Here is a 72,089-nt window from a genome sequence, read left to right as displayed (position 1 = left end):
TCAAATCATTCTCCAATGGTTCTCAACATGAATGCATAGAAGAGATACAATGAGAGATCATTATGCTCTATGAAAATTATAAGTGTTGACGAGGCAATTGTAACTATGAATGCATGATACTTTTGCCAAGAATTCAATTAACGCGGTTGTGACTAGCAACCTTCACTACTCATGTTTATAAACTTGTGACGATTAGGTGAAACTCGTTTATAAACTAGCATCGAGTTTATGCATGAAGACTAAGTATGCATCCCTAATCAACATACAAAAACAAGTCTTTAATAAACATGATAATTGAATTGCAATCACAAATTAACAAATCACAATTGGAAGAAATCAATTCATATTTCAAACATGTTCATGGCTTCAAACTTTCCCCTAACTAATTAGGGGTTTAGCCACTCATGATTACAACAAACTTAGAGAGTAATAACAAAGTAAACATTGAAAACAAGAATCGAAGTACACCTAAAAATTCCAACAACTCAATCTTGAATTGTATGAACGTTTAGGCCTCTTCTCCTCTAGTTGCTGCGGCACAAGGGGTTTTGGTGAGTTTTGGGGGTTATGGATGATGTAGAATGATGTGTTTAGGGTAGGGATGGATGTAGGGGAAGGCAAGGAGTGTTTTTGGGCAGAAAATATGAAGAATGGTGAAGTATGGTAGTGCTAGAGAGAGAGAAGGAATTTCTGGCGTGAATGAATGTGTATGAGAGATGGTTTTCTGAAATGGAAGAGTGTGTTGTTTGTGGCTGCAATGCATGCTTATTTATAGGTGAAATGGGGGGAACATGATGACTAGGAATTAGGTGGAAAGCTGAAATGGTGATGGGAGATGCATGTGGCTGTTTGTGCATGTGATTAAAGGGTGGAAATGCATGTGCTTTGACAGAAATGAAAGGGAATGCACGGTTTTGGTTGATTTCTGGTGGTTGTGAGGTGGAAATCTAGGTGGAAATGCATGTGAAAGGTTGGAGATTGAATGTGTGTTGGTGTGATTGAATGATTAAAGTGCATGTGGCTGATTTATGAAGGGGAAATGCAAAGGGGAAATCTGGAAATGGGATAGGAGCCACGGCATTGTGTGGTGTTTGTTTGAATGTTTGCAATGATGAAATGGATGGGAGTGGTTTGATGAATGAGTGGATGGAATGATGAAAGAATAAAGGGAATGATGAAAGGGGAACAAGTGCATGTGGCTGCAATGATGGTGTTTTGCACGGCAATGATGGAGAAAGAAAGTGTGGATGCATGGTTGTGTTGGTGATGAATGTGAACTCTTTGTTCTTCATTTTCATTCCTTTGGTCTTCAATTTCGTCCATCTACTTGGCTTTAAGCATATGCAATCCATTCCAATCTCTAATTTGCTCCAAAAGGCTCCGAAAGGCATCCTTTTGCATCCTTAGCCATATGAACCTATAAACACACGAAAATGACTTTAAACACTAAATTAAGTAAGAAAACACAACATAAATGCATAAGAACTAGCTAACTAAGGCGCATAAATATGCTTCTATCATCCACCCTTTTGTCTTGGTTTTGCATTGCCTTGTTTTGATTTTCTTGCCCCTGAGACAAACTAGTAAGTAACTTAAGAATTGTAGCATTATCTAAAGATGTACCTTGATGGTTTTGGGCGGATTGGGGTTGGTTTTGGTCTTGGCCGTGGGGTTTGGTGTAAAACCCCGGGGGTTGCTGCCTAAAGCCTCCTTGTTGGTAAGGTTGTTGAGGCTCCCTCCACTTGAAATTTGGATGGTCTCTCCAACCCGGATTGTATGTATTGGAATATGGATCATTCCTTGGCTGATTTTGGCTTGGAAATCCAATGGCGTTTGCACTCTCCCATCCCCCATTCTCAATCAATTGAGGGCACTTTTCCGAAGGATGACCTTGAATAGAACATACGCCACATACAATTGGACTTTGGATCTTCATTCCTTCGGCCATTTGAGACACAAGAGAAGTAAGATTAGCTAATTGAGTTTGAATGTCGGATTGAGAACTTACCTCATTCACTTGTTGCCGTGGGGGGTCCCTTTGCCCAATTCCTTCGTATTGTTGTGCATTGAGAGCCCGGTTTGCAATAAGGTTCTTGGCTGCCATAGGGGTTTTATCCACCAACGCTCCTCCCGCCGAAGCATCAAGCATTTGTCTTTCAATGGGAAGAAGACCTTCATAGAAGTATTGAAGTAGAAGCTCCTCTTTCATTTGATGTTGAGGACATGATGCAACAAGGGTTTTAAAACGCTCGTAGTATGTTGGAAAAGACTCCCCTTGACTTTGTTGAATTCCACTAATCTTCTTTCTCAAGAGAATGACTCTTGAAGTAGGAAAGAATTTTTCAAGAAACGCCCTCTTCATGCTCTCCCAAGAGGTGAGCGTTCCGGGTGCTAGCTCGTATAACCAATCTTTGGCCTTCTCCAAAAGTGAGAACGGGAAAGCCTTCATCTTCAAAATGCTACCATCAACGTTAACTGGAGTCATGCTTGAACACACTACCTCGAACTCCTTCAAATGCTTGTTGGGATCTTCCATGGATAATCCATGGAATTTTGGAATGTGGTGCAACAAGCTTGACTTCAATTCAAATTCGTCGGTCTTGTCTTGAGCCGCCCTTGGGTATTGGATGCACAAGGGTGCAGCATTGGCCATTCCCGAAGCCGAAAGCTCCTTGATTGTACGGTTGTCCACTGCCATGGTTTCTTCCTCTTGTGCCGTGGGTTCTTCTTCCTCCATTGGCGTTGGCTCTTCCTCCTCCTCAAGGTTGGGAGCCGTACTAGATTCTGGGTTCTTCTTCTTCTTCCTCAAAGTGCGCTCAAAATCGTCGTCGAAATCCAAGATGTTCGCACTAAGGGGTTGAGAACTACGAGTCATAAACTAGTACCTATAAACAAGAAAAGAAATTAGGTCAGTAGCTAAAACAAAAAGAAAATACAAAGAAACAAAAAGAAACAACGGGGGATTAGCAAAATTGCTAATCCCCGGCAACGGCGCCAAAAATTTGATGCGAAATATATAAGCACACAAATTAAACCCTCTTTTCGACAATTGTAGTATAGATATAAGTAGGGATCGTTCTAGGCCGGGGATTAGGAGGGATTGCTAATCTAATGAAAATTGACTCAAAGATGTGAAAATATGTTTTAAAACACTTTAAATAGACTCACAAGACTCTTACTAACTTATATGACTCAAAACAAACTTTAAAGACTCAAAACAACCAAAAACAACCACAAAGACTCAATTTAGACTCTATGACTTAATTTGGACGAAAATACACTTGGTTTTGACTCTAAAGACTCAAAAAGACTCTTTTGGACAGATTTGGAACAAATAAGAAAGGGGGTTTTGATTTTGGACGAATTTAAAAGAAAACAAGTGACTTAAAACTTTAAAACAGATTTTGGACGAAAATAAGAAAAACTAATGGATGATGGGATAGCCAAGGGATACTTCTCCACACATGATACTTTCTAACATAAACTGATTTCCAGTTGCTTTTCCGATAAACCATGAACCTCAACACCCCAGATTAACCGTGACATCACTAATTAACCCTCAGATTTCCCTTAAGTTAGTGGATTGGATGACATCATACGACAACCCAAAGCATTCTTCAAAAAGTCCCCTACATGACATCATAATAGAGATACGGTTAAAGATCATTACGTTCAATGGAAACCATAAGTATTGACAAAGCACTTGTAACTATGACATCATGATACGCATGCTAGGAATTTACTTAACATGATTGTGAAAACAACCTTAACTACTTGTGAATATAAGTTTGTGACGATTATGTGAAACACCCTTATATTCTAGCCCCAAATTCAAGCATGTAAATTAAGTAGGCCTCCCTAATAAACATACAAGAATAAGTTATCCATCAAACGGTTAAGTAAATTGCATTCGCAATTTATGAAATCACAACTGGAATTAATCAAATCATATTATAATTGTAATCATGGTTTCAAAGCATCCCTAGGCTAAAATGAGTTTAGCCTCTCATGTTCATGACAAAACAAAGCAATATAGATTTAAACATTGAAAATAAAAGATAGATTACACCTAGACACGTCCAACACTCCAACTTGAATGTACAAACGCCCAAGGCTTGGTCTTCCTTCTCCTTCTCCTTGCTAGGTCACGGCACAAAGGTCTATGGTGAGTTTGTGGACGATTTTCTGGATTTTGGATGGTTTTAGGTATATATGGTGGTGCGGCAAGGGGTTATGGTGGTGTATGGAGGTTGGGATGGATGTATGGAAGTAGGGGAATGATGGATGGGTGGTTGGAAGGTCACGACAAGGGTTGATTTCTGAAGGGATGTATGAATGTTGTGTGAAGGGATGGTGTTTTTTAAATGGCACGGCAAGGCTGTTTATATAGGCTATTTTGGCACACTTAGTGAAGGAAAAGGATTGCCTAATCCCATTGTAAAAAGGTTAACTCAAAGAAGAAATTAAATGGGAATGGGAATAGGAATTTCGGCTAGGAATTAGGGAGTTCTAGAAGGCTAGGTGCGGCACACATGTAGGGATAGGATTAGGTGTTCTAGAAACTGTGTTTAAGGCAGATTTCCTAATCCTAAAGGGCCTAGGACATGTGATATAGGAGTAGGAAAAGGATTGTGATTCCTAAACCTACAAGGAATGGTGATTTGCGGCAATGGTATGGATGAGTCTTCTAGAAACTGAAATAGGTGTTTAAATGTGTAATTGATTCTCCCTAAGTAGCTGGGTTTAGGTCCCAATCTGATTTGGATAGGATAGAATAGGATAATGTTAGAGATAGGATAGGATAGGGTTTCTAGGATAGGATAAGATAAGGTTGGATAAGGTTGGATAAGGTTCCTTGTTTCTTGCTTCTTCCTTATCTTCATTGGAGTAGAACTTCTTCCACCAGATTTGTAGCCTTTCCTAGCTCTTCTAGTCTTCAATTTCGTCCATCCTCATTGCTCCATTGTTAAGCTATCCAATCCATGCCCAAAAATGCTCCAAATAGCCTCAAAATGCACTTTCTTGCTCCTTTTGCCATTAGGACCTAAAAACATACGAAAATACTTTAAAAGACTGAAATACATAGTAATTAACTCACTAAGTGTAAGGAAACAACACAACTAAGTAGCATAAATATGCTCCTATCAGTATGTTGATTAGGGAGGCCTACTTAATTTGCATGCTTGATATTGGTGCTACAATATAAGGAAGTTTCACATAATCGTTACAAACTTATATTCACAAGTAGTTAAGGTTGTTTTCACAATCATATTAAGTGAATTCCTAGCATAAGTATCATGATGTCATAGTTACGAATGCTTTGTCAATACTTATGATTTTCATAGAACGTAATGATCTTTGATTGTATCTCTATTATGATGTCATGTAGGGAACTTGTGAAGAATGCTTTGGGTTGTCGTATGATGTCATCCAATCCAATAACTAAAGGAGAATCTGAGGATTAATTAGTGATGTCACGGTTAATCTGGGGTGTTGAGGTTCATGGTTTATCGAAAAAGCAACTGGAAATCAATTTGTGTTTAAATGAATCATGTGTGGAAAAGAATCCTCTAGCTATCTAATCATCCATAGTCTTTCTCAAATTCGTCCAAAGTTTACTCAAGTCTTTTAGTTACTTGTTTTTCTCTTAAATTCGTCAAAACCCCAATCCCCTTTATTTAGTTGTGTCAAATTTGTCCTAATTAGTGTTTTTGAGTATTTTGAGTCAACACAAAACCTAATTTCGTCCAAATTGAGTCCTAGAGTCTAGTTTGAGTCTTTTTTATTGTTTTGTGTTGTTTTGAGTCTTTTGAGTTTGTTTTGAGTCATATAAGTTTAGTTAAGAGTCTTTGATTTTGTTTAAGTGTTTTTAAGCATAATTTTGTATCTTTGAGTCAGTTTTCATTAGATTAGCAATCCCTCCTAATCCCCGGCCTAGAACGATCCCTACTTATATCTTTACTACAATTGTAAAAAAAAGGTTTAATTTGTGTGCTATCTTTTATCACATCAGAAGCTAATTAGAGCAGTTTTGTGCATGGATTTGATAGCTTAACCATGGAGCAAAGTGGATGGACGAAATTGAACTTAAGAAGGGCTAGGAAAGGCTACAAATCTGGAGAAAGAAGTTCTAATGGAAAGAAGATAAGGAAATAGCAAAGAATCAGGAACCTTATCCAACCTTATCTTATCCTATCCTAACCAACCTTATCCTTTCCTAAATCTAACATTATCCTATATTATCCTATCCAAATCAGGTTGTGCCTGAAATCTAGCTACTTGAAGGGATTAGATATACATTTAAACACATAAACTCAAATTCTAGAAGCCTAAGCCTTTATGTGCCGCATATATGCCATTCCAATGAGGTTTAGGAGTTGTATTCCTTCTCCTACCATGGTGCTGCACCCCTTAGTCTTTGTTCTTCTAGAAATCTGACCTAAACATCCTTTCTAGAAGCCTTTACTTGATCCTAATTGAATGCCGCAGGTTAGTATCTCTTTCCCCCTAGGTTTCTACCAAGCCATAACCCTTTTCCCATTGGATTGTGCAATCCTTTTCCTTTCAGAAATTGTGCATAAATTAGCCTATAAATACAACCCTATGCCGCACCATTCAATCCATCCATTCACTCATTCATTCATTCATACTTTCAGCCATCAAACACCACAATTCACCCTACACCACCCTAGTGCCGCAAGCAAGGAAGGAAGGATAAGAAGACTTGTGCAATCTGCCATCCAAGGGAGTGTCGTGCATGCCATTGGAGTGTAGAGTGTTTCTAGGTGTTTTCTATCCTTAGTTTTAGTTCAATGTTTATATTAATTTGGTTTTCACTTATGATGAACATGTGGAACTAATTTCTTTTTAGTTAGAGGTGAATTCGAAGCTATGATTATATGTTTTATATGAATTGATTACATCCAGTTATTGTTGCTTAAGGCATGAATGTGATTTGCTTATCTAAGTTATTAAAACTTGTTTATGTATGTTGGTTGAGGGTTGACACTTAATTTGCATGCATGAATTTGATGCTAGAGTATAAGGGGGTTTCACGTAATAGTTATTCACTTATATTCACAAGTAGTGGAGGTTGCTAGTCACAATCATGTTAAGTAAATCCTTGGCATGAGTCTCATGCGTTTCATGGTGACGAATGCTTTGTCAATGCTTATGATTTTCATAGAAATTAATGACTTTTGACATGTATCTCTAGCATGCGTTTCATATAGGGAACTTGATAAAGATAATTTGGTTTAGATGCGTATTCCATCTAATTCAATGAAATAAGGAAAATCTGATGGTTAGTTGTGCGATACAACTAACTTGGGGCGTTGTCATTCATAGTTTAAAGGAATAATAACTGGGAAATTGGTTCATATGCATATATCATGTGTGGAGAAGAACCCTCTAACTAGCCTTTCACCCATTTAATTCACTTAAATTCGTTTTTCCAAAGTGTTTTCTACAAAGTTTTTGTTTTAAGTTTTAAATTCGTCAAAAACAATCCCCCTTTCATTTAGTCTTATTATTTGAGTCAAAATCTGTTTTCTTTGAGTCTTTTGAGTCAAGTTAAGTCCTATTTTCGTCCAAATCACTTGCTAGGTCTAGAATTGAGTCTTCTGAGTCAAGTTAAGTTAATTTTGAGTCTATAGAGTCTAGTTTAGTGTTTTTTATTCTTATTTGTATTGATTAGCATCCCTAGTTAATCCCCGATCTAGAACGATCCCTACTTACATATTTACTACAATTGTCACAAATTAAACCCTATTTGTGACAATTGTAGTATATATGCAAGCAGGGATCGTTCTAACCGGGGATTAACTAGGGATGCTAATCTACTCTAAACTGACTTAAAAATACAAAATTAAACTTTAAAACACTTACCTAGACCTAAATGACTCAAAACAACTTAAAAAGACTCAAAACAGCCCAAAACACTCAAATAGACTCAAACTAGACTCTAAAGGGTGATTTGGACGAAATTTAACTAACTTAGACCCAAAACACTAATTTGACTTGGACGAAATTAATTAAAATGGACAGATTGTAAACTAAACAGATTAGGCACTAAATTAGGTGAATTGAATGGGAAAAGGACTAGTTGGAGGGTCCTTCTCCACACATGCACATATGTAACACAAATTGATTTCCATATTTTATCCCTTTAAACCATGAACGACAATGCCCCAAATTAATTGTGAAAAGCACAAATTAACTTTCAGATTTTCCTAGTTTCATTGAATTGGATGGAATACGCATTGACAATCAAATTATTCTTATCAAATTCCCTATATGAACTGCATAATAGAGATAAAATCAAAGATCATTAAGCTTTTTGAAAACCCTAAGCATTGACTAGGCATTCGTAACTATGAATTACATGATACTCTTGCCTGGAATTTACTTAATACAATCATGACTAGTGATTTTCACTACTTGTGAATGTTCATAACGATTAGGTGAAATTCCCTTATATCCTAGCATTGAATTCATGCATGAAAACTAAGTATGCATCCTTAATCAACACACAAGAACAAGTTCTCAATAAATCAATTAAGTAAATCACATTCACAATTCAAGAAACAAAATCTGGAGGAAATCAATTCATATAAAACATATGTCCATGGCTTTGAATTCACCTCTAACTAAGAAAAACTTAGTTACACATGTTCATAACAATTGAAAAGCAAATTAAAATAAACATGGAAACGAAACGAGGGAAGAAAGAACTCCCAAAGTCTCCAATGGATGCAGATTCTTGCGGCACAAGGGTCTCTTTCTCCTATGGAAGCCACGACATTCCTTCTTCTCCCTAGGATTTGCGGCACAAGGTTGTATTTTCTAAATGGATGGTGAGTGTGTGAATGAATGAATGAATTGAATGATGAATGGCTGCCTAGGGTGTGTAAGGGGGTGCGGCACAATAATAGGCATATATATATAGCACGACCAAAAACCCTAGGAGTCAGAATTAGGGTTAATCCTAGCTGATATAAGTGTTTAGGGCCCCTAGGTTGCGACAAGTGTTTGGGAATTAAGTCCTAGCCCAATTAATCTCAGATATGGACTAATACAATCCAAATCCAAGAGAAAAAGGGCCAAATAAAATCAGAATCCAATCAGAAAAAGGTTTAAGAATTTTTGTCCAAAATTGGGCCTTCTAGAAACTAAGTGTTTTGTGGCTGATTTTAGGTGTTCTAGAAGGCATAAAAGAGGGGGAAGGTGTGGCACCCTTTTAGGGTCAGATAGGGCTTCTAGAAATTACGTTTTTAGGTCCACTTGCAGCTAGGATTAAGGTGGAACAAGATTAGGTTAGGATAAGATAGGATAAGGTTTGGATAAGATAAGGTTGGATAAGGTTTTGGGTAATGTTTCCTCTTTTCTTGCACTTTCCTTATCTTCTTTGTCATGAACTTTCCTTTTCTGATTTGTAGCATGTTTCTAACCTCTTTTGACTCCAAATTCGTCCATCCACCTTGCTCCATATACAAGCTATCCATAATAAGCCCAAAACTGCTCTAAAAGGCTCAAAATTGCCTCTTCTTGCCAACTTTGTCATTAGGACCTACAAACAAACGAAAATAGCTTAAAACACTATAATAAGTAATAATTAGCTCACTAAATGTAAGGAAATAACATAACTAAGTAGCATAAATATGTTCCTATCAAGCAGCTTTCTTTGCAACATTGCAGAGACATTTTCACTTACATGTACCACCTCTTTCTCCCGAATCCGTTTCCTTGTTATACAAATCTTCTTCAAAAACTTAGCGTACTTCGAGATTTGCTTTATAGCATCAAGGAGCAGGATATTGACGTGCACCTTCCTAAACATCTCCGGAATGTCTTTTTCATCCTCCTCCGTCTTAGATTGCATAAACCTGCTAGAAAAGAGAAAAGTTGTAAAAAGAAAGAAAAAGAGTTAAGAAATAAGTGAGAATGAACTCACATGTGTTGGTTGTTGAAGAAAGGGTCCAAAAGTTTGAATTTGACCCTAAATGTTGCATGAATCTTCCCTTGTGTTTAAAAGTTAATTTCTGCCATCAAAAGTGAGTTTAAGTGTCAAATTCATTACTTTGCTTCCTATTGCTTTAAGAACATTTGTTTATCCTTTACCTTTCTTTGTTAGCCAATACCTTAGCCTCATTACAACCCTTAGCTTCTATCTTGATGTTATGTGTTCAATATGTGGAGTTTGAATTTGGTATGAGCATATGGAATCACTGGTTCTCATTCTAAGTAGTAGCATTCCATTCATGAGATCATATACATGTCATGTCATTGTCATAATTCCAGAAAATGCTTTCTTTGTTATAACATATGTGAGTGTAAGTCTACATGTTTACATCAATCTTCTCACATATACCTAGTATAGGGAGTGTAGTTAGAAAATCTGTGTGAAAATATAAAGTATTCTAATGAGGAATTGATGGAATTCTATAAGGCATGTTACTACATTCAAAATGTTGTTTTAATTGATTAAATGTGAACTAGTAAGTGGTAACAATGGTTAAATGTTTGCTCAAGTGTAAAGAGAGCTAAAATCTGTGGGAGTAGTGTTCTTTAATATGTCATGTGCATTGGAAATCCCTGAGGTAAATGTTGGAAGGTCTAGATTGTGTTTTGTTTGTTTTATTTATTTTGTTTTGCTCGAGGACTAGCATAAGCTAAGTGTGGGGGAATTTGATAGGAGCATATTTAGGCAACTTATTTAGCTTGTTTTCTCACATTTATGTTGTTAGTTCATAGTTATTTTAGTATTTTAAGCTATTTTCATGTGTTTCTAGGTTCGTATGGCTAAGGTAGCAAGACGGTGCATTTTGGAGCCTTTTGGAGCAAAATTGGACTTGGAATGGATAGCATATGCTTGGAGCAAAAAGAATGGACGAAATTGAAGAGCTAAAGATGTTAGGATTCCTAATCAAAGAAGGATTCCTAATCAAAGAATGATTCCTAGTCAAAGAAGGTTTCCTACTTGAAGTAGGAAAGTTAAGCCAAGGTTTCCTATTTTGGTTTGACCTTTCATAATCCTAAAAGGCCCTAAGTTCCAGCAACATTGAGGACTCTCATGCATTTTAGGACACAAATTTAACCTTCCTTGCATCCTTATGTCCCTAGCCGTGCATTCCATAAACCTCCATTTCCTTGCCGTGCAATGGGGAATGCTTATTCCCTATTTTGTGTCACAAGATCACATTCCTCTTTCACCCTATTCAAGGCCGCACCTTACATACCTATTCTATCCTAAATCCTTGCCTTATTTCAGCCTTAAATCACATTCCTTTCTTATCCTTTTTTGCCGCAAGTTTTCTTTCCTTTTCCCTTTAATTTCTGACTTTAGGTCTCCTTTTCCTTGTGGATTTGGGGTCTAATCCTTTCCAAAACTATGTAATAAAAGTTAGGATTCTTTCCTTCAAATAAATAACCAATGCTGCACCCTTAGAGAACCCTAATTATTCGCTCACACAATCTGCCATCCTTCATCCTGTCTACCAACCTTTGCCGCAGCTTTCATCAGAAGCCTTATACCTGATCCTAATTGAATGCTAAAGGTTCTTAACCTTTTCCCTATTGGTTTCTGCCAAACCCTAGTCTTTTTCCCATTGGATTGTGCAATCCTTTTCCTTCAAAAATTGTGCAAGACCTAGCCTATAAATACAAGCCTTTGCCGCAGGTTTTAATCATCCATATACTCATTCATTCATTCATACATTCAGCCATAATTCACACCACATCACCCTAGTGCCGCAAGGAAGGAAGGAAGGAGAAGAGGACTTGTGCAATCTACCATCCAAGGGAGTGTCGTGCATGCCATTGGAGTGGGACGTTCTTAGTTCTTTCTATCCTTAGTTTTAGTTTGATGTTTATTTTAATTTGGTTTTCTATTATGATGAACATGTGGAACTAATTTCTTTTTAGTTATAGGTGAATTCGAAGCCATGATTATATGTTTTATATGAATTGATTACATCCAGTTATTGTTTCTTGAGTCTTGAATGTGATTTGCTTATCTATGTTATCGAAACGTGTTTATGTGTGTTGGTTGAGGGTTAACACTTAATTTGCATGCATGAATTTGATGCTAGAGTATAAGGGAGTTTCACGTAATAGTTATTCACTTATATTCACAAGTAGTGGTGGTTGCTAGTCACAATCGTGTTAAGTGAATCATTGGTATGAGTCTCATGCGTTTCATAGTGATGAATGCCTTGTCAATGCTTATGATTTTCACAAAACTTAATGACTTTTGATATGTATCCTTATTATGCGTTTCATATAGAGAACTTGAGAAAGATAATTTGATTGTAATGCTTATTCATTCAACTCAATGAAATAAGGAAAATCTGATGGTTAGTTGTGCGATGCAACTAACGTGGGGCATTGTCATTCATAGTCTAAAGGAATAATAACTGGAAATTGGTTTGTATGCATATATCATGTGTGGAGAAGGACCCTCTAACTAGCCTTTCACCCTCTTAATTCACCAAATTCGTTTTTACAAAGTGTTTTATGCAAAGTTTCTGTTTTAAGTTTTAAATTCGTCAAAAACAATCCCCATTTCATTTAGTCTTGTTATTTGAGTCAAAATCTGTTTTCTTTTAGTCTTTTGAGTCAAGTTAAGTTTTATTTCTGTCAAAATCACTTGTTAGGTCTAAAATTGTGTCTTTTTTATTGTTTGTTGCTGTTTTGAGTGTTTTAAGTTAGTTTTGAGTTTATAGAGTCTAGTTTAGTGTTTTTGAGTCTTATTTGTGTTGATTAGCATCCCTAGTTAATCCCCGGTCTAGAACGATCCCTACTTACATATATACTACAATTGTCAACAATAGGGTTTAATTTGTGTGTCAAGTTAATTTTCACATCAGATGGATGAATGGTATCTCTTTGTGGTGTAGCAGAATGTATTTATTTAAAGGGAGAAACCCTAATTAATTTTGGAGAAGGATTTGCAATCCAAATCCACAAGGAAAGAGGCTAATTAAAATCAGAATCCAAGAAGGAAAAGGGAAATAGGATATGCGGCAGGATCTTAGAGAGAAAGGGAAAAGGATTTGCGGCGAAGGAAAGGTTGTTCTAGAAGGAAAGGTGCGGCTCCCTTTAGGAATGGGATTAGACCTTCTAGAATCATTTATTTAGGTGTCCTAATATAATTAGGGATCCTCCTTGCAACTGGAACCTAAGTAGTGTAGGATTAGGATTTGCCAAGACAAAATAAGGAAGTTTAACTCATGTTTCCTCCTTTCTTGCTACGATCCATATCTTCTTTGTCTTGAATTAATTCTTCCATCTCTTTAGCATATTCTTAACCTTTCTTGAACTTCAAATTCGTCCATTCACCTTGCTCCATGCATGTATTATCCATTCCAAGCCCAAAACTGCTCCAAATTGCTCCAAATTGCCTTTTCTTGCCACTTTAGCCAATTGAAGTTACAAATACACGAAAATAGCTTAAATCACTATAATAAATAGAAACTAACTCACTAAATGCAAGAAATTAAACTAACAAAATCGCATAAATGAGAGCGGTCTAAGAGACAAGGTTTCTCCTGGGCATTAAGACCAGAAATGGTAATTAATTGATCAGCAAAATCTGACAAAAGCTTCTGCTGATGCTCATCTGTGTGAGAAAGATTAGCACGCAGAAGCTCCACAGGCATTTCATGATGTATCTCCTTGGTGGCCTCTGAACTAATAACTTATGCGCTTTGCTAACTCTGTGTAAATATTGATTATACTATAGTTTCATACTTACTTAGGCAATACTTGGTGAGCAAACCAAAAAATTCATCAAAGGATGCCTGCCAAAGGGCGCGATTAGAAACGCTACAGCTTCCAGCAGCGTGAGGCTCGCTTAAGAGTACAGTTGCAAAAAAACAGAAAAACAAAAAGTTAACGGGTGACACGGGTAACCTATTCGATTAACAGGTTGGTTCGAGTGACCCGTTAACTTAATGGGTCAGGTTCGGATGACCCGTAAGCTTAACGGGTCGGATTGAACCCGACCTAAACCCGATAAACCCAACCCGTTTACAGGTCTACCTAGACCGACCCGTTATCTTAACAGGTACTTATCAGGTTATCCGATTGGATATCGTTGACTCGAAAACGTGTTAATTTAGTGTCGTGTCAGGTTAACAACAAGGTCGGTCCTGAGATTTTTGAGACTCGGGGCAACACCAAAAAAATGCCCTAGTATAACTCCATGCAAGAAAAAAAAATCAATTGTTTTAGTGTTCATATTTGTGCATGCTGATGTAACTTTTCTTTGATAAAATGATATTGGGATGTGGAGGATTTTGCTAAGTAACAAGATGGGCTAGCCATAATTCGATATCTAACTCATCATTTAAGAGAGTCAAACTTGAGACCTTCTACTTATAAGTGAAGAAAAAATTGATTTCACATCTAAGCCATAACATTACACTTTAGTTTGTAATTAGATAAGGGTACCCAAATGTTTCACAAGCAAAAATCAATTAAAGTATGACAATTATTTTTGTATAAAACTTACAGTTATTGGTATGTTTTTCTAATTTACTGTCATTTTACTTATATGAGGCCTCATAAAAATTGTCATATTTTTGTATCTCTAATTTTTATATATGAAGTTACAAACGATGAATGAACATAAAAAAATTCAGAAAAAACCAAATACCACACATATGTTATTTAAATATTACTCATTTTTTCTTGGATAAGAAAGAAAACTAACACTAAATCCTAACATTATATTGAAACATAACATCATCGTTAAAAAGAAAAAAGCCCTCATTTTGATACAAACCTCGATGGCTATTAATTTTTTTTTCCCCAAAGGGTGGCAATTAATTGAAAATGAATATGTAAAAGCCATTTTCTTCAAAGGCAACATATAGAAATATAGCTACTTATTTAAATAAAAAAATGAAATAATTCATAAAAAAATATGCAATTTACGAGGTTCAAACCCGCATGCCTCTACTTTCCAAGAAGTTAGCGAAAACACCGCTACAACAAACAAATTATGAAAGATCATCCAAGGATTGAAGGACTCAAAACTAGTCAAGAAGGCTTAACTCAAGTAATCACCCAAGAGAAGAAAAGATTTTCGCTTGCCGGATTCGTAAAAGAAAGAAGAAGAAGCCAGGTATTATTTTTAGGGAAATAAATAACCTAGTTTCATATTTTTATATGCTTACTAAACATAACATTATAATAACATTTTTTTTTTTTTTTCATGGCTTCAACTTTTTCGGGCCCTGATGCGAGATTTATACGCTCACAAATTAAACCCTCTTTTCGTCAAATTGTAGTATATGTATAAGTAGGGATCGTTCTAGACCGGGGATTAGGAGGGATTGTTAACCACTTGGATTTGACTCAAAAACGTAAAATAACAATATGAAACACTATACTAGACTCAAAGAATGCAAAGCTAAACTTTAAAACACTAAGACAAACCAAAAGACTCAAAACAACACAAACACACTCAAATCTGCTTAAAAACCACTTTCTGGGCAGATTTGAGCACAAACACAAATTTGGACGAAATTAAGTAATAACTTGACTCAAGAATGTAAAAACACAATATAAAACACTAAACTAACTCAAAGAATGTAAAACTAAACACTTAAAACATTAAAACAAACCAAAAGACTCAAACATCACCCAAAACACTCAAAACTGCCTTAAAATCACTTTCTGGGCAGTTTTGAGCACTTTGGTGAATCTGGACGAAATTGGGAAATAAAATGAATCAAAACACTTAAAAGCACAAACTAAATTGGACATTAAAGTAAAGGGGGATTTAGATTTATACGAAAATTGAAATAACAAAACAAGTTAATAAACTAAACAGATTGTAAAACGAATTTGATGGAATGGAATGAATGGATGATAGAATGGCTAAGGGGTTCATCTCCATACATGTTATACTTGCATAATAAAATGATTTCCAATTGCATTTCAATAAACTATGATACTCAACACCCCAAGTTAACCGTGATGCACTAATTAACCTTCAAATCTTCCTAACGTTATTGAATTGGATGATGCATGCGACAATTCAAAACATTCCCCACAAGTCCTCAACATGAATGCATAGAAGAGGTACAAGCAAGAATCATTACGCTCTATGAAAATTATAAGTGTTGACGAGGCATTCGTTACTATGGATTGCATGAAACTTATGCCAAGAATTCATTTAACGCGATTGTTTATAAGCAACCTCCACTACTTGTGAATATAAGTTCATAACGATTAGGTGAAACTCACTTATATTCTAGCGTCATATTCATGCATGAAAATTAAGCGTGCACTCTCAATAAACATACATAAATAAGTTATCAATCAAACAGTTAAACAAATTGAATCCACAACTTATGAAACGCAATTAGAAGTAATCAAATCAAAATGCAAGCATAAACATATATTTCGAATCCCCCCCTAGCCGAGGGGGGTTTAGTTGAATTTAAACATTGGAATCAAAGAAACACCTAAACATTCCAACAACTCAAACTTGAATTGTATGAACGTTTAGGCCCTCTTCTCTTCCATTCCTCATTCGTACAAAACAAAGAGTATTGAAATTAAACATTGAAATCAAAGAAACACCTAAACATTCCAACAACTCAAACTTGAATTGTATGAACGTTTAGGCCCTCTTATCTTCCTCTTCGTTGTAGCACAAGGTCTAAGGATAGTTTGATGGTGTGAATGGTTTGGGGAGTGGTTGGAGTGGCTGCAATGGAGGAGAAAAGTGTTTTGGTGGCTGCTGCAAGGGTGTGGAGAGGTTTTGACGAATTTCTGGAATATGGAAGAGTGAATGAGAATGCATGCAATGGATGCTTATTTATAGGTGAAATGGGGGGAACATGACAGCTAGGAGGGAATGTGGCTGCATGTTTGAATGATTAAAGGATGCATGTGGGTTGGAATTGCATGTGCAATGAATATGTGGCTGCATGTGCAAGGGGACAATCTGAAAATGCATGTGAAAGCATGTGTTGGCTGCAATGATGAAATGGATGGGAGTGCATGTGGCTTAATTAATTAAAGGGAGTGCATGTGCAATGTTTTAAAGGATGGAATGCATGTGAATATGATGGAAATCTGATATGGTGATGGGAGATGCATGTGGCTGATTTATGCATGTGAATGCATGTGGCTGCAAGGTGTGAATGATTATGGGTGCATGTGGCTGCAATGGATTAGGAATCCTTCAATTTCGTCCATTCCTTTTGCTCCAAACATAAGCTATCCATTCCAAGTCCAATTTTGCTCCAAAATGCTCCAAAATGCATCTTTTTGCTTCCTTAGCCATATGAACCTAAAAACACACGAAAATGGCTTAAACGACTAAAACAACTATGAATTAACAATATAAATGCACGAAAACAAGCTAAGTAAGTCGCCTAAATATGCTTCTATCAAATTCCCCCACACTTAGCTTTTGCTAGTCCTCGAGCAAAACAAAACAAAAGAAACCAAAAACAAAACAAAACGAACAAAACACAACCTATACCTTCCAACAATCGTCTCAGGGATTTCCAATGCACATGACAAGTTAAAAATCATTATTCCCACAGATTTTAGCCATCTTTACACTTAAGTACATTCTTACTCATAGTCACCACATACTAGTTCACAATTAAGCATTTAAAACCATGTTTTGAATGTAGTAACATGCCTTAGAGAATTCCCTCAATTCCTTACTAGATGTACTCTCGTTTTTCACACAGATTTTCTAACTGCACACCCTACACTAGGTATATGTGAGAAGATTGATGTAAACATGTAGACGAACACTCACATATGTTATAACAAGGAAAGCATTTTCTGGATTTATGATAATGACATGAATATGATCTCATGAATGGAATGCTACTACTTAGGATGAGAACCAGTGATTCCATAAGCTCATATCAATTCCAAACTCCACATTATTGAACACATAACGATCAAGATAGAAGCATAGGGTTGAAACGGGGCTAGGGTCTTGGCTAACAATGAAAGGATATGGAAAACAAAGGTTCTTAAAGAAATAGCGAGCAAAGCATTTGAATTAACTTAGAATTCACTTTTGAATGAAAACTCAACTTTTGAACAACAAGGGGGAACAAGCTCTTTTTTCCTTTTTCTTTCTTTCTTTATTTTCTTTTCTGTTTTTCTTTTTTTTCGTATGTTTTTCACAATTTTTTCTTTTCTTTTGCCTCTCAAAACATACATAAACACTTAAGAACAAAACATTCTCTCCCCCACACTCATTTTCTTTCATAATGTACTCAAAAGGAATTCATTTTAGTCATGCTCACTATCATTTAAGAACAATGGTGTGGACTGTCCTACACTAGGCTAGGTGAGGATAATGTGGGTAAACAAAGAATAAAGGCTAAACAAGGCTCAACGGGGGTAAAACTTACAACATATACGAAATATGGGAAGTAAGGCTAATTGGCTATGGTGGCAACTACACAACTTCATCTTGATATATGTTATGCAATTCAATATCATGCTTTGAATGAAACGGATATAAGTTCTAGCATTTAGTTCTATCATGATACAATTGCATTCTAAGTAGCAACCAAGCAAGGAATAATGAGATCATGCAACAACTTTTGAAAACAAAGAATCACAGATTATAACTCTCCAAAGAAGGTAATGGCTCGAGTTTCACAGGGTTGTAGTGTTTGTTTGAGTTCCTTCCTTCAAGCATGTTACAAAAACGAAATTTTCTTTTATGATTGCATGTGAAGTCATACATTATAACCATAACCAAGCATATACCAAGAGTAAATCAAACTTTTCTTTATGTTCATAACTCTTTTAAACAGTCATGCAATTACAAACCAAATCCTTATCATTGTGTTGGAAGGTACTCTAAGACACAAACACACAAAAACGACTCAAAACACTCTTTTTAGGCTTTTCAAAACAATTTTTTCAAATTTTTATGGTATTTTCGGAGTTATAAAAACAAAACATACTAAAACACTCTAAAACAACTTAAAAACATCTTAAAACAGCAAGGAACAACATTTGAAGTAATGGGTGATAAAATCCCACGAATTTGCATTAACAACATTAGTTACCCCCCCACACTTAAATCAAACATTGTCCTCAATGTTTTAAGCATAGATTTAAACAAAGCATAAGTAAACACACAAAAAGCATTTAAACATACTAAACATGGCAGAATGTAATTAACAAAGAGAAGAGTTTAGGGACGCAAATCTGGTTATGGAGTGTAAATTCCCTCTTCTCCTTGGTAATTGCATTGAGGCTTTGATCATAGTGACTCCACAGGCTTACTCTTGAACTGGTTTCCGCCCATCATTGATTTTCCTTTGTGCTACTGTTGAACTGGGCAGCAGGATTCTTTTGGTCTCCTCCACTTGTTGATTTTCCTTTGTGCTACTGGGCTGGAGGATTCTTTTGGTCTTCCCCGAAGGTCTGAGCTTACCCCTTTGGTCTGTTTCTTTGTTCAATCTTTCCAATTCGTATTGAAAAGGGTTGGAGGATAACTCAGCCTAAGTTTGTCTCCACATGCTTCAATGTATCATTTTCACTTGCCTTACTCGCTCCCCTTTGCAGAAGTGGTCCCTTCTCTGGAAGTGTATCAACCGTTGAAGATGACTACTCGAGAGCAACGCTAGGTAAGCAATCAGGAATAGATTCCAGGCAGTTGGCTCCAAATCGGAAGACTGACTCCAAGTGCCGGCTGATTGCTTCTTTTACTTTGCCATGCGAGTAAGAACAAGGACAAAGAAAAAGACAGGGAAAGAGCATGATATGAGATACTTTTGCTTTTGACCTTGATGATATGAGATACATTTGCTTTTGAAGAAGCGGTGAATGAATCAGCATACTTCAATCCGTCGTTTCCTCCTGGCTCATCTGTACTCCAGGCATCTGGTATCATCTTTGGGGAAGAAGAAAGAATTGAGTATTTCGAAAGGCTTTGCTGGGAGTGCGCCCTCAGTGGTGAGAGAGAGTTGGGCATGGTTCTTCAGGTTTGCCTTGCCATAAAAGACGAAGGTCAACATATATAGAGATAATATCAAATGGTGGTACTATTCTTTTACCCTTGTCGACAAATGTCTCTTCGATATCAGAACGACGCCTCTTCGATTTCTGAGCAGGCGCCCCTTCGATTTCTGAACGACGCCCCTTTGCTTTCTGAACGACACGTGGTAGTGCGGATGCGGCTCCTTTTGACAAAGCTGCACGCGTTTTCTGAAAAGCAGAGAAAGCGTCGCCGAGCTTTGCGCTTGTCGGCTAAAGACGTGTAGTTGCGATGATGACCTCCACGTGTTTTCAGCTTTGTCAGAAATCTTTTGACAAAGTTGAACGCGTTTTCTGAAAAGCCGAGAAAGCGTCGCCTAAATTTCGCCGGAAATTCCGGCTTTTTGAATTGGAGGACGCGTCGCCTTGGCTTCTTATAGAGGTATCGATCACCGCCAACAAACACACTCTGAAGACTTCCCATTCTTGAAAATCGACTCCGGCCCTTTGAAATTTAACTCCATCCCTTCTCTTTGAACACTTTTGAAAAATGGCAAACTCATCGAACCTTAGCTTGGAATTGAGCCTTAGCAGTGATACGGGCGCGCCGCGTCAAGGTAACGTATGGCGCCCTTCTTTTTTATCTTCTAACGGTCTTCTTACAGGTGAAGACTCTGTGATGCAGGACGCCACAACAGCTACAATAGTAGCTAAGAACCTCCTCACTCCAAAAGATAGTAGGCTGCTGTCAGGACGGTCCGATGAGTTGGCCGTTCAAGAGTCCCTCGCACTTAGTGTTCAGTGTGAGAGTTCTGTGTCCAACATGGGCCAACGCCTGCTTGCTCGGTCCCGTCAGGTGGAATCATTGATGGCAGAGGTGGAAAGACTTAAGCAAGAGATCCAGCAGCTTAAGTACGAGAATAGAAGTTTGCATGTGCTTGCAAATAACTATTCGTCGGGGATGAAGAGGAAGCTTGATGAGCTGCAAGAGTCTGAAGGTCGGATTCAAAGCGACCGTCAGAGGTTTTCGTCTTTCCTCCAGAGGCACCTTTTTCCTGGGTCATCCAGCGCTTGGCCAAGTATTGAGGCCTGGAATGCTCTAGCTCCGATGCCTCCCGCTCCGATGGCTTCCGCTCCGATGCCTCCCGCTTCTATGCCTCCCGCTTCTATGCCTTCTGCTTCTATGCCTTCCGCTTCTGCGCCTCGTAGTGGGGCTTCACGTAAACAACCTTTGTGAAGCTCCACCTTTCTCCATGTTTAGTATCCTTTTTTAATAAATGAATTTTTTTTTTTTTTTTTTACATAAATAAAATCAAACGGCATGGAATTGGTCCTTGAATGGAAGGTGATACTTGAAGTGAACCGGCATTGGTTTGAATTCTAGTGTAGGTGCCTGATTCATAAAAAACAGCAAGTTAGTATAAAATGTAATGGAATTTGGAAAAAAAAACTTACTTGTTTTGTCCGATAAGAACTCAATGACAAACACCACTCCTTTGAAAGTTTCAGGGATATTGGACTTGGCTAGATTGCAAGTGATGGTTATGACTTGTCCAATGTCATCAAATTTAACTTCTTTGGATTTTGTGGTTTCAAGAACGTCCTCTTTGATGAATTCATGACATTCCCTACTTTGCACCTTTGGAAGGGCTTCCAAGATGTCTTTTTCACTTTCTTCTTCCTTGGAATTCATGAACCTGCAAGGAATAGGGATATTTGTTGGAATGGGGTTAGAACTAATTGGAACAACCTTACTTGAATTAGATGGCGTAGGAGCAATAAGTGCTTCTGACAAAGGTGCTTCAAATCCTCCCTTCGGATTTACAATGGTTGAACTAGGGAGTTTGCCTTGGTCGCAAAATTGTCCTACGAACTCCGCTATCTGCCCAATTTGCTTGTCCAAGTGTATACTACAATTTGACGAAAAGAGGGTTTAATTTGTGCGCGTATAAATCTCGCATCAAATTTTGGCGCCGTTGCCGGGGATTAGGAGGGATTGTTAACCACTTGGATTTGACTCAAAAACGTAAAATAACAATATGAAACACTATACTAGACTCAAAGAATGCAAAGCTAAACTTTAAAACACTAAGACAAACCAAAAGACTCAAAACAACACAAACACACTCAAATCTGCTTAAAAACCACTTTCTGGGCAGATTTGAGCACAAACACAAATTTGGACGAAATTAAGTAATAACTTGACTCAAGAATGTAAAAACACAATATAAAACACTAAACTAACTCAAAGAATGTAAAACTAAACACTTAAAACATTAAAACAAACCAAAAGACTCAAACATCACCCAAAACACTCAAAACTGCCTTAAAATCACTTTCTGGGCAGTTTTGAGCACTTTGGTGAATCTGGACGAAATTGGGAAATAAAATGAATCAAAACACTTAAAAGCACAAACTAAATTGGACATTAAAGTAAAGGGGGATTTAGATTTATACGAAAATTGAAATAACAAAACAAGTTAATAAACTAAACAGATTGTAAAACGAATTTGATGGAATGGAATGAATGGATGATAGAATGGCTAAGGGGTTCATCTCCATACATGTTATACTTGCATAATAAAATGATTTCCAATTGCATTTCAATAAACTATGATACTCAACACCCCAAGTTAACCGTGATGCACTAATTAACCTTCAAATCTTCCTAACGTTATTGAATTGGATGATGCATGCGACAATTCAAAACATTCCCCACAAGTCCTCAACATGAATGCATAGAAGAGGTACAAGCAAGAATCATTACGCTCTATGAAAATTATAAGTGTTGACGAGGCATTCGTTACTATGGATTGCATGAAACTTATGCCAAGAATTCATTTAACGCGATTGTTTATAAGCAACCTCCACTACTTGTGAATATAAGTTCATAACGATTAGGTGAAACTCACTTATATTCTAGCGTCATATTCATGCATGAAAATTAAGCGTGCACTCTCAATAAACATACATAAATAAGTTATCAATCAAACAGTTAAACAAATTGAATCCACAACTTATGAAACGCAATTAGAAGTAATCAAATCAAAATGCAAGCATAAACATATATTTCGAATCCCCCCCTAGCCGAGGGGGGTTTAGTTGAATTTAAACATTGGAATCAAAGAAACACCTAAACATTCCAACAACTCAAACTTGAATTGTATGAACGTTTAGGCCCTCTTCTCTTCCATTCCTCATTCGTACAAAACAAAGAGTATTGAAATTAAACATTGAAATCAAAGAAACACCTAAACATTCCAACAACTCAAACTTGAATTGTATGAACGTTTAGGCCCTCTTATCTTCCTCTTCGTTGTAGCACAAGGTCTAAGGATAGTTTGATGGTGTGAATGGTTTGGGGAGTGGTTGGAGTGGCTGCAATGGAGGAGAAAAGTGTTTTGGTGGCTGCTGCAAGGGTGTGGAGAGGTTTTGACGAATTTCTGGAATATGGAAGAGTGAATGAGAATGCATGCAATGGATGCTTATTTATAGGTGAAATGGGGGGAACATGACAGCTAGGAGGGAATGTGGCTGCATGTTTGAATGATTAAAGGATGCATGTGGGTTGGAATTGCATGTGCAATGAATATGTGGCTGCATGTGCAAGGGGACAATCTGAAAATGCATGTGAAAGCATGTGTTGGCTGCAATGATGAAATGGATGGGAGTGCATGTGGCTTAATTAATTAAAGGGAGTGCATGTGCAATGTTTTAAAGGATGGAATGCATGTGAATATGATGGAAATCTGATATGGTGATGGGAGATGCATGTGGCTGATTTATGCATGTGAATGCATGTGGCTGCAAGGTGTGAATGATTATGGGTGCATGTGGCTGCAATGGATTAGGAATCCTTCAATTTCGTCCATTCCTTTTGCTCCAAACATAAGTTATCCATTCCAAGTCCAATTTTGCTCCAAAATGCTCCAAAATGCATCTTTTTGCTTCCTTAGCCATATGAACCTAAAAACACACGAAAATGGCTTAAACGACTAAAACAACTATGAATTAACAATATAAATGCACGAAAACAAGCTAAGTAAGTCGCCTAAATATGCTTCTATCAGGCCCCGTGCAGTCGCCCTGGCTACCCTGGTTAGCGAGTCATGTCAGAATTTGTCAGGCCTACTTGTGCCCTTTTACGTTTAAGTGGTCATACAACTTAAGCTTATGGGCTTTACCTGTCAATGCCCATTTGGGTCCCGAGGCTCAAACCAAAACTAACCTGAGGTCTAAAACGAACGTATTCATTCAATTAATTAACAAATTAATTAATCCCAACCACAAATTAAACTATGTAATTATTCTTACTCATATTCATAATATCCTTCAATCATTACCTTACACGGTGTGTGATCCATTAGGTTCCTTTAGTGAGGCAGTGAGAGATTAAAATTTTTTTTTTCTAATCGATTGTGAATTGAAACTTACTGTCAATTCTCCATTTAGTGATTATATATCTTCAGAGCTTCCACAAGCTATAAGTGACACCTAACAATATGTCATGGCTACCCAAGCAAATTAGAAGATGTCGGAGAACCTATTCAGTTTGGGATTACAAATGCAATACGGTCTTTCTCTAATACAATACTCTTGATCACATTGTTTGGTTTGATAGTTTATTCATGTCTACTATCCAATGTGATTCTCTTGTATATATGATTACCTTTAATATGATTTGGAATGACTCCTTGAATATCATTAATACTCTGGCCAGAGATTTTTAATCATATCATAGAGTATTCTCGCTCAATAGTTTCAAGGTTAGAGATTCCAAGTTGTGCATTCACCTACCTCTATGGTTAAGTTGCTTAACCCCTAAGTAAGTCGTGGAAACGTTGTGATGGAGTGCTGTTAACACAATCAATGATTAAGGACCTAACTACAAGACAACTATGATGCCTCAAGTTAAAGAACTACTTTGCTTTATCCAAACTATGAGTTCTCATATGACATTAGTATGAGAACTCCTCATTGATCGAGTTCAATGGACTCATTCTCTATTAAGCACCTACATACTTGTCTTAATGTCAATCACATCAATGACTTGAGACCTGTCACTCTCCTAGAGAAAAGACATAACATGTATTGATCTTAACAGATTGTCAATACCTAATTAGCAATCCTATGATCAGAAATGTTTAGGATGTGTGTACGAGAGAGAATGGCCTTATGAATCTAACTTCTTTAGATCATATTCTCCTAAGTACTATTACTTGGACTTATTATTTAAGTATATAACATTTATATGAGACGGCTTTAAACAATAATTTTTGCCCTTATATTAAACTAGTTTAGTTTAACATGTGAAATGTCCGTAAAGTATCATCATATGATTGAGTCTAAGGTACAGTTCCAACACTTCTCTCCTCCTCTCTCTCTCTCTCTCTCTTGTCCTTATCTACTCCATTCTCTCATGGCTATCTCTTTTTCTCTTTCTTTTTCTCTCTCTTTTCCTCTCTCCCATCCATTTGTCCTCTCTTCTCTCCTATCTTCCTCTTCAATGAAAAATAAAGAGGTTATTAGTGAAGGCAAGTAGCACCAGATCTTAATGGCTCAATTGATTAGCGACTACAACATTGTGATTGTCATGATTTCTTCTAGAATCACCAACGACATACATGAAAATAAAATTAATATTGTAGCGTCTGAATCTAAATGTAAAAGCAAACCAGAAACAGAAACTTTAGCAGAATATGAATTCAAATGTAAAAGTATAACAAAAAAAAGACATAGCAACGTAGTATATGAATCCACAAAGTTTTAATCCAAATTTAGAAGATAAACCAAAATCAGTCACTGCAATGCAATTTGAACCCAAATGTAAAAAATCAGAATAAAAAATTTGACATTGCAACTGAATCCATATAATCACGCGAGGTGTCAAGCGTAGGAGACGTGTGAAACATATGTGGGATTGACCTGAACGGATACTGAAACGCATCGTCTGAACTCAAATATAAAAGCTGAACCTAAAAACAAAAAAGGCATTGCAAGATTACAGTTTTCTGTTTGATTGAGGGGTACCTCAAAGCCTTATGACATATTTATAATTAAAACTAGCGTATGCCCACACACACAGTGTGTGAACATTTTTTGTTTTTCGGAGCCAGGGGTACCTATGATCGTAGCTCATCAGTCGTCCCGCTGGCGCTTTCTGCGCTATACTTCAAAATTAATGTAGATGCTAGTTGCTCGACTCTATCGAGATCTGGTTATGTGGGGATTGTTATTCGGGATGTTGAGGGTTCAATCATCGCTACGATTAGGCATGCTATTTAGGCTTCATTTGTGGGTGCTGCTGAAGCTCTGGCAATCCTGAAAAGTTGTGAGTTTGGTCTAGTAAAGGGGCTTACAAAGGTTGTTGTTGAATTTGACTCCTATGACTCCATTAGCTCTCTTTTGGGTTCGATTGAGAATGGCATGTGGGAGGCTTACCCTTCCTTAGTTAATGCTAAACGGTTAGGGGGGTCTTTTCATGACTGTCGCTGGTCTTGGATCCCAAGATCAGCCAACATGGCGGCAAACTTGTTGGGGTCGCGACAGTGTGCGAAGATGTGGAATCATCCCTGGGTCAATAGACCCCTCTTCGTTAGTTTTTATGCTTCAAAGTGATGGTCTATCATGTCCTCCATGATGAGTTTGGGACAATAGAGGGGGTGACAACATAGTATGGCTATGTTGTCTTCTTGTAACTCCCTCTGCTATCCTTCTTTGTTTTTTGCTTTCATGGTAGGCTCTCCGTGTTTGTTTGACTTGTTAGCCCGGGTTTTGTATTTCCCGTTTATCAAAAAAAAAAAAAAAAAAAAAGGGGTTTTGGTTTACAAGGTTCTATTAATTTTATAAAAAAATTACTTAAAAAAAATATTTAAAAAATGCTAAAATTATAATAGCGAAGCTCTTGGACTTGGTGGGCAGGAGGTGCGAAATGGAGGGCTTTCCTCTGCAGTCACTCTCTCTTTCTCTCTTCTCTCTCTCCAACGCAAACATTTATTTCCCTCTTTTCTCTCCGTTGGATTTTCTTTCTGAAATTCCATCGTTCTGTAAGTTATATTTTTAGTTTATTTATTTCAATCTACAGTTTTCTGTCGTTCTAACGCAATGCGTTGAATTCAAGCAAAAAAAATAAAAAATAAAAAATTTGCGATCTTGTTTTTGCTTGATTTGCACTGTAGAATTTGCAGGGAGCTCAGAAACCCTAGATCTCTGTCATTTCGGGGGTGAGTTGTGTGCGCGTTGGGGTTGCATCCTTGGATTTGTGATTTTTGAGGTTGGTTTTCGCGCGTTTTGGCTGTGGATCTCGGGCTTTTCGTTGATTCGGAGCTCCAATTTCGAGGATTTTGGAGAGATTTGAAGGGTGAATTTGCGTGTGGTATTTGGTCGATGGCTTCAAATCCTCCTCCATTTCAGGTGGAGGATCTGACGGACGAGGATTTCTTTGATAAATTGGTTGAAGATGATCTGAGGCCCTCCGAATCAGGCCCCGAATTTGGCCAGGGAAATGATTCCGATGACGGTAAGGCGTTCGCAAATCAGAGTATTGGTAGCTCTGTAGTTGTATCTGAGGATTCGGGCCACGAAACCAAAACTACTGACGAAAATAAGCTGTTCGTAAATCCCAGTGTTGGTGATTCTGCAGCTGTATCTGAGGATTCGGCTGCCAAACCCCAAACGAAAGAGGAAAAAGGTGCAGAAGAATTTAATTCATTCGTGTTCGATAGTGTAATTGAGTCGAATAATGCGGTTGATAATAATGCAGTGATCGAGTCGAATAATGGTGGGGAGGCAGTGACATCCCAGTTGAGGTTGGATTCGACAGTGAGCAAGAGCAACGAGTCGGGAGCTTCAGGGGTTAAGGAGATAGGGTGGAGTTCTTTTTATGCCGATTCGGGGGATAATGGGATCCATGGGTTTGGATCGTACTCAGATTTTTTCAGTGAATTGGGGGATGGTTCGGGGGATTTTCGCACGAAAATAGACGGAAGTTTGAGTACTGAATCGAAAACTGTACTCAATAATGAAGATCAAACAGCCCATCAAGAGGGTTTGAACCATTTGGTTAGTAACGAGCAATGTCAAGAGGGTCAAGTTTATGGGGGAAGTGAGCAGGATCTAAACAGTACAGAGTATTGGGAAAGTCTCTATCCAGGGTGGAAGTATGACGCTAACACGGGGCAATGGTATCAGGTGGACAGTTTCGATGTGCCTGCAAATGCTCAAGGGAGCGTTGGCACTGATGATTGGACCACTATTTCTGATGGTAATAAGACCGAGGTTTCTTATTTTCAGCAGACAGCACAGTCTGCTGCCGGAACTGTGACTGAAACCAGCACGACTGGCAGTTTGTCAAACTGGGATCAGGTCTCACAGGAGACAAATGGGTACCCGGAACATATGGTTTTCAATCCCGAATACCCAGGTTGGTATTATGACACAATTGCCCAAGAATGGCGCTCATTGGAAGCATATAGCTCCTCTGTGCAATCGACTGCTCAGTCCCAGAGTAGAAATAGTATATATGGTCAAGAGTACAGGCAAGATGACAATTATGGGCCACAAGCGGTCGTCGGGAACCAAGGTCAAGACAGCAACTGGGCTGGGTCCTACAGTAAGTACAATCAGCACGCCTCAAATATGTGGCAAGCTCAAACTGCAGCTAAAAGTGAGGGGTTTTCAGGTTTTAGTGGAAAACAAAAACAGAGTAATTCGTTTGGTTCTACAGTTAACACGGATCAGCACATGTCTTTAAATTCTTTTGGAGCAGTTCCTTTGTACAACAAAGCAATTCAAGGTCATGGTTCAGCTAATGAGACTGTTGGGTTCCAGAGTTTCGTCCCGGCTGGGAACTTTAGCCACCAGTTTAATCAAGGAAATGCAAAGATGAGCGAACAAACACAATTCTCAGATGATTACTATGGCGCTCAGAAACCTTTAAGCTACTCACAGCAACCTCTAAATTATTCACAACCACCTTTCCAGAGTGGCAATCAGTTTTCATATGCTCCCAGCGTAGGAAGATCATCTGCTGGGCGCCCTCCGCATGCCCTAGTAACTTTTGGATTTGGTGGAAAACTCATTTTAATGAAGGACAATAGTAGCCTCAGGAATCCGTTATATGGAACCCAGGTGAGGACTTGGAACCTTCTCTCTTTAAGGTTAATTAAGGCTCCATTTGGTTGACACAAGGCTGATAGAAGGAAATAAAAGCTTTATCTTTTTAGGTAGTTTTTTAATCTGTCATTGATTTCCTGAAATAGAAATAGAAATTAGAAATAATTCTTTTCTTCATTGGTCCCAAAACCACTTGCATTCTCTAAGACTTGTTTACATTGTTAAGTGAAAAAGCCTAATTATGCATGTTTTATTGTTATATGAAGGATCCTGTAGGAGGCTTAGTTTCTGTCCTGAACTTAATGGAAGTTTTAACGGGAAAGACTGATCCTTCGAGTTTTGGAAGGAGTACTTGTGATTATTTTCGTGCTTTGTGCCAACAATCATTCCCAGGTCCCTTGGTTGGAGGGAGTGTTGGAAGCAAAGAGCTGAATAAATGGATTGATGAGAGGATTGCTAACTGTGAATCGCCAGACATGGACTATAGGAAAGGCAAAGTATTGAGGTTGCTTCTTTCTTTGCTTAGGATAGCTTGTCAACATTATGGAAAACTTCGATCTCCTTTTGGTACCGACACTGTATCAAGGGTAAATCACAATCCTGTCTTTTCTGTGATTCTCCTTGAAGTATTAGAGAAATAACTAATATTTGTCTGGTATACTTTTGGTCTTTTTCTTCTGATAGGAAAATGATACTCCAGAATCAGCAGTTGCTAAACTTTGTGCATCTGCAAAGAGCAATAATGTGCAATTCAGTGATTATGGCTCTGTTAGCCACTGTGTGCAGAAAACACCTTCAGAAGGACAATTGCAAGTATGGAATAAGTTACTCTGATAACTCTCTCCCCTTCTCTCTACATTATCAAATTTTTCATTTTTAATAGGTGTGGTTGTGTCCCAGGCAACTGCTTCTGAGGTACAAAATCTTCTGGTTTCTGGTAGAAAGAAAGAGGCTTTACAATGTGCACAAGAAGGTCAGTTGTGGGGACCTGCGCTTGTTATCGCTTCACAGCTTGGAGAACAGGTTTGTAGGCCATTGATGTTATATCCAGAGACTCAAATCAGATGTTTACTCTCTTGAGGTACATTGACAGTTTATACTGAAGTGCACTCTAATCACCATTTTTTTTCTCTCTATTCCTCCGGTGGGGATGGCGGCTTGGGACAACTTCAGTTCTATGTTGATACTGTGAAGCAAATGGCACTTCGCCAGCTGGTTGCAGGATCACCTTTGCGGACTTTATGCCTGCTAATTGCTGGGCAACCTGCTGAAGTATTCTCTGCTGACACTACAGCTGAGGTCAATCTTCCAGGCGCTGCTAATACATCTCAGCAGCCTGCACAGGTGAGATGTATTTTAAAACTGCCTATTGGGATAGGCTTGGTTCCTCTTTGAAAAGGAAATGGAAGAGAAAAAGTAAATTATGTAGTTAGTCTTGATAGCAACAACAACAACAACAAGGCCTTTTCCCACTAAGTGGGGTCAGCTATATGAATCCTAGAATGCCATTGCGCTCTAGTTAGTCTTGATAGCAACAAGAAAAAAAGAGGAAGCTTACAAAAGCAAGAGAGGAGGTTCCTATAAAAGACAGAAGCTAGAAGATCAGAGTGAATTGTTTCTTGGATCAGTTGATGTTGCTTCTCATAGCTATACATGTAGTGGAGTTCATTTAGGGACACCGATAAGTTTGGAACATAACTTTACATGTAGGGCCGAAGTTGGTGGTACAATTAGAATACGATTTTCTCTAATTGCACTTCTTGTACCCTTTTTAGCAGTACCTGTGCATTAAAATAACTTTTTTTTTTTTTAATTTGTGCAACAATAGTTTGGTGCAAATAAAATGCTTGATGGCTGGGTGGAGAATTTGGCTGTGATAACTGCAAACAGAACAAAAGATGATGAACTGGTTATTATACATCTTGGAGATTGCTTATGGAAGGATAGGAGTGAGGTATGATATTGTTATATTGTTACATTTAACTACTTTCCTTTACGTGTGCTCTTTTTCTCCCTAAATCTGACATCAGTTGTGTTTCAGATTACTGCAGCACACATCTGCTATTTAGTGGCAGAAGCAAATTTTGAGTCATACTCGGATAGTGCAAGGCTATGTCTAATTGGAGCAGATCACTGGAAGTCACCTCGAACTTATGCTAATCCAGAGGCCATTCAGGTGGTTTCTAAATGCTGTTATTCTTAATGAAGTCTCTTGATTTTATTTTTACTTTTCAGAAACTTCTAGTGCTAGTAACTATTTGGCTCCTAAGTCGTGCCTTGCAGAATGCATGTTTTTAGTGCATCAGTGCAAATCTGGAGCCTATTAACTTTATATGGTAGCTTTATCAGTTACTTTTAAGTAATGCTTTCTGGAGCTTATACTCAGTTTTCCTTATGTTGTATTGACAGAGGACTGAACTCTATGAATATTCAAGGGTGCTTGGGAACTCTCAGTTCATTCTTCTACCATTTCAGCCATATAAGCTCATATATGCACACATGCTTGCTGAAGTTGGAAGAGTTTCTGACTCGTTGAAGTAAGCACGTGCAATAATCTTTTGTTTGATATTTTCTTTCACTCGTGTTCTCTTAACAAATTGTATTTAATTCAGGTACTGTCAAACAATAATAAAGTCTTTGAAAACTGGTAGAGCACCTGAAGTGGAAACGTGGAAGCAACTAGTATTATCTCTTGAGGAGAGGATTAAAACCCATCAGCAGGTACTTCTTTATCCTATTGTTTGTATGTTCATCATTTCAAGCTAATACGACTAATCCTTCTGAATGCACATTCCATTTGCAGGGGGGATACTCTGTAAATTTAGTTTCTACAAAGTTTGTAGGTAAATTGCTCAACTTGTTTGATAGTACTGCACATCGTGTTGTTGGGGGCCTACCACCACCTGCACCGTCCACATCCCAAGGAAGTGCTCACGGTAATGACCATTACCAACAGCCCACAGGCCCTAGAGTTTCTAGTAGTCAATCAACAATGGCCATGTTGTCATTAATTCCTTCTGCTTCAATGGAACCCATAAGTGACTGGACATCTGATGGCAACCGAAAGCCAATGCATAATAGAAGTGTTTCAGAGCCAGATTTTGGCAGAACTCCAAGACAGGTGTGTCAAATTTCCCAAACGTGTAAATTTCAAATTCAACCATGCATGGACTTGCTTAATCAGCACATTTCAACACCGTATATGTGCAATTAATCACCTCTTTGCGCCATCTTAACTCATTATGGGACCAGGTTGATTCATCAAAACAAACGGCCTCACCTGATGCCCAAGGAAAATCCTCAGGGGGTTCTCGCTTTTCTCGTTTTGGTTTCGGGTCACAGCTCTTGCAAAAGACTGTTGGTTTAGTATTAAGACCCCGCCCAGGAAAACAGGTAGTTTATACTTTCATATATATATATATATATATATGTATGTATGTATGTATTGGTCTTTCGTTCAATCCTCACTCCCTTTTCCTTTCTGTGAAAGAACTACATCTATTCTTTCTTACGGTAAACCTTATCTAATGAATTTTCTACTTGCTACTGAAGGCTAAGTTGGGTGAAACAAACAAGTTCTACTATGACGAAAAACTTAAAAGATGGGTTGAGGAAGGTGTTGAACCTCCAGCTGAAGATACCGTGTTGCCTCCTCCCCCGACATGTACACCCTTTCAGAATGGTGTCTCTGATTACAACTTGAGATCTGTTTTGAAGAAAGAAGGGTCTCCTACTAAGGGCAGCCCAGATTTACAAACTTCAACCCCTCCAGGACCAACTTCAGGGACCCCACCTATTCCACCTAGCTCAAATCAATTCTCATCCCGTGGACGGTTGGGTATTCGATCCAGGTACAATATATTCTCAATTGCTCTCTCTCCCGACCCCACCCACCCTCTCTTTCGTGTCAGTTTTAAATCATTCTATTCCATTAGGTTCTGAAAAGTTTTTACAGTATTCACAAATGCTTAAATTTAGTTAATAATTAGAAGTAATTGTCCTTGAGAATCAAATGCCCTTTGACCAAAATTTGCCAGTAATCAATGAGGGAATGAATGTGACGGCCATAATTTGGTATGAAACTCGCTATCTGGGGGAGTTGAATCTAAGACCTTCCACTTACAAGTGGAGAGGACTACCACCAGACTTCAGTGCTAGGGACAACGAGGGAATGAATCTGAGTTGACTATATTTTTCATGGAATTTTGGCAGATATGTCGACACATTCAACCAAGGTGGTGGAAGCCCAGTAAACTCGTTCGAGTCACCTTCTGTTCCATCCGTTAAGCCTCTTGTTGCTGCCAACGCAAAGTTTTTTATTCCCACGGTAGCACCATCAAATGAACGGGCAATGGAGGCTATTGCTGAAAGTGTACAAGAAGGTGGTGCAACTAATGAAAATCCTTCAACATTCGGTATGAATGATTCATTCCATACTCCTCCGCCTTCATCGTCGTCATCGAATACCATGCAAAGGTACCCAAGCATGGGTAATATTCAAAGTATGGGAGTTGCCACAACTTCCAATGGCTCTGCTCCACCCCACTCACGAAGGACGGCCTCATGGGGTGGAAGCTCCAATGATGTATTAAGCCCTCCTATGGAAATGGGTGAGATAAAACCTCTAGGGGAGGCGTTAGGCATGTCCCCGGCAATGTTTAGGCCGAGTGAGCTTTCCCTGACACGCACCCAAATGAATGGAGGCAGTTTTGGTGATGACCTTCATGAAGTGGAACTTTGAGCCGAAGTAAAGAAGATGTAAATATCAAGTTTTGCTCCTAGCGATCAATACAAATACTTTGGAAGGTTCCTTCTGGTCCTGCATCTCTCAGAAAGCCAAACTCGTGGTAGTGCCGGCAGTAAGTTTATCGAACAATTATTTTTCTTTCTCAAAGTTCCCACTCCCCATCTTACCATGTATGTTCAGATGTAATTGGCGCAGGTTCTTTACTCACGAGCCAATCTTATGTTTAGATGCCCGGGAGTCACTGCCATTTATGGCTTAGGAGGAGCTCGTCTTGTTTTCTTTTTTCCGGTTCCCTTTAACAAAAGCCTGCATGGGCGATAGTGTACAGATCATTTGTTCATTTGTTTAAATACAGAAATCGTTCCTTGAAGTAGATAAAAGGGTCTACAGATCTTATGAAGGGAAAGAATAGTGTATTGAATTGAGAGAAAATAAAATTTCAAGTTTTGTTCTTTGGCTATGGATTCCTATGTTTATTACTCTACCACGTTGAATTAACATCTAAAGCCGAGGCCGGATATTCTGCTAAATATAGTATTGGTTTTTTCAGTACAATTAAAAAAAATTTCCGTGAACTTCCACTCGAGTTTAAAATTTGTCCTAAACTAAAGCTACGTTAAATTCAGGGATAAATCAACGAAATATTAGTTTAGGGATGAATTCTGAACGCAACTGCTTCAGTACAAGTCAACTGCACGAAGTCCTTCTCGGCAACATCTTGCTGATTGGATGCAGAAAAGAGAGAGAGAGATATATATATATATATATATATATATATATATATATATATATATATTTGAAAAGGAATCAGGAACAAAAAGTATTGGAATCTTGAAAAACAAGCCATTTAGCTTAGTCGTCACATGAATAACCAATTCAGAGAAAAACAGAACATAAGAAGCGTATTTATGTATAACATAAAGTGAGGACAAGTTACAGCAAGAGGTCGTACACTCAATCGATCAATGATTCCTTTCTCAATCCAATTGTTGAAAAATTCCATGTCTTCCTTGCAATTTTCGAGGACGTGTCTTGCCTTCAAGCATGGAAAATATGTTGCAAGAATATGGTCAGACAGTAGTGTCGACTAAAATAGTTTTGAAAGGTAACATACTACGTACTACTCATCCTCCATCGAATTATAGTTCAGTAACTACCTGCTACAAATCTACACAACTACAACACAACTTACCATAACTCAGCACAAGTTTTACACCTATATATATAAAATCGAATTTCAAGATTTTAACCAAGTCCAGTGGTAACCACCCACCATTATGGATTCAAATCCAAGAATTATAAATATCTTACACTAGTACCCCAAGTTGGTTTTCAGAACCAAAATGGAACAGAAGATTGACTCACAACACAAAATTGACCTTCACAAACTGGATTTCTTTAGAGTTTGTGAACGAACCACCCTAGTCAAACTCCAATCCAAGTTGAGCTTCAATCCACCTGAAATTGAACACTCACACCCTTCACTAGCTCCCTTTCTCTGCCTCTTTTTCCCGACGAATACAACCCTCATCTTTCCCTCTCTATCCAATAAAAACACACCCAGTAAACCAAAACAAATTGAATGTATAGGATTACCAGGTCACAATCAAAATTGGGCTTCAATCCACCTGAAAATTAGCACTCACACCCTTCACCAACTCCCTCTCTCTACCTCTCTTTCCCTGCGAATACAACCCTCAGTTCTCGCTCTCTTTTCGACAAAAACACACCCAGTGAACAAAAAAATAATAAAAATTAAAGATATAGAATTACCTGATCACACTCGAAACTAAGTTTTAATCCACCTGAAATCGACTTCTCACACCCTTCATTAGCTACGGAGTACCTCTCTTTGCTTCTCTTTCCCTTTCTCATGTCATTGCTAGAAATTTTGACTTTACAAACAAAATTACTTTGTCGGCAAAAGTCAAAATTTGTCAACAAAGAGTCTTCCCCGACAAAAAATTTTGTCGGCCATTTCATCGTGCAAAGCACGTCGGGTAAGAGTTTTCCCGACAAATTTTTGTGTTTAGTCAGCTAAGGTTCAACTTTTCCCAACAAACTATTTTTTATCGGCATTTACATCTTTCCCGACAAATATTTCATCGGTACAGAGCTTTTATGCCGGCAAATAATACTTTTTAGCCAACAAATTATGTTCGTCGTTATGGAAATTTTGTCGGCATAGTCTTCTCTCCCAACAAAATTAGTGTCATTGGGAAAGACATATAATTTATATTAAAAAAATAACGCTTTAATGCTCAGCTGTTATATATGCAAATCCAAATACAATACAAAAAAATTGTTAAGAAATAATACTTTATTGATTGATAAATTTCAAATGTACATCTAGAGTGCTTTACAAAAGCATGTCACACAATAAATTATCCTACTGTGATTCCTTAAAGTCGGCTGCCCTGTAGCATTATGCAAGAGCTTGTGTCATGAGGAAAGGGGCATTCGCAGCTTTATTTCCACGCAAGAAAATGAGCATTCCCAGATTTATATCAAATGGATTTCAAAAATCCAATAACACCAAATATGCAGGAGCTTGTGTCATGGGGCAAGAGGAGAAGAATTTAGTGGCTTCCTGAAGACCGTTGCGACCTCAAACCTTGGATGATGTAAGGGCTGCAATAACACCATAGTATTACAATAAACAATGAAAACTAAACCAATTTGTCAACTAGAAAGCATGTAGTTATATCCAATACTTTCCCATTACAAAGAGCCTAATCCCTTTCTAAGTTCATATTCCTTCAATCCCAATATACTTGAGACATTATATTGAATGTTAACTCACAAAGTCCTCCTTTACGATAGTCCAAATCGACATTATATTGAATGTTAACATTTAAAAGTTAAGTGCATGCCAAATTTGGGTGGTGCAAAACTAAGAAAAGTATTGACAAATAATTAGTTAATATCTATTACCCGATCAACCCGTAAAACAGTGCAGGCAGCATCTGCAGCATAATTGAGAGCAAAGAACCTATAACAAACCACCCAACATAGAAGATTAATACCTATATCACATGACAGAATCAGTATGACAAGCTAGGGTCAGAGCGCTTCTTAAACCAGAATCTAAGCAACATATAAACCGAGAATCTACAGAACCTACATGATTGCCTACACACAAATCCAAAGTACTAATGCAAGTAGAGGTTTGCCACAATATACTAGAAAATGAGCATTCCTAGTTTTAGACCAAACGGCCTTCACTGAAACCAACCCAAAGTTCAATAACCCCACGTATGCAAACTCTAACTGTTGTACCTTGGCCCGTTTGTTAGTGCGGAACCGAGATTCAGATTACAACCTCACCAAAATCACACACAGTTGAACAAAATAAAATACAAGAAATAAAGACACAGAGAAATTTGCGAGGTTCGGCAAAAACTGCCTACGTCCCCGAAGAGATATTGCTCTTCACTATGAGAATAACAGTACAAGTATACATGAGTTAAATCGACATAACCCAATCCCATATCCCTTGTACACCCACTCACAGAATTTTCCCAAGAGCCTCACTCTACACCAAGAGTTCTTTCACTAGAATACTTTTCACTCTAGCTCTCTTGATTTTCTCTCAACCCATGTTCAACCTTTTCCATGGGAGAGCCGAAATGCTCTCCCCCTTGGATGCTCTCTTTCACACTTCACAAAGGCATAACCAAATGCCTTAATATAAACAAAAGGCCCCGCCTTCTCTCTCTTTCGGCTCATCACACAAGGCCAATTCTTTGCCTTTGTAAAAGCCACAAATCAAGGGCTAGACATCATAATGATGTCCCCCTTTTTCTTTGTCCCTTTCTTTAGCCGAAAGTAGCTAGCACTCCACATGGTTGAGATGAAATTGTTGCCAACTCATAATATGAGCCAATCACGACACTAACATTTAAAAAGATTGTATTACATTTAGCACAAACAAGAACACAAACTAGAACATACTTCAAATAAGAATCCACCCTCACAAGGCACTTGTAAGCATAAGAAGTTACATGGAGCGACTTCTGTTATCAAGCATATAGTTGCAATTAAGCACACCATCTTTGAGGGCATCAAACCTTCAAGCCCATTTCATTGCTCTAAAACATTTTGAGACCATTTTTCATGCTACTTCAGTTTCAATGTCAAGTACCATGAGCCTAATTTCAATTGATTACACAGAGGGATTGATTTTTGTGGTGCAAAGACTCACAATCAATTTTAACTATAAAACCATTACTGCAGCTTGATTGAAGTCTCGCATAAATTGAAGTTAAAAGCAATTAAAATCCAGAACATGGATTACGCATCCTCAAACCCTAACTAAGGATCCTCCATCAAATCATTACCTAAAATCCCCTCAGAATTACATTGGAAAAACAAATCTAAGAAAGGAACCATAAATTTGAGACTAACAGAGAGCTGAGGGGAAGGATTAGAGTAGGGTCTGAGAACATACCCAAAACGTTTTAGAGTAATAAAGTGCAACGAAGCACCCAGTATTAGCGATTACGAAGCTAGAGTAGCAGGGGCACTTCGACGGCAACGGCAACAGAGAGTAGATGAAGCGATGACGACGGCGAGCCAAAAAACAATGTTGACGGAAAGCGAACAGTGGCGCCGTAAGAGAGAGAAAGAGAGAAGAGGGGGCTGGGCTATCCGCATATAACAGGGTTTGTAGAAAATACGTTGAATCTAGATTTAAAGGGGAAATTCTTTAAACTGAAAATTTGAGCGGGGAATCGAAAAGACAAAAAAAATAAATGAGCGGGCAGGAATTAATCCGCGCCCCTCTCTTGATGACGAACGGACATGTTTTTGCCGACTATTAGTTTATTTGTGGGCTTGAAAGTTCTTTGCCAACAAACTTTTCATCGGCATAGGTCTAAATGTTTCAAGCCGACGAATTAAAATTTTTGTCGGGCAAAGGCTCTTGTGCCGACAAAATTTTACTTTATCAGCTTTAAGTTTGTCGGTAAAATAATATTTTCTAGCAAATTAAACTATTAGCCCGAACTCTTTTCAACAAAAACATACCCGGTGAAAACAAAAACAAAAAAAAGGCATAAATTGCAATGGGTCACAAAGACCCAGTCCTAGGTGTGAGCTCGTCAGTTTGCAACCTTTAAATTCTCATCTACATGTAAAGTCTACAATGGGCAACTTAAAAACGCCATTCTCCCTATAGACGCCATATAGAATTAGTGGGCCTTTTGGGCCCTTGATTTAAGGTGAGAGGAAAATATTTTTAAAAGTTTTTTATTATTCTAAAGTAAAAAAAATGAAAGAAAGAAAAAAGCTCTATGTAGTATAGCTAATCTGAAATAAACATGTGTTTCAATTGATTTAAGGTGATTATAATCTCAACTACTGAAATGAGAATTCGAACAGAAGAGTCTGCAGATGAGCATACTGCTCTAAATTTTTTGATATTAGTGCCCCAACTTTAATTTGTTTGAGGTTAAGCTCTTATTGCATTATGTTAACATGTAGCTTATTTAGTAGAATATGATCTCACTTTTAGCGGAACTAATTAACTCAAATGCAACAAACAGGCCGTTTCATCAGCACGAGAAAACAGAATTACGTACAGAGCTTTACTTGAGGCTTAATCATTCGAAGGTGCAAAGCAAAGCATGGAATTGGATACCCAAACCCAACCCAATCCAACATAGTTTTAACTTTTTCGTTTCTTTCCTTCCATATATTTTTATTTTTTTATTTACTTATGTTAGCTCTGCACCTTCTTTTGCTTGCTGATCTCTCCCTTCGCATTTTCATAGATTTTTATGCGGAATGATTTCGAATTTGACAACCGCTTCACCGGAATTCTGAAAGCAGTTTCTTAGTGTGATCGGTGCAAGAATAAGATCAAGCTTCTTCCCCTTCAAACATTATACAATATACTTTGTTTAATGTCCTAACCTTTGAAGTTGGATTGCATAAGGGCATATTTTTGGTCTTGGTCTTGGTCTTTACCTATGCATAAACTAAAACAAGACAGGGATATATACATATCTAAAGGTGTTGGAGATGGAGACGGAGATATTGCGTCGAGACGAGGGAAGACGAAAATTTTTCTTCCGCCTATTGAAAGCCATTGGCATCTCCCTCCCCAAGAGAAAAACAAGCCTGATTCATCTATAATGTCAAACTTAGGCTTCAAGACAATGCTGTCATATCCGCTCAAGTTTCGGGACTCATTCAAGAGGCTCGGAGGGAGTAGTAGTAGGAGCTTCAAAACGGTTCTCGGAGGAGTTCATGATCCGAAAGATGAAAAATATGTTGAGTCTTTCAGAGAATTGCTTTTTATTGAGGGTCAACTTCCTCCACAGCACAATGATTATCATACCCTTTTAAGGTAATTAGTAATTTGATGGGACAATGTTCTCAAATATAAGAAATGATTTGCAACTATCAATTTAAGATAAATTGTTTCTAATATTTCTATTTGATGATGATATATAGGTTTCTTAGAATGAGGGACTTCGATTTTGTGAAAGCAAAAGATGCGTTCTTGATTTATCTTAAGTGGCGTGAGGATTATCAGGTTGATGAAATTCCAAAGGTGAAATATTCCAAACTAAACTTTATTTTTTGCTAGATGAAGTGTGAATATTACTCTATCACATTGATTTTACAGCATGAAATCTCATCAAATCCAATAAGTAATAGAATCAGTTCGGTATTTAGGAAGGTCGATGCCGGAAAACGGATTTGAGAAGCTTTCGTTTAGGTTGTTTATAGCCCACCAGTGCAGATTTTTCTTTTAAATTCCTAGCTCCTTTAGAGTACATAAATGCAGTTGCTTTCTTATGTCCTTGTTCCAAATGTGGAAGGTGGTTTCCTATTTGATTTTCGGAACCCCATTTCTTCGAAAAATATATGCGCTATCATGCTCTTTTAGATCATGATAATTAAGAATGTGATAGTTGGGTTAATAAGAATACTGATCACCTAGAAGCTTGGAACACAAGGTACTCAAAAGGCCAACTCTCTTTTTTTAAAAATGATATTCTACTTAATCTTATTTAAGATGTTATTCTAAGGTCATTAAGATGATTCTTGATATGAGTTTTCCCTTACTGTCAATTCTTATATTTTTCTATGTCCCAATCAAGTGTTCGAGTTAGTTAGCGCTATGTGGCTTAATCGAAACAACAATTAATTGTGGGATTCCGCATTGCAGGAGTTTAAGTTTGAGGAGTATGAAACAGTAAAGAAATGCTATCCCCATGGATATCATGGTGTAGACCGATATGGTAGACCAGTATACATCGAAAGGATCGGGATGGTGGACCTTAACAAACTTCTGCAAGTAACTACCCCCGAAAGATTCACCAAGTATCATGTTTCCGAACAAGAGAAAACATTAAATTTGAGATACCCTGCGTGTTCGATTGCAGCTAAGAGGCATGTAGCATCTACAACAAGTATTTTGGATGTGCATGGAGTGGTGAGTATTTCTTTCTTATATTCCATCTAGAGAAAACCTTTTGAAAGCATGTCTCAACCGGAGGGGAGTTTTCAAGTCTCGTCTCCGTCATCCTTGTTTGAAATTTTTTTCTGTATTCCAAAAAGATTGATTTTGCTGGTTAGGGCTTCAAGCTGCTTAGGGTTTAGGGTTCTAATATATTTGAACTTTATGTGTTTGATTAGGGATTGGCTAATTTCTCAAAGCCTGCCAGATATATTTTTATGGAAATTCTGAAGATTGATAGCAATTACTACCCAGAGGTACGTGGGTTGTCATTGTTCCCGCGGTACTAATGCCAAACGAAAAGATAAGCGTCATAGACGATGGGATGTTAAAAGGCGGTATATTTTCATTTGAAAATTGATGATGGAAAGTTTGGAGCTAGGACATCATATTTTTCTCAACATATGTGTGTATATGTTCATGTACATCTTACTGACTTTGAGGCAGCTGATATTTTCAGACTCTAAATTGCCTCTTTATCGTCAACGCTGGATCCGGGTTTAAAATGCTGTGGAAAGTAGTGAAGGCTTTCCTTGATACAAGAACATTAGCAAAGATTCAAGTAAGGATTCTGTTATCGAGGGTATAAATTGTAGCACCTTCATTAATTTCAGATGACGGACTAATTGTTTTCGAAATCTACGAGATCACTATTGCAGGTGTTGGGATACAATTATCACAGTGAGCTGTTTGATGTTGTTGATCGAAGGTAAACATAATAATCTAGTGCAAATTCAAAGAAAGAAAAAATAGAATAACTTTTCATATATTGGTGCACATAAAATGTTACTTAAACTCTCCTTGTAATTGTTTGGTTAAAATTCAATTCTCTGCAGTAATTTGCCAACTTTTCTGGGTGGAAACTGCACCTGTTCCGATTACGGGGGATGCCTTTTCAGTGATAGAGGACCCTGGAACAATCCTGAAATTACAGAACTGCTTCAGGTCATCAGTTTTCTGTTTTCTGTTAATTCTAAAAGCTTTCCTTCCCATGTGTACTTTAATGCAACTTTTTGAGCTTATACTTAGAAGGTACAATGCTGACGCAGTAATATAGTCGAGAAAAAATGTTCATCTATATCTTTCAGGCGATTTCAGTTGGCAACGAGCTAAACAACTGTGAAGAAAACGGTGATCAGGGATCAGAAGAGGCGTTGGTGCGCGACACGGTAATTATTAAGCAGCTCCTTTAACCAGAATCTTACTTGCATAGATCTCAATTTATTAAGAACCATAAAACTTGAAAGAAGTGATAGGTTGTTTGATATACTTCATTTTGTGTGGCACTGCATCGCAGAGAATCCAGGATTTGGAAGCAGCGCTTAGCGACGTGAAGAAGGCAAGTTGGGACTAACGATTGCGCTCTTATTTCGGGGTACAGTTCAACACATTATGCAAAAATTATGCTGATTCTTGTTGTATTTTTGCAGAAGATCGAAGCATTAGAAGCTGCACTTAAAGAAACCAAGATAGTGAGTCCTAAAACATTTAATTTTTATTCTTCTTGGTACTACTAAGTTACTAACCTAAAACAAACATGTTTAATTAGTGAGCCTTTCACTCTTTATCTTGACAGGTCTTGAAAGAACTCGGGAAGGATGTACAAGAGTTGAGATCAACTTCCTAGGAACTACTATTAAGCAAGCTCTAATTAGCAAATAAATGTGTATCGTTTAGGGGATCGATCCATCTGTGCTCCTACAAGCTATATTTAACCTCTCGCGCTTCTGCTACGAACACGGAGAAGTTGGAAAGGGGAGTATTGGTGCTTTCACCATAGACGCCACTGCATGTTCGTGCCTTCATCTCATCAGTAGCCACCGTTACTAGAGTATCAGCCTATATATTGAAGCAAAACACTGCCTATTGAAGCAAAATGTCACTAGTTTCCTTTGCCGTGGCCTCCAAATCAGAGGCTATAAAATAAATTTCTAGTAGTGACTAATAACGCTCATTTTTTTTACTTTCCAAAAATTAATAAATTATACTTTTAAAAGACATTTTTTTGTTTGCTAAAAGTTTAAGTTTAAGGACTTATGGAGGGGTCTTAATCGATCAAAAGGTATTAGTTTTAGCGTATTTTCTGAAAATCTCCCCCACCATTTTGAGTAGGCCTAGCGTCTGTCGTGTAACACCTGTTATCTTAACGGGTCGTGTCGTATCACATCTATTATTTTAACGGGTCCTTAACAAGTAGGGTAAAGTGACCCGACCCGTTACGACCCGTTAAGAAAAATATTTTTTTTTCCTTAAATTTGCACATACCACACATTGCCACATAAATATTCCTTTAAAACCTTAAAACACATTTGTCGTTTAAGTACTACAACTACACTAAAAAATAAGAGCCTAATAAACAAACATCCATACACTACTAGTCTATTACAAAATATTAAATGTGCAAAGATATACAAAATGAAAGAGCTTTTGTTTTCAAGGTTGTGAAGCCTTTCTCAAAAGTTATCATCCTTGCCAATGGAACTAAAAGCTTGCATGTTATTCCTTTAACAAAATCCTCAATTTTCATCGATCATTATGACATAAGATTTTGTGGTATCCACTTGTGTAAATATTTTAAATTCATGATCAAATTAGTTCATTGTATTCATATAGGATCAAGGAGTGTAGCTGTAAAAAAAATATCAAAATAGGAGTTAAAATAACCGTTAAATCGTGATTTTTCGTTTATAACCGTAAAAAAGTTTTGTCCCGTTACTTTGTCTCTGTATGTTTGCTTTCCGCATTTTTTGGCGTATGCGATCTTGAAGTATATACAAACATGTTTGAAGGTTGGATCATTGAAACTAGTTTCGTAGAATGCATATCCCATCAAAACAATAGATTCACTAACAATTAAGAGTTTATTCATACTTTCATTAAGTATAACATAAGATTTTGTGGTATCCACTAGTGTAAATATTTTAAATTGAAGATCGAGTTCATTCATTGTATTCATATAGGGTCAAGGAGTGTAGCTGTAAAAAATCATCCAAATCAGAGTTAAAATAACCGTTAAATCATGATTTTTCGTTGATAACCATTGAAAAGTTTTGTCCCGTTACTTGATCTCTGAATATTTTTTTTTTTACGATTTTTGGTGTATGCGATCTAACAAGTTTGACAGTTGGATCGTTGAAATTAGTTTTGTAGAATGCGTATCTTATCAAATGATAGATTCACTAATACTTAGAGTTTATTTATACTTTCATTAAGTATAACATAAGATTTTGTGGTATCCACTAGTGTAAATATTTTAAATTGAAAATCGAATTCATTCATTGTATTCATATAGGGTCAAGGAGTGTAGCTGTAAAACATCAAAATGAGAGTTAAAATAACCGCTAAATCGTGATTTTTTGTTTATAACCATCAAAAAGTTTTGTCCCGTTACTTGATATCTGAATGTTTGTTTTTCGCAATTTTTGGCGTATGCGATCTCAAAGTATATACAAACATGTTTAATAGTTCGATCATTGAAACTAGTTTTGTAAAATGCATATCCCATCAAAACAATAGATTCACTAACACTTAAGAGTTTATTCATATTTTCATCAAGTATAACATAAGATTTTGTGGTATCCACTAGTGTAAATATTTTAAATTGAAGATCGGGTTCATTCATTGTATTCATATAGGGTCTAGGAGTGTAGCTGTAAACAATCATCAAAATCGGAGCTAAAATAACTGTTAAATCGTGATTTTTTGTTGATAACCGTTGAAAAGCTTTGTCCCATTACTTGATCTCTGAATATTTGTTTTTTGCAATTTTTGGCGTATGCAATCTCGAAGCCTATACAAACAAGTTTGACGGTTGGATTGTTGAAATTAGTTTTGTAGAATGCGTATCCCACAAAACGATAGATTCACTAACATTTAAGAGTTTATTCATACTTTCATTAAGTATAATATAAGATTTTATGGTATCCACTAGTGTAAGTATTTTAAATTGAAGATCGAGTTTGTTAATTGTATTCATATAGGGTCAAGGAGTGTAGCTGTAAAAAATCATCAAAATCGAAGTTAAAATAACCGTTAAATAGTGATTTTTTATTGATAACTGTCGAAAAGTTTTGTCCCGTTACTGAATCTTTGAATGTTTGTTTTTTGCAATTTTTGTCGTATACGATCTCGAAGTATATACAAACATGTTTGACGGTTGGATCGTTGAAACTAGTTTCGTAGATGCGTATCCCATCAAAACAATAGATTCATTAACACTTAAGAGTTTATTCATACTTTCATTGAGTATAACATAAGAGTGTTAATCTTTTAAATTGAAGATCGAGTTCATTCACTGTGTTCGTATAGGGTCAAGGAGTGTAGTTGTAAAAAATCATCAAAATCGAAGTTAAAATAACCGTTAAATTGTGATTTTTCGTTGATAACTGTCAAAATGTTTTGTCCCGTTACTTGATCTCTGAATGTTTGTTTTTCACGATTTTGGGCGTATGCGATCTTGAAGCATATACAAGTTTGACGGTTGGATCGTTGAAATTAGTTTCGTAGAATACGTATCCCATCAAAACGATAGATTCACTAACACTTAAGAGTATATTCATACTTTCATTAAGTATAACATAAGATTTTGTGGTATCCACTAGTGTAAATATTTTAAATTCAAGATCGAATTCATTCATTGTATTCATATGGGGTCAAGGAGTGTAGCTGTAACAAAATCATCAAAATCAAAGTTAAAATAACCGTTAAATCGTGATTTTTCATTTATAACCGTCGAAATGGTTTATCCCGTTACATGATCTCTGAATGTTTGTTTTATACAATTTTTGGTGTATGCGATCTCAAAGTATATACAAACATATTTGACAGTTGGATCGTTGAAATTAGTTTCGTAGAATGTGTATCCCATCAAAACAATAGATTCACTAACATTTAAGAGTTTATTCATACTTTCATTAAGTATAACATAAGATTTGTGGTATCCACTAGTGTAAATATTTTAAATTGAAGATTGAGTTTGTTCACTGTTTTCATATAGGGTCAAGGAGTGTAGCTGTAAAAAATCATCAAAATCGAAGTTAAAATAACCGTTAAATCATGATTTTTCGTTGATAACCGTCGAAAAGTTTTGTCCCGTTACTTGATCTTTGAATGTTTGTTTTTTGCGATTTTTTGTTAGTGCGATCTCAAAACATATACAAACAAGTTTGACAGTTGGATCATTGAAATTAGTTTCGTAGAATTCGTATCCCATTAAGTTCAAAGGTGTGTGTGTATATATATATATATAGATATTAAGTAGATTTAAATTTATTTATTTTGTATGTATAACACTTAAGAAATTGAATAATATGTATATTTAAGCTGATCCAATGGTCACCAATTTTTAATATTTAATTTAATATATATATATATAATTATTATAGTTTTAGGGGTATAAAATTGTTAAATTAATATATATAATTATTATTGTATTTTTTTAGGGTTATAAAATTATAAAATTAATATTTTTCTTATCATGTATCGTGTTATCTACGTGTATACCCGAATCAACCTGTTATCTTAACAGGTGCTTATAGGGTTATCCGATAACGACCCGATTCGTTATCGTGTCGACCCAAACACCTGTTAATTTCGTATCGTGTCGTGTCTGGTTATCAGATCGTGTCAGGAATTGCCATGCCTAATTTTGAGGACTTAATCGGACAAGGATTTAATGGGTTAAGCAAAAGCATGGGGTGTATTGAGTGGATTGAGATGGAGTCCCACTTTAGTCTTTAGCATATTTTGCTGAAAATCTCCCCCACCATTTTGGAGGCAAATAGGACAAAAGCAACTTTGAAAAAAAAAAAAAAAAAAAAAGAAAAAAAGAGCCAATGATATGATTTAACATTGGTACTAGATAATGGATTGTGTTGTCATATTGCATCGTCTCAACAATTTCATGTCTAAAGGACACATGCAACTAGAATTTCACATTAGAATTTCTTCAATCATTTGGGTATAGATGGCATGCATCTAATCATGTTGACTATGTTTATCTTTTTTTTTTTTTTTTCTCTCATGGCTTTATTTTGGAGGCCTGTGATTGTGAAATAAGGTTGTATTTTTGTCATTTTAATGTGGTTGTAAGGCGTCACTTAGTATTACGGTGCAGTGATATTGTTCTTCACTTGTAAGTAAAAGGTCTTAAGTTTAAGTATTGTATGAATGACGAGTGTGTAGCAAAAATTCACCGTCTTTAGTCTTGATGAAATTGTACTTACAAAATAATAAATACCTTTCATAAATGACCAAAGCATCACACACCCACAAGGTGGAGTAAGGAGGTTTGGGCAATGGATCTCTGATGCCTAAGTCAGTAACTCTATAAAGAGTGAGTGTTTAGGACTTAAAGTGCGTAGCAAAAGCTTATATTTAGCGTAATGCTTACCGAAAAATGGTGGACATTAGGCATTTATAGGGAGGGGGCTGGCCATGGGGTTAGAATTTTACCTTACACATGGCGGCTTCATGTTGGCAAAAAGGTTGTGTCATTCGTAGAATGAATGTTGAAAGAATTATCCCAATATATTAATTAAGAGATAATGTCTTGGGGTTATAAAATTAGTATATTTGATTAATTGTGATGAAGATTCCTTACTTGTTTGAGTTAATCTTCCATTAGAAATGTATTAAAGATAAGATTTGATATTAATCTTGCCTTTGACTTTTCCATGCCACAAGCAGGGAGCTTGGAGATGTTGTAGACAGCTGCTCGAGCCTCCAGGATGTTGAACTGTGTGTGAGAATATTTGTGTGACCTGTCAATTTAATGAGGTCAATCTTGTTTTTTTTTTTGAAAAAAAAGTCACGCTATGTCTTTTAAATTTTGAGAATTCTTTTTTGCTCCAAAACGAGGTTGAAACTAATTTATTTCTCTACTCTTTAGTGTAAATATTAGGCTTGAAATAGTTTAAGGACAATGGTTGATGAAAAAAAGTTAAATGGTTGACGACCACCTTGTTAAATACTATTTTCTCGGTTCCATGTCTTTAAATGCAAATTTTCTTGTTGATGTCATATAAATTAAGGAAAACTAATGAAAAGTGCTTGAAAAGTTTTAGTTTTAATAAAAAAAAAAAACCATGTTATAACTTATAACTTTTGTTTAATGATTAGTGTTGGAAGTATGCCCACAAAGCCACTCATTTGATGTAATAGCTTTTGGAATACTTATTGTGTTAAAATATTATATGTTTAATAAAGGGCAAAGCTTATTGTTAATCACTATTTATTGTATTATGTGTTTAAGCAATAAGGGAATCCAAGGAATGTATTTAATCTAAGAGAGAAGTGATCTAAGTAAGTTAGATTAACGAAACCTTTCTCTTATGCTCATTCCCAAAATGTTCCTAACCATAGGATTGCCAATTAGGCATTGACAATCCGCTAAGGTTAGTATGTGTTATGTTAACTCAAGCATGAGTATGACTAGTCTCAATTCATTTGAGTTGGACACTGAAACAAACACATAGGTGCTCAAAAGGTAATCGAGTACACTGAACAACGATCAAAAGAGAGTTCGAAAGTACATGTCATGTAAGAACTCGTAAGTTGCAATATGCAAAGTAGTCCTTTGACATGAGGCATCATAGATGTCTAATGGTTAGGTCCTTGATCTTTGATCATGTCAAAGGCATTCCATCAAGAGTGTCTAGGGTATTGTTGGGGTCAAGCTATATAGTCATGTAGGCATATGAATGCACAACAAGGGATCTCTAACCTTCCATGGTGGAGGGAGAATACTCTAAGATATGGTTCGGGAGTCTTTGGCCAAAGCATCTGAATATGACTTAGGAAGTTTGTTCCAAATCATATTCAAATGAATCATATAGAGAAGTATCACATTGGATAGTAGACATGAAACAAACTATCACTCAAACAATGTGATTAAGAGTATTGCATTAGAGAAGGACCATATTGCATTGTAATTGTAACTAGATAGGTTCTCCAACCACTTCTACTTAGCTTGGGTAGCCATGACATACTGCTAGGTGTCACTCATGGTTTGTGGAAGCCCTGATAATTAGAAAACACTAATCTTCATCAAAGGGAGAATTAAAATGTAGTTTCAATTCATAATCGATCGTTAAGAGTAACAATCGCCCATTACCTCGTTAATTGGAACCTAATGGATCATACATTGAGTAAGGATGAAAGTGAAGAAATATAAATGAGATGGATAAGCAATTAAATAGTTTAATTGGTAATGATCAAGATTAATTAATTAGTTAATTAATCTTACGAAAGGTTCGTATTGGGCTTTTAAGTTGGTTTTGGGTTTTGGGACCCAAAAAGGGTTTTCGGTCCTCAAAGCTCATTGAGTTTAGGTTGTATGACAACTAAAACTAAATGGAAATTAGCCCAATAACTAAGTCAAAACCGGCCATAGGGTGAGTGGATGCAAACTTGGCTTAATTGCAAGTTTGCCAATCACATGTGAAGAGGTATAAAGGTAACTTTATAGACATTCTCTCACTAGAGTTTTCTTGAGGCAAAGAATGAGAAACACTTTCTCTCTTTTTCTCTATAGAGGTCGGCCACTTAGGGAGACTTTCACTAGCATCAAAAGTCTCTCTAAGTCATCCATCTTCTCTTCACACTACATCTTTGGTGTGGAGACCTAAACCAAACCTTTGGTGCTTTTGGAGTTCCTTTCCTTACATCCTCAAGGAGCAAAGGAGATTCAAAAGGAAGACAAATCACAAGGAAGATTCAAGGAGCTAGGAGGTGACTTGAAGGCCCTCCACTTGGGTGAATCCTTTGTGTAAATAAGGATGAGCTTCAAGGGTAATGAATCTCAAAAACCTTTATTCTCTTTAATGTTGTTAAAGAGTCTTGTGTTTCACCATTCACTAGGCTTTGAAAGTGATGGGTTTTAGAATTGTTTTTGAATGCATGCCTACTTTAAAGTGTTAATAGTTTGCCTATGTGTTCAAATGTTCTCACATGTTCTTAGCTAGGACAAAAATTTTCCTTGAATTAGTACAAGGCTCATATTAAAGTAGTCCAACTAAAAATGGCCCAACTATAATAAATTATGATTTGTCGATTTTACCCCTAACTTTTTTATGTTGAGTTCCAGATTTTCGTTGTTAATGGAGTTCATCGTTGTTTTGCAGACCTTCTTCTTTTTCCTTGAAACAAAAATATAGATCCTCATGCTATTTGATTTATATTTTGTATTATTTCGTTGAAATGTGATCGTCGTTATTATTCTTAGTGTATTCGAGGTACTATTTTTCAATTTTTCTTCATCAGTAGAGTTCATTGTTTGTTTCTCCAGAAAATAAATTTGAGATCTGCATGCTATTCAATAATAACGACGCGTCACTGTTTTTGGAATCTAAGTCACTGTTTCTAGATTTTGGTTCTTTTCTTTCCAGATACAATGTTTGTTTGTGCACAGAAAAAACAAACATTGTATCTGATTTTTTCCAGAAACAGTTTTATGTTTTTTTTTTTTTTTCCAGACACTTTTTTGCTAGTTTCTGCCATCAAACTTCTTTGAACTTGTTTTGGCGGCTTTGTTCCAATGAATGCTTCCTTTTTCAACTTTGATTTGGTTGTTTTTGAAATGGGGGAATTTGGTTTGATAGGAAGATAAGGAGTTATATTATGGCGATTTCGTGTTGGGTTGAGGTTGGTGAAGAGTCAAGACATCCTCCTCTCCTTTCATTCGCTTTCTCCTCTTCTTGCTCACCAAAATCAAGCACACCAAAACCACACCAAGCAACCAAAAACTTGCCAACACTAACTCCCACAAAAGCACCCGGGACAGTTCCACCACCTCACTTATCAACGACATCCACGGCTTTGCCACACTGGCATGAACCATGGTCACGTTAATTCTTGAGCCCATAAAATCAATCCACACTTGATAATTAATTCCATTGTTGAGCTTCAACTCGTTGAAATCTTGATCAAGTTTGCCACTCCAATACTCTGCAGTGCTCGAAGCATTAGACGTAAGGGAGTTGATGTCCAAACCAACACAGTTGTCATCAAGATCCTGGAACTCTTGGTTTTTGAAGACATCAAACTCGACACCGAAGATGTTGTTGGGGTCGCCATTGTTGTAGAAGTTGAAAAAAACCCAAGTGCTGCGCAGAGCTTGCGCCGCTTAAGTTAGAAAAGGGTGAGAAAATAATGGTTTTTTATTAAACTTTGAGCCTTTTTGGTTAAAAACATTTTCGGATGGTTTTTGGTTAAATATTTGTCGGCCCAAGCCCTTTTCTTTAAAGCTCCCTATAAATTATAGGCATCCTATTACAGATATGTATATTTGAGACTTGCTAGATGTGCTTTTCTTTTCGATTTTACTAGACTTGTTTATGTACTATAATATACTTGCCGTTATTATAATGAACTTATTTTTCTGATAAAAGTAATGAATAAAATTGGCAAATAAATTCACAGATTTATGATTAAATTAGTTTGATGAAAGCTGGTCACAAGATGTACGATGAACGGATATGATGTGAGGATGAGAATCTTCATCGGATCCTCATTCGTTTACCACAACTTGTAATTGTAACAAATAAATCATTTTATCATATACTCCAATTGGTTTAAAGTACGGGTGCAACTCGAACGGTTTGGGTGGGTTGGAAGGTCAACCTCATCCTAACCCAACTTTTACAATTCGGGTTCAGGTTCGGGTTGAATTTTATCCAGGTTCATTTGAGCTTTGGTTTATTTGGGTTAGGGTTTACTTGGGTTGCCCAACTTTTTCAAGTTTAATCTTGTAACAACTTAGATTCGAAGAATTCCTAAAAAAATTAAGCCAAGTAACATCAAAGCTTAGTTTACTCTAATTTCATAAATCAATTTATTATAAAGCTTTAGGATTTAGAGACTACGAATATGAGCTGACTAATCAAAGCCTCTTATTCCCTAAAAAATTAAGTAATTATAAAGGGTAATTTATTAAAAAAAAAATATTAGAAAGGGCGTTGGTTTTTGGACTTGGCACACTTGGGTGTGGTATGAGCATTAATTGATATGGGTTACAATCTGGTTAGATTGAGTTTGATTAGTCAGGTTAGGTTGAGGATGGACGGGCAAATGATCAACCTAACTCAACCCAATCAATGAACGAGTTGAAATTGGGTTGGGTTGGGGCGGGTTAAAAAAAAAAACCCGATTGTTCGGGTTTAAAGTCAGGTTGGACATGGGTGGGTTCGGATTGGCCCAACCCAAGTTGCACCCCTAGTTTAAAGTACTAAATTATATATATAAAAAATGCTATTTTTAGCAATGGCTAGTTTGGCATTGGTGTGCTTTAAAAAAAAATTAAAAAAAATTAAAATTGTTTATGCTGTGTTGTAAGAATAAACAGCTGTAAAATAAAGTTGTTAAGTATTTGGTAAAAAAATTTGTTGGAAAAGTGCTTATAATAAATAAAAAAACAGTGTCTTAGCATCAGGTAAACTTTTATAAAAATTGTTTTGAATATGTTAAATGGTTAAAAAAGATATAGTATTTATATAATAGGGTAAATATCAGTTTGCCACCCTCAAGTTTCGTGGTTTTCAACATTTGGTACATGAAGTTTTTTTTCGTCCCAGAGTCATACCTAAAGTGTTAATTTTGGAACAGTCTTATACATCCGTTAGTCTGGTTGTTAAGTCTCCTAATAACCAATGATGTGGCACCCATGTGGACAATGAGTAGGCACCACGTGTCATTAAGGGGTCCACGTGGAAATTAAAAATTAAAAAACAAAAACAAAAACAAAACAAAAAAAAAAAAAAAGACCTAAAACCCTAAAACCTACCCGTCTTCTACCTCCCCTCATCCCTTCTTTACTCTGCAACCCCTACCCCCACACCCCCTCCTCCGCCGGGACCCTTTCCCTTCTTCATCCCCCCGCACCCTCTCCCTCCCTTCTCTCTTCCCCAACCAAAACCCATGTTCCTTTTCTGGTATTTTTTGCAATCGTACAAGTGTTTCCTCCATAGACTTCTCCTGGATCCAAGTGCTGCCTTCTCCTCACCTACTTTGCAACCCCTACCCCACCCCCCAACCCCTCTGGCAACACCCTTTCCCTTCCTCATCCCCCCGCACCCTCTCCCTCCCTTCTCTCTTCCCCAACCAAAACCCATGTTCCTTTTCTGGTATTTTCTGCAATGGTACAAGGGTTTCCTATATAGGCTTCTCTTGGATCCAAGTGCCCCCCTCTCCTCACCTCTTTAGATCCGACCCTCTTTCTGACGTCCCCAACTTTACTGTCGCTTACTCCGCCTTGATCTTCCTCAACCTTTCCTCAAGCTCGCTCAATTTGTCCACCACACCCTCCTCATTTTCCTTCCCCTTCTACATTGAGATAAAAGATCGAAAACCAAACCCAGTTAAGAATTTCAAATATTTGATCAAGAACAAATAGAACCACTTCTAGAATTGGGGAAAGAAAAGAGAACCCAGATAACAACTACCTAAGAATAAGGGGGAACCGAGGTCACGACAGCAGGGGGAGACCTGTCGACGTTGCTGCGATGGACGAATTGCAGAAGAGGATAGATGAGAGAAGGGAGGGAAGGGGTGTGGGTTGCAGAAGAGAGAATGGAGGGAGAAGGTGCGGGGGGAAGAGGAAGGGAGAGGGTGCCCAGGGAGGGGGTAGGGTTGCAGAGTAAGGAAGGGATGGGGGGAGGTAGAAGACGAGTAGGTTCTAGGTTTTTTTTTTTTGAATTTTGAATTTTGAATTTCCACGTGGACCCCTTAATGACACATGGCGCCCAGTCATTGTCCACATAGGTGCCATGTCATTAGTTAACGGAAGACTTAACAGACAGACTAATGGATGTATGAGACTGTCCCAAAATTAAGACTTTAGGTATGACTCTAGACGAAAAAAAACTTTAGTACCAAATGTTGAAAACCACGAAACTTGAGGGTAGTAAACTGATATTTACCCTATATAATAATTGTCAAAGTCAATACTATAGGGACAAAGATTGTAATTTTGTAAAACATGTTAAGTATATTTGCCATTTGAAAATTTTATTAAATGAGCATTGATTAATATGCATTGAAAAAAAAAAAAAACACTTTTTAAGAGGGCTTCTGATTTTCTATGTTTTTCTACTGTCATTGACAGTAATGTTTTAGAAAAGCACTTTTTTTTTAGTTGGTTTGGTATTGCTGTGTTTTGAAAAAAAAACGACTTCTGCTGTGCTGTGAGAATAAGTAGTTGTGAAATAAAGCAGTAGAGTGTTTGGTAAACTTTTTTGTAAAAGTGCTTTTGGAAAAAAAACAGTATTATAGTGTTTGATAAACTTTTATGTAAAACAGTTGTGACTATGTAAAATGACCAAAAAGGGTATAATACTAGATGAGCCATTGATTTAATTAACAAATAAAGGTGAATTACTAAATATACTTGCTTGATCTTAATGTACTATTTTTCCCTACGATTAGGAGTATTTTTCTCACTAAGTTTTTGATACCTAATGAAGTTTTGTTATTTTTTTAATCCTTTTATTAGTATTTTATTATTATTAATTCAGATATTTTCCCCTATTGAAACCCTTTCCACCAAACTCATTAAAAAAGTCCAACTCCCAAAAAGTTCCTTATGAACCTGCATCTCTCTATTCACCCTAAAAACCTCACCGACTTCACCAAAAAAATATGATTTTTTTTTGTCCATCAATCTACCTCCAAATCCAAAGGCACGAACCAACTACAAAGCCCACACTCTCCTGCTACTGCAACATCGAATTAGACACAGTCAAACCCAAATCATCAAGTCTGCAACCTCTAGTCCAAAGCCATACTTGCAATCTCTGGCATCGAACCTGAACGAAGCTTGAATTAAATAAAGCCTGTGCACCACGAATCTGAATCTCACAAACCCAGTTTGCATTCTGACGAAGTCCCAATTTGAGGCGCATGCTTGGAGATGACGAGGTGTTGGAGACGGGAGGGCAATGTTGGCAAATTGAAAAATTCATTACTAAAATTACTGTAGCTATGTGTTTTTCACAATAAGCTGCTTTTTGCAGCTTCCGGTTTTTAGCTTTTTTTCATCTAAAACTTTGAAATAAAGTTGGTTCGGAGTGTTTACCAAACACCAAAAACTCTTCTAACTTTTTTTGATACCCACTTTTTTAAAATCACCTTAGTACCAAATCAGGGCTAGTAATGTTCTAGATTTTTTTATAAGCTGTTTTTTTTTTTTTTAAAGCACTACAATCTCAAACCAGTCCTTAATTTAGGAAAAGTCATTTTCAACAGTATCTGCTAACTTATGACTACGACAGCCACGATGACATTGGAGAATTATTAGGACTAATAATGTCTTGTTAGAGAATAATAATTGTGGGATAGTAACATAACCACCCGCGAATCATTAAAGGGAATTAAGTACCCATAGAAGTCTAATGACCTTTTCACAAAAGGACTACTTCATCCAGATTAATGAACATGACTTCCAATTTTAACGTGTTATTGAAGTTGAATGCAGCTCAATCTCTTAGTAAATACATTGTCTGATTTCTACCAGTATTCAAAACTTTTTCGATAAGATCGATATTTTTATGGAAAATTCAAAAAGTTAGAGAAAGATAAGAAAATCGGAGGTGAAGTCCAAACTTCATCTTATATTGGAGAAACTCTTAAGTTTAAGCTAAAATCGACAAATATTATTGATATTTCTGACATATCTGTTAAATATCAAATAAACTCTTATATTTCGTCCAAACTAATGTTTGACAATCCTTAAAAGTTTGATGCAGGCCAAGGACTAAAGACGTTATTGCATAAAATTACTAGCAGCTAGGATTTAAGTTTTATAATATAATACATGCATGTTTAGAGTTATAATGCATGTATCTAGTGTTAAATTTGTGGCTTATGGAATTCCTAGGTTAATGACATTTTATGAAATCATTTAGTTTTTTTAGGAGTTATATTGTAAGCCTTTATTTTTTTTTATGTCTTTTCGTATTTTTCACTTTAAGTTGTAAGCCTATAAATACTTGTATTTGTAAAGAAGAATGGGAGAAGTTGTTTGAATTATCATATTGATATTTGAGTTGTAAACTCGTTTTTATATGCCTTTCTCTTGTTTAAGAGTCTGTTGCTTTGTTCTTTCTATTGTCTACATTGTAGGCAAGTACTAGAACCAAAGGTTATAGGGTTTTCAGGCCTCTTCTCGCACTAAGAGATAGTGGATCCTACCTATCAATCCTATCTATCATTTTATTTCATTACTATCTGCTGGGTTTTGCATCAAAGTTTCATTTTAAATTTCCATCATTTTCATCAAAAGCAACATATATTGATACCAATATTTGATGTAACAACTCGTCCCTAATTTTATGATTTTAATATTTTTAAAGAAGTGAATTAACGAAAATGGTCCTAGAGGCAACATTGTTGACTTTCATTGACCATCTTTTTGTGATGTGTATGAGCTACTATTTTACTGTATTTTCAAAGTACTCGACGGTACGAATGCGTAGGCGTAAGCAAAATCGAAATCAGAGTTATGATGGAGGTTTTACAGAACTACCAATCCGAAAAAATACTTTTGTAAAAATATTGTTTATTATTTTATGTATTTTTCATAATTATTATTTACTTTTGTATCAATATTTTATTATAATATAATTATTTTAATATTATTTTGGTGGATATTTTAATAATTTAGAAATTTATTTTGGTCCGTGGGGCCCACACCTCACAACTCTCCAATTCCTTCTTGCTACGTGTCCTTTTCCCCGAACTCTTTGGAAACCTTTCCCAGACTCTCTCATTCTCAGCTTTATGTTACTTTCTGATGCGAAAATTAACTTAACACACAAATTAACCCTCTTTTGACAATTGTAGTATATAAGTAAGTAGGGATCGTTCTTAAACCAGGGATTAGGAGGGATTGCTAAACACTTTTAACTGACTCAAATAACTAAAACTAAACTTTAAAACACTTAACTCAACTTAAAAGACTAACAACAAGTTCACAAGACTCCAAATAAGCTAAAAACACTCAAAACTGCCTAAAAACACAAACTGGGCAGATTTGACTCTCAACACAATTTTGGACGAATTTTGGTTTTCACTTGACTCAAAACACTTGAAAACACAATCTAAAACATATTCTAACTAGTTAGACACTCTAAAATAAATGGGGATTTGATTTTGGACGAAAATAAAGTAAACAAAACAGAAATTAGAACTAGGCAGATTTGCACGAATTTGGTGGAAATAAATGGATGATGGCCTAGCTAGGAGGTCTTTCTCCACACATGACATACTTGCATACAAAACAATCTCCAGTTGCTTATTCAATGAACCATGAACCTCAACACCCCAAGTTAATTAGGTACGCTTAAATTAACCCTTAGATTTTCCTCAAGTCATTGAATTAAATGGAATTAGCGCATTGTAATCAAATCATTCCTCAAAAGTTCTCTACATGAAAGCGCATAATAGAGAAACAATCAAAGATCATTCAATTCTATGAAAATCATAAGTGTTGACAAGGCATTCGTAACTATGAAAGTGCATGATACTTATGCCAAGAATTTACTTAACATGATTGTGACTAACAACCTTTACTACTTATGAATATAAGTTCCCAACGATTAGGTGAAGTTTCCTTATATCCTAGTGATGTGAGAATTACTTGACACTCAAATTAAACCCTCGTTTGACAATTGTAGTAGAATGGATAAGTGAGGGATCGTTCTAGACCGGGGATTAGGAGGGCTTGCTAAAACCTTCTAAATTGACTTAAAAACATAAAAACACAATATAAAACACTATTTAATGCTCGAAGAAAGCAAAACTAAAAATAAGAAAGATTAAGACTAAGACTTCAACGAAATAGGGGGGAATTGGATTTGGACGAATTTAAACTAAAATGAATACTTGGAAACAAAACAAATTGTAAATATGGATTTGACGGAAATGAATGGATGGGAAGCTAGCTAAGGGTTCTTTCTCTACACATGATATTTATGCATATGAATCAATTTCCAGTTATTCCTTCATTGAATTATGAACGACAATGCCCCAAATTAACCGTGACATCACTAGTTAACCCTTAGATTTTCCTTATATTATTGGATTGGATGGCATCATTCGACAACCCAAAACATTCTCAAAAGTTCCCTACATGTCATCATAATAGAGATACAATCGAAGATCATTAAGAATAATGAAAACCATAAGCATTGACAAAGCATTTGTAACTATGACATCATGTTACTCATGCTAAGAATTCAACTTAACGCGATCGTGACAAGCGACCTTCACTACTTTCAAGTATAAGTTAGTAACGATTATGTGAAACCTTCTTAAACTTTAGCCACATATTCATGCATGCTAATTAAGTGTCGACCCTCAATCAACAAACACAAATAAGTTAATCATCAAATAGTTAAGCCAATTGCATTCACGAATCAAGAGTTCATAACCGGAATTCATCAATTCATATCACATAAATAAACATGGTATTGAAATCACCCCTAGCCAAAAAGGGTTTAGTTCCTCATAACTTTGAAATCAAAGAAACACCTAAACATTCCAACAACTCAAACTTGAATTGTATGAACGTTTAGGCACTCTTCTCTTCCATTCCTCATATTACAAAACAAAGAGAATTGAATTTAAACATTGAAATCAAAGAAACGCATAAACATTCCAACAACTCAAACGTGAATTGTATGAACGTTTAGGCCCTCTTCTCTTCGTCTTCGTTTGAGCACAAGGACTAAGGGATGTTGTTGGTGTGTTGAATGGATTGGGGGATTATGGAAAATGAAGAAATGGAGGAGAAAGGGAATGGAATGGTGCAGAAAATGGAGAGACTCACGGCTAGGGAGAAGATGGAAGTGTTTGTGGTGTGTTGTGTATGAAAATGAGATGATCTTGAATGAATGAATGCAAGGGTATTTATAGGAGTAGTGGAGGGAACATATGGCTGTTTGTTTAAGATGCAAGTGGCTAATTAATGATGGAAAATCAGTTAGGAAAACATGTGAAAACTGGAATTGCATGTGAAGGTGTTGGAATGTGCTGAAATGGTGAAGGGGATACACGGCATTGAGAAGCTTTCTTGCTCATTTTCTGAATGCAATGATGAAGAGTTTAATAATTAATGCATGTAGGTGGCTGAAATGATGAAAAATGAGTGGTGGAAATGAAAGGGAAAGCTAGAAGACATGTGAAGATGCTGGAATTGATGAAGGGGATACACGGCAATGTTTGGAATGTGGAGAAAAGGGTGCATGTGGTTGTAATGTTTGTTGGTTAAAGATGCATGTGGATGTATTATACAATGGGAAAGTATGTGATTGAATTAAAGGATGCAAAGTGAATGAATCATGAATCATTGTGGATGAAAGGTGGAAGTGCATGTGTTGATGACTAGGTTAGTGGGTGGAAATCTGAAAATGGCATATAGGAATGGGAGCTCACGGTTTGAATGTGTAAAGTGTGTGTGAATGCATGTGAAGATGCAATAAATAATGTATGTAGGGTTAGGAAATAATGAAGAATGAGTGGTGGAAATGATGAAGTAGGAAGGTGGAAATGCATGTGAGATGTTTGGAAAGGAAATGGGAACCCACGGCAATGAAGTTGTTTTGTGTTGTGAATTATGATGAATGCATGTGAGTTAAAGAGGAGTATGGAAGTGAAATAAATGAATGATATGTTAAGTGATAAGTGAATGGTTTGATAAGTGATAAATGAACTAGTTTAAAGGGCTAGGGTTTAAGTACATAGAATGGGCCTAAAATAGGTTGGTTTGTATGGCATAATGTGTTTGATTGGGCTAGAGGTTTTCCATGGCTCAAAGGATTTGTTTGATTGGGCTAGGCCCTTTGTTTGATGTCCCCAAAGAGCATACAAGGCTTCAATTTCGTCCATCCTCTTTGCTCCATGATTAAGCTATCCAAAACATGCACAAAAATGCTCCAAATGGCCTCAAAATGCACTTTCTTGCTCCCTAGGCCCTTAGAACCTGAAAACACACAAAAGAAGCATAAAGGACTAAAATAACGAGAGAAACATAACGTAAATGCACGAGAACAAGCCATTTAAGTCGCATGAATATGCTCCTATCAAATACCCCCACACTTAGCTTTTGCTAGTCCTCGAGCAAAACAGAATAAAAACAAATAAACAAAACGACACTAAACACGTAAAACACAACCTAAACCTTCCAACAACCGTCTTAGGGATTTCCAATGACATGTTAAAAATCATCATTCTCACAGATTTTAGTCATCTTCACACTTAAGTACATTCTTAATCATAGTCACCATATACTAGTTCACAATTAAGCATTTAAAACCATGTTTTGAATGTAGTAACATGCCTTAGAGAATTTGCTCAATTCCTTACAAGATATGCACTCGATTTTCACTCAGAATTTCTAACTACACACCCTAATCTAGTCATATGTGAGAAGATTGATGTAACATGAAAACGAACACTCACATATAAATATCACAAAGAACGCAATTTCTGGAGTTAATAAGCATGTTTAGATATGATCTCATGAATGGAATGCTACTACTTAGACGCGAGAACCAGTGACACCATAAGCTCATACCAAGTTCAAACTCCACAAATTGAAATACACAACACTCAAGATAGAAGTCAAGGGTTGTAACGGGGCTTGGGGTATGTGGATAACAAAGAAGGGATATGGAAAACAAAGGTTCTTAAAGAAATAGTGAGCAAAGCATTTGAATCAACTTAGAATTCACTTTTGAATGAAAACTCAACTTTTGAACAAAAAAGGGAGAATTTAGACAATTTACGCCCAGAATTGGTGTTTTGGAACCTTTCTTCAATCACTTATTCTTTTCTCTTTTTTTTTTCTTTTTTTTTTCTTTTTTTTTTCTTTTTTTTTTTTTTTTTTCTTTTCTTTTGAATCTCAAAACATAAACACTTAAACATTCTCTCCCCCACACTTATTTTCTTTCATAATGTAACTCAAAAGGAATTCAATTAAGTCATGCTCACTATCTTTTAAGAACAAGGGTGGGGATTGTCCTAAACTAGGCTAGGTGAGGAAAAAGTGGGTTAACAAAGAACATGGGCTAACACGGCTCAACGGGGGTACAACTTACAACATATACGAAATATGGGAAGTGAGGCTATTTGGCTATGGTGGCAACTACACAACTTCATCTTGATATATGTTATGCAAATCAATAACATGCTTTGAATGAAATGGGCATGAGTTCTAGCATTTGGAACTATATGATGAAACGCCTTCTAAGTAGTAACCAAGCAAAGAATAATGAGATCATGCAACGATTTTAGAAAACAAGAAATCACAGATTATACTCTCCAAAGAACGTTATAGGCTCAAGTCTCTCAGGGTTGTAGCATTTGTTTGAGTTCCTTCCTTCAGGCATGTTACAAAAACTAAATTTTCTTTTATGATTGCATGTGAAGTCATACATTATAACCATAACCAAGCATATACCAAGAGTAAATCAAACTTTTCTCTATGTTTATAACTCTTTTTAACAGTCATGCAATTACAAACCAAATCCTTATCATTGTGTTGGAAGGTATCCTAAGACACAAACACACACACAAAAACAACTTTAAAACAACTCTTTTTGGGTTTTTCAAAACAATTTTTCAAATTTTTATGGGATTTTCTAATTTTTAAGACAAAACACACTAAAACAGTTTTAAAACAGTGAGAAACAACATGTGAAGTGATAGGTGATAAAATCCAACGGAATTTGCATCAAATATACTTAGTTACCCCCCCACACTTAAATCAAACATTGTCCTCAATGTTTTAAGCATAGATTCACACAAAGCATAAGTAAATACACAAAAACCACTTAAACATACTAAACATGGCATAATGTAATTAACAAAGAGAAGAGTTTAGAGACGCAAATCTGGTTATAGAGTGTAAATTCCATCTTCTCCTTGGTAATTGCATTGAGGCTTTGATCTTTGTGATTCCACAGGCTTACTCTTGAACTGGTTTCCGCCCATCATTGATTTTCCTTTGTGCTACTGGGCTGGAGGATTCTTTTGGTCTTCCCCGAAGGTCTGAGCTTACCCCTATGGTCTGTTTCTTTGTTCAATCTTTCCAATTCGTATTGAAAAGGGTTGGAGGATAACTCAGCCTATGTTTGTCTCCACATGCTTCAATGTATCATTTTCACTTGCCTTACTCACTCCCCTTTGCAGAAGTGGTCCCTTCTCCGGAAGTGTATCAACCGTTGAAGATGACTACTCGAGAGCAACGCTAGGTAAGCAATCAGGAATAGATTCCAGGCAGTTGGCTCCAGATCGGAAGACTGACTCCAAGTGCCGGCTGATTGCTTCTTTTACTTTGCCATGCGAGTAAGAACAAGGACAAAGAAAAAGACAGGGAAAGAGCATGATATGAGATACTTTTGCTTTTGACCTTGATGATATGAGATACCTTTGCTTTTGAAGAAGCGGTGAATGAATCAGCACATGTATTTGTTGTGCTGTTTCCTCCTGGGTCATCTGTACTCCAGGCATCTGGTATCATCTTTGGGGAAGAAGAAAGAATTGAGTATTTCGAAAGGCTTTGCTGGGAGTGCGCCCTCAGAGGTGAGAGAGAGTTGGGCATTTTCTTCAGGTTTGCCCTGCCATAAAAGACGAAGGTCGACATATATAGAGATAATATCAAGTGGTGGTACTTTTTACCTTTGTCGACAAACGTTTTGATCCCGCAAATCCGGCTTTTTGAAATAATGGCGCCTCTTCGATCTCTGAACACGCCTCTTCGATTTCTGAGCAGGCGCCCCTTCGCTTGCTGAACGACACGTGGTAGTGCAGATGCGGCTCCTTTTGACAAAGCTGCACGCGTCTTCTGAAAAGCTGAGAAAGCGTCGCCGAACTTTGCGCTTGTCGGCAAAAGATGTGTAGTTGCGATGATGGCCTCCACGTGTTGTCTGAAAAGAAGAACTCTTTTGACAAAGTTGAACACGTCTTCTGAAAAGCTGAGAAAGCGTCGCCTAAATTACGCCGGAAATTCTGGCTTTTTGAATCGGTGGACGCGTCGCCTTGGCTTCTTATTGAGGTATCGATCACCGCCACAAACACACTCTGAAGATTTCCCATTCTTGAAAATTGTCTCCGGCCCTTCGAAATTTAACTCCATCCACCCATTCTCTTTGAACACTTTTGAAAAAAAAAAAAAATGGCAAACTCATCGAACCTTAGCTTAGATTTGAGTCTCAGCAGCGATCTGGTTGCGCCCCGTCAAGGTAATGTATGGCGCCCTTCTTTTTTTTCTTCTAACGGTCCTCTTTCAGGTGAAGACTCTGTGATGCAGGACGCCACAACAGCTACAATAGTAGCTAGGAACCTCCTCACACCAAAAGATAGTAGGCTGCTGTCAGGACGGTCCGATGAGCTGGCCGTTCAAGAGTCCCTCGCACTTAGTGTTCAGTGTGCGAGTTCTGTGTCCAACATGGGCCAACGCCTGCTTGCCCGCTCCCGTCAGGTGGAATCATTGATGGCAGAGGTGGAAAGTCTCAAGCAGGAGATCCAGCAGCTTAAGTATGAGAATAGAAGTTTGCATGTGCTTGCAAATAACTATTCGTCGGGCATGAAGAGGAAGCTTGATGAGCTGCAAGAGTCTGAAGGTCGGATTCACAGTGACCGTCAAAGGTTTTCGTCTTTCCTCCAGAGGCACCTTTTTCCTGGCTCATCCAGCGCTTGGCCAAGTATTGAGGCCTGGAATGCTCTATCTTCGATGCCTCCCGCTCCGATGCCTTCTGCTCCTATGCCTTCTGTTCCTACGCCTTCCGCTCCGATGCCTTCTGTTCCTACGCCTTCCGCTTCAAGAGTAAAGCCACGTAGTGGGGCCTCAAGCAAACAACCTTTGTGAAGCACCATCTTTCTTTGTTTAGCAGTGCCTATCAATAAATCAAACATTTTCTCAATGTTACAATCATAGACTCACACAATTAATAAACAAACAAACAATAACAACTAAACAACCTAACAAGGCAGAAACGAAATAGCAACAAAGAGAAGAGTTTTTTTTTTTTTTTTTTTAATTTTTATCAAATTTTCGAAGTTTTATACCAAGACACTATAAAACACTCTAAAAACGCTTAAAACAGCAAGAAACAACATTCTAAGTGATAGGTGAATAAATCCCACGAAATTCATGCAAATACAAATTGTTTACCCCCCCACACTTAAATCAAACATTGTCCTCAATGTTTTAAGCAGAAAGTCACAACAGAGCAAGCAAATAAACAAATACGAGAAAGAAAGCAAAGTAAAGGCAGTAAAGAAAAAGAAAGGAATAAAAATAAGTCTCTTAAAGGGGTTTCCAAGTTCTTCTCTATTCGGATGCATGGGTTGCCTCCCACGAAGCGCTTTCTTTTACGTCTTTCAGCCGGACGAGTACCCTCTTTTAATCTTCATTTGAGCCCACAGAATGGAAAGGAATGTCTTCCACCACTTGCCCCACACCATGCTCGTAATATGGCTTCAACCGATGCCCGTTCACCTTGAATTCTACGCCATTCCTTAAGCTTTTTATGTGGACTGCACCATAAGGTAAAACGTTAGTAACAACAAACGGGCCAATCCATTTAGAACGCAACTTACCAGGAAACAAACGTAGGCGAGAGTTGAAAAGTAACACTTTCTGCCCAACTGTGAAGGTCTTGGTTCGAATCATTTTATCATGGAATGCTTTGGTCTTGGCTTTGTACATCCGGGCATTCTCATAGGCTTCATTCCGAATCTCCTCAAGTTCATTCAATTGGAGCTTCCTATGAATTCCCGCTGCATCTATGTCCATGTTGAAAGTCTTCACGGCCCAATGTGCCTTGTGCTCTAACTCTACGGGCAAATGACATGGCTTACCATAGACGAGCCGAAAAGGTGACATCCCAATGGGTGTTTTGTACGCCGTACGATATGCCCACAGTGCATCATCTAAACGTAAGCTCCAATCCCTCCTTGTTGGTCCAACGGTCTTCTCCAAAATTTGTTTGATTTCTCGGTTAGACACCTCGGCTTGGCCATTTGTTTGAGGATGGTAAGGTGTGGAGACCTTATGGTTGACATGGTACTTTCTTAGCAACGCCTCAATGGTCCGATTGCAAAAGTGAGACCCTCCATCACTTATGATTACTCTCGGCATTCCAAACCTAGCAAAAATGTTAGTTTTCACGAAATCTGCAACCACCTTAGAATCGTTAGTACGGGTGGCTTTTGCTTCCACCCATTTAGAAACATAATCAACAACTAGCAAGATATAAGTGAAACCATAAGATGGAGGAAAAGGGCCCATGAAATCAATGCCCCAAACATCAAAAATTTCAACATTAAAGACAGGGGTTTGCGGCATTTGGTCCTTGGTACCTATGTTACCCATTCGTTGGCAACGATCACAAGACATACAAAAGGTTCTAGCATCCCTAAATATAGTCGGCCAATAAAAACCACACTCTAGAACCTTGAGGGCAGTGCGTTGTGTGCCAAAATGACCACCACATGCATATGTGTGACAAAAGCTTAGAATTGAGTGAAATTCAGAATCATGCACACATCTACGTACAATTTGATCTGAGCAATACTTCCACAAATAAGGGTCATCCCAAACATAGAAACGTGCATCATTTTTAAGCTTATCACGTTGGTGTTTGTTTAGTTCATTTGGAAATTGTTTAGCCACCAAGTAATTCACTAAATCTGCATACCATGGTTCACTTACCTCAATGGATAGCAGCTGCTCATCGGGAAAAGTTTCAGGGATAGGTACGGCATGTTCATGCTCCTCGTGGATCATTCAGCTTAAATGGTTAGCCACTACATTCTCGCTTCCTTTCTTATCCCGGATTTCAATATCAAATTCTTGAAGAAGAAGAATCCAACGGATAAGCCTCGGCTTTGCTTCCTTTTTCGTGAGCAAGTACCTCAAAGCTGCATGATCAGAATAAACGATTACTTTAGTACCAATTAAATATGAACGGAATTTATCTAAAGCAAAAACCACAGCTAGAAGTTCTTTTTCCGTCGTGGAGTAGTTCAATTGGGCATCATTGAGAGTCCGAGAGGCATAGTATATGACATGCGGCCGCTTGTCTCTTCTTTGTCCTAGAACAGCTCCTAATGCATAGTCGGATGCATCGCACATGAGCTCGAACGGAAGGCTCCAATCTGGAGGTACAATAATGGGGGCCGAGACTAGCTTCTCCTTGAGTTGGTTAAATGCCGAATTACACTCTTCATCAAACTTGAATGGCACATCTTTTTGAAGCAATCGGCAAAGAGGGTTGGACATCTTGGAGAAGTCCTTGATAAAACGCCTATAGAACCCTGCATGGCCAAGAAACGAACGTACCTCTCTAACCGAAGTAGGAGAGGGTAAGTGACGTACAAGGTCTATTTTCGATTTATCTACTTCAATTCCTTTTTCTGAAATAATATGTACTAAAACTATACCTTGTTTCACCATAAAATGACATTTCTCCCAATTCAAGACAAGGTTAGTTTCAACACATCGTTTCAAAATTAAGGTCAGATTATCCAAGCAATTATCAAATGAACTCCCAAATACACTGAAATCATCCATGAAAACCTCAATGATCTTTTCAACAAAATTGGAAAATATACTTACCATACACCTTTGGAAAGTGGCCGGTGTGTTGCATAAGCCAAATGGCATGCGACGATAAGCAAATGTTCCAAAGGGACATGTGAATGTGGTCTTCTCTTAATCATCCGGGGCTATCACAATTTGGTTATATCCAGAGTATCCATCAAGAAAACAGTAAAAAGCATGACCGGCTAACCTTTCGAGCATCTGGTCGATGAATGGCAAAGGAAAGTGATCTTTCCTAGTCATGGCATTTAGCTTCCGGTAATCGATACATACTCGCCATCCAGTCTGAATGCGTGTAGGCATGAGCTCATTCTCATCATTCTTGATAACAGTTACTCCGGACTTCTTGGGAACGACTTGAACTGGAGAGACCCAACGGCTATCGGAGATAGGGTAGATCACTCCGCAATCCAAAAGCTTGATTATTTCTTTCTTCACCACTTCCATCATCGGAGGGTTGAGACGGCGTTGAGCCTCTCGAGTTGGTTTAGCCCCCTCCTCAAGAAGTATACGGTGCATGCATGTGGTAGGGCTTATTCCTTTAATGTCGGCCAAAGTCCACCCTATGGCCGTTTTGTGCTCTCGCAGCACCCTCACAAGCTTCTCCTCCTCCATTGCCGTGAGACTTGATGAAATGATGACGGGCAATGTTTCGCCTTTTCCCAAAAACACATACTTCAAATGGTCCGGCAACGGCTTAAGTTCAAGCGATGGTGCCTGAACAACAGAAGGTAGCATCTTAGTGGAAACTGAATTTGAAAGTGAGAGTGGAACCTTACCATATTGTTGTGGCAATGACTCAAGGGCTGCCACAACCTCAATTATTTCTTCACTAGAACCCATTGCAAAGAATTCCTCCTCCTTGCCGTGGCCTTGCATTGGCCCAAATCCTTCATTTTTGCGCTCTATGGCCTTAGTGATGGTTGTTTCCAGGGCGTCCTCGTTCAATTCTTCAAGGTATACCTGCGCCAAAGAATCGATAACATCAATGGAAAAACAAGAATGGTCATCAACGGGATATCTCATAGTTTCAGAAATATTAAAATCAATCACTTCCCCATCGAATTCCATTGTCAAGGTGCCTTTGTATACATCAATCTTTGTTCGGGCCGTCTTCATGAATGGCCTACCAAGGAGAATCGGCAAAGATGTAGAATGGGCTGAATCCTCCATGTCTAGGACGTAGAAATCAGCCGGAAAAATTAAATGGTTCACCTGCACAAGCACATCTTCCAAAACTCCTTTTGGATACGCGTTAGAACGATCGGCCAATTGTATAATTACACCATCTTGTTTTAATTCACCCAAATTCATAGATGCATAAATAGAATAAGGCATGACATTTATGGATGCACCTAAATCAAGCATGGCATGTTCAAAACGATTATGTCCAATCACACAAGGAATCGTGAAACTACCGGGGTCTTTGCACTTGGTAGGCAGTTTACGTTGCAAAACAGCGGACACATTCTCGCTTACCTTCACTACCTCTTTGTTTGCCCTGCTTCTCTTTGTATTGCATAGGTCCTTGAGGAATTTAGCATACTTTGGAACCTGTTTGATTGCATCGAGAAGCGGTATGTTCACTTGCACCTTCCGGAACGTTTCAAGAATGTCCTTCTCACTTTCTTCCTTTTTTTCTTGCATGAACCTGCGAGGAAAAGGTACATTGGGCAGATTAGGACGTGAAGTACATGAATTTGAACTTAAATTACCTGATTTGGCCGAGTTAGGGTGATCTGCCTCAGGTTGTGTCGTCTCTTCATCTACTTTCTGGGCAGATTTGGGATTGTTTGGCTCGGTCCCAACTTCTTTTCCACCCCTTAGGGTGATGGCCTTGGCGGATTCGAATCCTCCCTTTGGATTGACTGTGGTTGAGCTAGGAAGCTTTCCTTGCTCTCTAATCTGTCGAAGGAACTCAGAAATCTGCCCTATTTGTTTCTTCATATCCGTCATCTCCTTCTCGTTATTTGCTATCCGGTTGTTTTGATTTTGCAACCCCTGCGAAATAGAGGTTAGTAATTGCATAGCTTGATCACTTTCCAAGGACGTACCTGAATGAGATGATGTCGAAGGTTGTTGGGGTTGTTGGGGTGCATACGGCTTGGAATAAAAACCAGGGGGGTTTGGCCTAAATCCTCCTTGTTGGGCAGCTTGTTGTGGCTCCCTCCATTTGAAGTTTGGATGGTCCCTCCATCCGGCATTGTAAGTGTTCGAGTATGGGTTGTTTTGATTTTGTCCTTGGAAACCAATTGCATTGGCAGATTCCCACCCACCATTCTCGATTAGTTGAGGGCACTTGTCGGATGGATGCCCTTGAATTGAGCACACGCCACAAACTTGGTGTTCTTGTGCTTTTGGACCAATCACAACCTGAGAAACAAGAGAAGTAAGATTAGCAAGTTGTGATTGAATTTCAGAAATAGCACTCACCTCATTTACACTTTGTTGTCGTGGGGCTTCCCTTTGACCCACTCCTTCATATTGTTGAGCGTTGAGCGCTCGGTTGGCTATGAGAATCTTGGCATCCCTTGGTGTTTTGTCCACCAATGCTCCTCCCGCTGATGCATCAAGCATTTGACGTTCGATAGGAAGGAGGCCCTCATAGAAATATTGAAGGAGAAGTTCCTCCTTCATTTGATGTTGAGGACATGAAGCTACAAGGCCCTTGAAGCGCTCATAATAAGCCGGGAATGTCTCACCATGATTCTGTTGAATACCACTAATTTTCTTCCGTAGGAGAATCACTCTCGAAGTAGGGAAGAATTTCTCCAAGAAAGCACGCTTCATACTCTCCCACGAAGTCACAGTTCCCAGGGCTAGTTCGTAGAGCCAATCTTTGGCCTTGTCCATAAGTGAAAATGGAAAAGCCTTCATCTTCAATATACTCCCATCCACATTGACGGGGGTCATGCTCGAACAAACCACCTCGAACTCCTTCAAGTGTTTGTTGGGGTCTTCCATAGACAAGCCATGGAACTTCGGAATATGGTGTAACAAACTGGATTTGAGTTCAAATTCCTCAGTCTTCCCCTCTGCAGCCGTGGGGTATTGGATACAAAGAGGCAATGCATTATCCAAACCCGAGGCCGAAAGCTCCTTGATGGTTCTATTATCTGCTGCCATGGCTTGTTCTTCTTCAAAAGTCTGATCCGTGGGCTTTTCCTCTACACCTACTTCGTCTTCTTCAAGCCCAGGTTGTGGTGGAGGTTGTGGTGGCTCTTGTTGACTCCTCGTTCTCCTCAAAGTGCGTTCAAAATCACCGTCAAAGTCGGAGATGTTCTCTATAATAGGCCGAGAGCGACGAGTCATACACAGTACCTAAAAAAACAAGGAAACAAACAAACTAAGAATCTGAAATAAGAATGCACGAAAAACAAAAAAAAAAAAAAAAAAAAAAAAAAATATAAAAATAAAGACAAAGGATTAGCAAAGTTGCTAATCCCCGGCAACGGCGCCAAAATTTGATGTGAGAATTACTTGACACTCAAATTAAACCCTCGTTTGACAATTGTAGTAGAATGGATAAGTGAGGGATCGTTCTAGACCGGGGATTAGGAGGGCTTGCTAAAACCTTCTAAATTGACTTAAAAACATAAAAACACAATATAAAACACTATTTAATGCTCGAAGAAAGCAAAACAAAAAATAAGAAAGATTAAGACTAAGACTTCAACGAAATAGGGGGGAATTGGATTTGGACGAATTTAAACTAAAATGAATACTTGGAAACAAAACAAATTGTAAATATGGATTTGACGGAAATGAATGGATGGGAAGCTAGCTAAGGGTTCTTTCTCTACACATGATATTTATGCATATGAATCAATTTCCAGTTATTCCTTCATTGAATTATGAACGACAATGCCCCAAATTAACCGTGACATCACTAGTTAACCCTTAGATTTTCCTTATATTATTGGATTGGATGGCATCATTCGACAACCCAAAACATTCTCAAAAGTTCCCTACATGTCATCATAATAGAGATACAATCGAAGATCATTAAGAATAATGAAAACCATAAGCATTGACAAAGCATTTGTAACTATGACATCATGTTACTCATGCTAAGAATTCAACTTAACGCGATCGTGACAAGCGACCTTCACTACTTTCAAGTATAAGTTAGTAACGATTATGTGAAACCTTCTTAAACTTTAGCCACATATTCATGCATGCTAATTAAGTGTCGACCCTCAATCAACAAACACAAATAAGTTAATCATCAAATAGTTAAGCCAATTGCATTCACGAATCAAGAGTTCATAACCGGAATTCATCAATTCATATCACATAAATAAACATGGTATTGAAATCACCCCTAGCCAAAAAGGGTTTAGTTCCTCATAACTTTGAAATCAAAGAAACACCTAAACATTCCAACAACTCAAACTTGAATTGTATGAACGTTTAGGCACTCTTCTCTTCCATTCCTCATATTACAAAACAAAGAGAATTGAATTTAAACATTGAAATCAAAGAAACGCATAAACATTCCAACAACTCAAACGTGAATTGTATGAACGTTTAGGCCCTCTTCTCTTCGTCTTCGTTTGAGCACAAGGACTAAGGGATGTTGTTGGTGTGTTGAATGGATTGGGGGATTATGGAAAATGAAGAAATGGAGGAGAAAGGGAATGGAATGGTGCAGAAAATGGAGAGACTCACGGCTAGGGAGAAGATGGAAGTGTTTGTGGTGTGTTGTGTATGAAAATGAGATGATCTTGAATGAATGAATGCAAGGGTATTTATAGGAGTAGTGGAGGGAACATATGGCTGTTTGTTTAAGATGCAAGTGGCTAATTAATGATGGAAAATCAGTTAGGAAAACATGTGAAAACTGGAATTGCATGTGAAGGTGTTGGAATGTGCTGAAATGGTGAAGGGGATACACGGCATTGAGAAGCTTTCTTGCTCATTTTCTGAATGCAATGATGAAGAGTTTAATAATTAATGCATGTAGGTGGCTGAAATGATGAAGAATGAGTGGTGGAAATGAAAGGGAAAGCTAGAAGACATGTGAAGATGCTAGAATTGATGAAGGGGATACACGGCAATGTTTGGAATGTGGAGAAAAGGGTGCATGTGGTTGTAATGTTTGTTGGTTAAAGATGCATGTGGATGTATTATACAATGGGAAAGTATGTGATTGAATTAAAGGATGCAAAGTG

General features: G+C 37.4%; 2 protein-coding genes and 1 long non-coding RNA gene across 7 annotated transcripts; 2 read left to right on the top strand and 1 right to left on the bottom strand.

The window, feature by feature from the left end:
• Positions 1 to 26,841: 26,841 nt before the first annotated feature.
• Positions 26,842 to 34,304, top strand: LOC137722526 (protein transport protein SEC16B homolog). 4 transcript variants are annotated; one of them, XM_068461551.2, is made up of 14 exons: positions 26,842 to 27,029; positions 27,162 to 29,112; positions 29,364 to 29,684; positions 29,782 to 29,910; positions 29,998 to 30,120; positions 30,271 to 30,441; positions 30,926 to 31,051; positions 31,139 to 31,273; positions 31,507 to 31,634; positions 31,710 to 31,818; positions 31,901 to 32,218; positions 32,350 to 32,490; positions 32,650 to 32,948; positions 33,310 to 34,304. In XM_068461551.2, exons 2-14 carry the CDS (start codon positions 27,370 to 27,372, stop codon positions 33,836 to 33,838), a joined length of 4,272 nt encoding a protein of 1,423 aa, XP_068317652.1. In that variant the 5' UTR covers positions 26,842 to 27,029; positions 27,162 to 27,369; the 3' UTR covers positions 33,839 to 34,304. The 4 variants fall into 4 exon arrangements, 3 of the variants coding, with proteins under 3 accessions (XP_068317652.1, XP_068317651.1, XP_088548579.1); XR_011066768.2 differs by having other exon boundaries at positions 26,898 to 29,112; positions 33,310 to 33,956; positions 34,072 to 34,304; XM_068461550.2 differs by having other exon boundaries at positions 26,853 to 29,112.
• Positions 34,305 to 36,146: 1,842 nt separating this feature from the next.
• On the bottom strand, positions 36,147 to 38,705 carry LOC137721722 (uncharacterized). Of its 2 annotated transcripts, XR_011066707.2 has the most exons (3): positions 38,295 to 38,705; positions 36,779 to 36,836; positions 36,147 to 36,475 (listed from the first exon to the last, which is right to left on the bottom strand). It is a non-coding gene; the product is annotated as an uncharacterized LOC137721722 (long non-coding RNA). The 2 variants fall into 2 exon arrangements; XR_015961557.1 differs by lacking the exon at positions 38,295 to 38,705 and having other exon boundaries at positions 36,779 to 38,287.
• An 885-nt stretch (positions 38,706 to 39,590) lies between these two features.
• LOC137721797 (Sec14p-like phosphatidylinositol transfer family protein) lies at positions 39,591 to 43,352 on the top strand. Its single transcript, XM_068460809.2, has 11 exons — positions 39,591 to 40,196; positions 40,304 to 40,403; positions 41,025 to 41,291; positions 41,495 to 41,572; positions 41,776 to 41,877; positions 41,975 to 42,024; positions 42,152 to 42,260; positions 42,404 to 42,484; positions 42,613 to 42,654; positions 42,746 to 42,787; positions 42,892 to 43,352. Exons 1-11 carry the CDS (start codon positions 39,817 to 39,819, stop codon positions 42,940 to 42,942), a joined length of 1,302 nt encoding a protein of 433 aa, XP_068316910.1. The 5' UTR covers positions 39,591 to 39,816; the 3' UTR covers positions 42,943 to 43,352.
• Positions 43,353 to 72,089: the final 28,737 nt, after the last annotated feature.

Source organism: Pyrus communis, chromosome 4 (assembly GCF_041283825.1).
Source record: "Pyrus communis isolate YQ-2024b chromosome 4, ASM4128382v1, whole genome shotgun sequence".
NCBI lineage: Eukaryota > Viridiplantae > Streptophyta > Magnoliopsida > Rosales > Rosaceae > Pyrus > Pyrus communis.
This window is presented reverse-complemented; position numbering and strand designations above follow the sequence as displayed.

Excerpts from the sequence above, each read along its gene's own strand:
- LOC137722526 (XM_068461551.2), top strand. The coding sequence starts at position 27,370 with ATGGCTTCAAATCCTCCTCCATTTCAGGTGGAGGATCTGACGGACGAG. Across the intron at positions 30,442-30,925 it reads CATCTCAGCAGCCTGCACAG|TTTGGTGCAAATAAAATGCT; the intron begins GTGAGATGTATT and ends GTGCAACAATAG. Across the intron at positions 31,052-31,138 it reads TATGGAAGGATAGGAGTGAG|ATTACTGCAGCACACATCTG; the intron begins GTATGATATTGT and ends GTTGTGTTTCAG.
- LOC137721797 (XM_068460809.2), top strand. The coding sequence starts at position 39,817 with ATGCATAAACTAAAACAAGACAGGGATATATACATATCTAAAGGTGTT. Across the intron at positions 42,261-42,403 it reads AAATTACAGAACTGCTTCAG|GCGATTTCAGTTGGCAACGA; the intron begins GTCATCAGTTTT and ends TATATCTTTCAG. Across the intron at positions 42,485-42,612 it reads AGGCGTTGGTGCGCGACACG|AGAATCCAGGATTTGGAAGC; the intron begins GTAATTATTAAG and ends ACTGCATCGCAG.